Source organism: Uloborus diversus, chromosome 9 (genome assembly GCF_026930045.1).
Source record: "Uloborus diversus isolate 005 chromosome 9, Udiv.v.3.1, whole genome shotgun sequence".
Classification (NCBI taxonomy): Eukaryota; Metazoa; Arthropoda; class Arachnida; order Araneae; family Uloboridae; genus Uloborus; species Uloborus diversus.
The window spans coordinates 52,091,168-52,149,336 of NC_072739.1; the positions used below are offsets into that span (position 1 = coordinate 52,091,168).

General features: G+C 36.1%; 1 long non-coding RNA gene across 1 annotated transcript; it reads left to right on the forward strand.

The window, feature by feature from the left end:
- The first annotated feature begins 447 nt into the window (after positions 1 to 447).
- Positions 448 to 13,098, forward strand: LOC129229223 (uncharacterized). The gene is made up of 3 exons (XR_008581072.1): positions 448 to 544; positions 10,876 to 10,979; positions 12,973 to 13,098. It is a non-coding gene; the product is annotated as an uncharacterized LOC129229223 (long non-coding RNA).
- The last annotated feature ends 45,071 nt before the right edge of the window (positions 13,099 to 58,169 follow it).

Genomic DNA, 58,169 nt, shown 5'->3' on the forward strand with positions numbered 1-58,169 from the left:
CAGCTTAAGATCAGCCTTTTTGGATCGGAGCGCGTGTTTGAGTGGTTGTCTTTTCTGGCGAGTAATCGCGTTTGGTGATTGTTCACTGTGAGCGATTATTAGCGGCACGTGAATCGTTTAATAAATAAAGTATTATTTTCGGCAAATTTGGCGAAATCCGAAACTTTACTGTGGTAACCCTAATAGTGCAACAATGAAAAATCCGATCCAAAATGGCTAAACTTAAGCTCATGCGTCGGCCTGTCTATATAGCGGCTCTACCCTGACTCAATGACGTGACGTCATCAAAAATTTGCATCTACTGCCTCTCAAAGCAACTCAACACAGTTACTATTTTAACTGTTGCTATTTTAAATTATCCTCTTCACTGCTTTCAGCAGAAAGATCCTCAACTCTTGAGGCCTGACGTCACGTCCGCCGATGGGCGAAACACGTGATTGACATGTTGGGTGTTTAGTCACTTGGGGATTTCATTCGTCCGCCCGCCGGATAAATTACGTCTTTTAAGACCGGGAATCTATTTTACTCAGGTTTGAATTTACAGGTAAGTTTGAAACAATTTAAAATACAGTCAAGCTTTTTACGAATCTCTCCAAGAACCAAAATAATGGCTTTTGCCAACAATTTTATTCAAAACAGACATATATTTTCATGAAAAGAGAATTCCTTATCAGTTTTCTATTTCACCCCCCTTCTTCTACTAAATGAAATACTCTCGCACCTGCAGTCCAAGTGATCCCCAGTGGTACAGGATTGTCTCTTACATTCCTTATCAGTTTTCTATTCCATCCCCCCTTTCTTCTACTAAATGAAATGCTCTCGCACCTGCAGTCCACGTGACAGTCAGTGTGATAATATGCAACACAGTTATCGTTTAGTTCAGTCTAGTACAGAAGCAATCAACTAATAAGCTTACTTGATGTCGTTTGTTCATCGATGAGCAGTCTCTTTAGATATTTAAATGTCATTAACTAGTTAGTTATAGTTATACTTTTGTCACAATGGCCGGTTGTCATTCAACTAGAAAAATTACAGATTGTTTTGTTTTTGGTTTGCCAGAAGAGCTGAAACCTAACGTCTTACCAACTTACAGTCAAGTTATGAAATTTTACTTCTTTATAAGAGAACAAGTGAAATCTTCAAATCACGGCAAAGATCCAGCTTTTACTAACATTGCCAATGTTGTTGCTGAGAAGGTAGCTGATTTGTGGAAGAAGTCTTCGATTCCTACTATTTCTCATTGCAGAATTGTGCGCATCCTTAAATCATATCATGCTAAGTATAAAAATATCCTGAAAAGTAAAAACAAGTCTACGGAATCCTATAGGAACAAAGTAAAGGAATTTTTGGAAGACGCCGATTAAACTCTCTTTGACATTGCCACATGCAAATGTCATTCCTTTAAAGCATGCTCCTGTGAAAAGGATAGAAAAGTGCCACATTTAGAACAACCATTTTTGATTGATCAACGAACCGTCAGAAAAATGATTATCGGGGGCATTGATTTAAAAGTAACTGAGAAGCTGCTCCGAAAGCAAAATAGGCAATCCAAAACAGTGTTGAAAGCTGCTACAAGTGAACAGCAGTTCCAAACACCAAAGTCTATGTTCGAGTCGCCTGAGTTCGAGGATTGTGAGAACGAAGAATTTGAATATGAAACGCGTAATGATGAAGAATACACTCCTCCTAGATCCAGAGAGAACCATTCCAGAAAAACGAAAAGAGAGACCAAGGTAATCAGCCAGATGATGATAAAACTGCCAACCTCAGCACTCGCCTGCGATAGTGCAGGGATTGAAGACAGGCCTGCAGCGAAAATTATTTCTGCAGTTCTTGAAGATGTCGGAATGATTTCTGATAATAATCGTTAATAAGTTACAGATAAAAATAAAATAAGAAGAGAGAGAAAGAGAAAACAAAAGGAACTACAATGTAAAGGAAAACCAGAAGAGCTTCAAGCCCTCTTTTTTGACGGACGAAAAGATAAAACTTTAGCAGATCAAATCAAGGGAAACAAAAAGCACAGGACAACGGTTATTGAAGAACATGTAGTTTTAATACAAGAACCTGGATCTGAATATATCGGCCATGTTTCTCCAGCTAGTGGTTCTGCAAAATCTATTAAGAGCAGCATCGCTGAATATCTTTTACAGAATGATATCAACACTGAAACTCTTTTGGCAGTTGGCTGCGATGGGACACCCGTTAACACAGGTTGCAAGACTGGAGTTATACGTCTCATAGAAGAAGATGTTGGTAGACCTCTTCAATGGTTCATATGCATGTTACACGCAAATGAGTTACCGTTGCGGCATCTTCTAAAAAAGCTAGACGGTCAAACAAGTGGTCCTGAAACCTTTTCTGGTCCAATAGGAAAAGATCTCGAAACCTGTGAGCTGAAACCGGTAGTCAATTTCAAAAAGGTTGATGTCGTAGAGTTAGTAGCAATATCAGAAGAGCTTCGAAAAGATCTGAGTACAGATCAACAATATATGCTGCAAATTTATGAAGCTGTAACATCAGGTTACTGCTCTGTTGCCCTAGCAGAGAAAAAACCAGGAAAGCTTGCGCACTCCCGTTGGCTAACGGCAGCACGTCGAGTTTTGCGCCTGTACATTTCAGTTACAAATGTTTCAGCAGAACTGAAAACCTTAGTAGAGTTTATAATTAAAGTGTATGTGCCGATGTGGTTTGATATAAAATCCAAACTGCATTGCAAAGATGGTGCTAGACACTTATGGAAGATGATTAGCTTGTCACGTTATCTCCCAGATGACTTGAAGACCGTCGTGGATGGCGTAATAAGCCGAAATGCTTTTTTTGCGCATCATGAAAATATTTTTCTTTCGATGCTTACGGATGAACGAAATTACATCCGACTGCTTGCAATACGAAGAATTTTAACAGCCAGGGAAAATAAACAAGAAGGTATCCGGCGGTTCACTGTTCCTGTAATAAATTTCGAAGCAAAAGATTATACGGACCTAATTGATTGGCACCAATCAGTTGTTACGGAGCCACCAATGCTTCGTGCAGTCAGCAATGAAGATTTCCGAAATATTCTAAAGGAGAAAATATCTTTACTAGAAATAAAAGAGTTTCCATGCCACAGCCAAGCAGTGGAAAGGGCAGTAAAAATAGTGACAGTTGCTTCAGCTTCTGTGGTGGGACAAATCGAAAGGGATGGCCTATAAGGGCGAAATTAGAATCACAAAGAATAATTCCTTCATTTGAAAGCAAGTCGAAATACAAAAAAGGCGAAGTAGATCCGGCAACAGAAAAGTGAAATATTTAATAAAATCACAGTGTCCATTATATGGTTGGGTGGTTGGGAGGGCACGGGTGGAACTCGATATGCAGCCACCTCCTCGTGGTGAGTTCTGGGTTATCTCAGCGAATTTCCTCTGAGATAAGCAAAGAGCTGCATTGCTTCATGTTTGTTTGCTTACTTGGCACAAATGACAGCAGTAAAAGATGAATTCAATTATTATTTATGTGTTTATTGACGTTTCCTTTTTCCTGCTGAACAAACCGAATTTTAAAGGCTCAGGCTCCACCTGAAGATATTGTTTGATTTAAAAAAAAAAAACTTACACGGCTACTTGGCAACTCAATACTAAACATTTTTCGCACTAGGGCGTTATCTATTTCGAAAATGCAAAAAATTGTGTTTTTTAAAAAAAAGGTCTGTTTTAGTCAAAATTTCAAATTTTTAAGGCGTTGGCGCCACCTGAAGATATTGTTCGATTTCAAAAAAATTTTACATGTTTACTGAGCAACCCAATACACAACTTTTCCGCACTAGAGCGTACTCTATTTCGGAAATGCAAAAAATCGTGTTTTTAGAAGAAAAGGTCTGTTTTAGTCAAAATTTCAAATTTTTAAGGCGCCGGCGCCACCTGAAGATATTGTTCGATTTCAAAAAATTTTTACATGGTTACTGAGCAACCCAATACACAACTTTTTCGCCCCCAAGCCTCATCGATTTCGAAAGTTTGTGCAAAAGTGCATTTTCGGCTCACCCTAATGTGCATGCCATGCATGGATACATTTGATGCTGAGCAGACACATGTGCTTTAGATATGTGCATTGCCTGATAATTGAAAAATTAACATCCACGTTAAACATAATTTATGTTCAAAATAGATAAATCAATTTAAGAAAGTTCAACTTTTATTTCATGGTGACATGATTGAAAGCAAAAGCCATTATTATTTTACTAAAAATTTTGTAAACCGACTTTATACTAAACAAATACAAAGGGGAGGGATCATGACCCCCCGGCCTTCACCGTTAAACAAACCTAAATAATTCTTCTAACCAGGAAACCATACCATAGTGATTTTTTTTTTACTGAGTAACGATCAAAAGAGCATATCCCCCCCGTGTCCGTTTACCTTGTCGTGGTGGGGGGGCTTGCGGTGTGGTGAGTTCGGGGCGAGCTCTTGGGAGGAGTAGTGACCCCCCAGTTGCTCAAACAGAATATCGGCGGGAGGGGGTCTTCTTTTCTTCCTTCCCTCATCACACTTACCAAATTCGGACGAAAACCCCTAAGCTAAGGTGTGTCAACCGTGCCGATGGCTGCGTGGTACCGGGGGTAGTCGGTGCCTCAAACGGGAGGCTTCAGGGATAGCAGGCGAACCCTGTCGTACGCAGCCTTACCTCTGTGTAGGGGGGCTACACAGGGGCTAGACCCCACTTTTCCCCCTAGTTCCCAGGTTTATTTATGGAAGATAACGTAAATAACCATTCTCCCCCTTGTGGGGAGCGTCAGAATGTTTTGTCTAGCACTGCTAAGTTTTTCATAATAAAGCGCAATGATCCAAATTTAAATTTAACTAAAGTTTCTCCATTTTTAATAAACAAAGCCCTAACACATTTAATTGGTGAATATCAATCTGTCAAAAAATTACGCAACGGCGAACTTTTAGTAGAAATAAAAGACAGCAAACAAATAAAACAAATAATGGCTATAAAACAAATAGGCTCATATCTTGTCAATGTAACAGAACACAAAACTCTAAATTTTTCGAAGGGGATAATTTCGGAACCTGACCTTCTCTTTACACCCGAGGAGGAAATCTTGGAGGGAATGAAGGAACAAAACGTGTGCGCAGTAAAAAGGATCACCATAAAACGCAATGGCGAAATGACTAACACCAAACATGTCATTCTGACATTTAACACACCTGTCCTCCCGCCACGTGTTAAAGCTGGCTATCTCTCTTGCCCAGTTCGCCCCTATATTCCAAATCCGCTCCGGTGTTTCAAATGCCAGCGGTTTGGACATTCGAAATTTGCGTGCCGTGGTACTGACACCTGTGCCAGGTGTGCAGAACCCGGTCACGACAGTAATACATGTAACAAGACCTACAAATGCGTAAACTGCAAAGGGGACCATCCTTCATACTCCAGATCATGCTCAAAATGGCTCACAGAAAAAGAAATTCAGATAATTAAAACAACACAAAAAATATCTTATCCAGATGCAAGAAAACTAGTTGAATCCCGCACACCAACAACAGGTCTTTCATATGCTTCAGCCGTTAAAAAGGTACTAAAGTCTGTAAGCACACAAACAGATACCCAAACCGATGCTTTTACTAATGCCAAAACTGTAAACACAACCAAATCAAATAAACAGAATAATAGCCCCAAGTCTTTTCAGAAAAGTAATCAACAACAAATACAAAAAACAAATTCTGTTAATGAAAACAAACCAATCACTGAAAATTCGAAAAAACTTATTGAAAAAAAGAAAATTATCCAAACGCGCGCAAAAATTGGGGTAGCCTCTAAACAGAGGCCCCCAAAACTTTATAACTTTAAAAAAGAGGACTTTTTACTTTCTAGCAAGAAAGTAAAATTGAACAAATCACAAATAGAAAAATTCCAACAACCTCCTCCCCAGCAGGAGGACGAGGATGTTGATTTTGAAGATCTACCGCCATCCGACGATGAAGGGTGGACGGACCATCCTCCTTCATGAGCTGCTTCCTCTTTTTCCGGCCGTTTCTCCTTTCTTTTTTCTCCATGGCCCTGAGCATTCTCTCTTGGAATTGTCAGAGTTACTCGCATAATGTCACAGACATCAAAGATCTTGTCGAATATCACCAACCGGCCATATTCTGTTTGCAAGAAACATTTCTGTCCCCTGTTGATAGACCGAGGTTGAAAGGTTTTGACATATACCGCATGGACTGCTTGTCAGGTGACCGTCGTTGTGGAGGAGTGGCATTGCTAATCGCTAATGATTATGCATCCAGCCAGCTCAATATCAACACATCCCTGCAGGCAGTAGCTGCGCGCGTTCACCTTCACTCGCTGTTTACAATCTGTTCTATATATATTCCACCTTCTTACGACTTGAGAGGCGTGGAATTGCAAACACTTGTAGATCAACTTCCTCCCCCATTTGTCCTCTTGGGGGATTTTAATGGCCATAATCCTCTCTGGGGGAGTTCAGACTCCAACAGCAGAGGTCTAATAATAGAAAACTTTATTGAAGACAACGATCTATGTGTTCTTAACAACGGTGAAAATACCTATTTCCACCTTCCTACGCAAACCTACCATGCAATCGATCTTGCAATATCCTCACCTTCCTTTCTGCCACTTTGGGATTTCCAGGTGCAGGGTGGTCTCTACACCAGTGGCCACTTTCCTATCAAAATAACTTGTTCTGGACGCTGCAGCTATCAGCAGCATCAGCAAGGCCGTCTTCGCATTGATCGAGCTGATTGGGCAGTATTTACCCAGTTGGCAGAAATAACACCGGAAGACGTGACTGATATTGATATTGATGTTGCGGTAAAGCGAGTAACCGACATTATCTTAAACGCAGCGAACGCTACTATACCAAGAACCTCTAAAGGCAGTATCAAATATCCTAAGCCATGGTGGAACTCTGCTTGCCAAGAAGCTCAGAAGAAACAAAAAAAAGCATGGAACACATTTCGTCGTTATCCAACCGCGCAAAATCTTGTTGCACTTAAACGTGCTCGTGCTGAAGCTCGAAGGATTCGACGGAAAAGCCAGCGGGACTCGTGGAAGACCTATGTCAGCACCATCACGACGTCCACTCCATCAAAGACCGTATGGGGTAAAATTAAAAAAATTTCTGGCAACTACAATACATCTTGTGCTCCCATTCTAGAAGAAAACGGCAATATTTTATCTGATCACAAAGAGGTGGCTAACTGCCTGGCGACTCATTTGCCTGACGTCTCCAGCTCAAACAACTACTGTTCTAAGTTTTTAGCTATCAAATCTCATAAAGAACAAAAAGTTCTAGATTTTAATTCGAACATTTTTAATCAATACAACACAAAATTTACCTTTCAAGAACTACATAATGCTTTACAAAAATCAAAAAACACATCACCTGGCCCTGACGAAATTCACAATAGCATGTTAAAAAATCTCAGCAGGTCCTCTTTAGAAAATATTCTGCAACTTTTCAATAGAATTTATTCTGAACACAGATTTCCAAAATTTTGGAGCCAAGCAATAGTAATTCCTATCCTTAAACCAAATAAACAAACTGATAAACCCGAGAGCTATAGACCTATAGCTCTAACAAGCTGCCTATGTAAACTAATGGAGCGGATGGTCAACGCGAGACTCATGTACATTCTTGAGTCAGACCATCTGCTATCTTCCCATCAAAGTGGATTCAGGCGCGGCAGATGCACAGTCGACAACCTGCTGCTTCTTGAGACATCAATAAGGGAAGCATTTCTTAAACGAAAACATCTTGTGAGCGTATTTTTCGACATTGAAAAGGCATATGACCGTACCTGGAGGTATGGGATCCTCAAAACCCTGCACGAGTATGGGTTGCGAGGTAACCTACCAATCTTTCTTTCTAATTTTCTAAGAGATCGAACTTTTCGCGTACGTGTCAAGTCTGTTTTATCGGATACCTTCATCCAAGAAGAAGGAGTTCCCCAGGGAAGTGTGCTAAGCGTAACTCTTTTCATAATCGCAATCAATAGCTTAATTGATCAACTGCCTCCTTCTGTAAAAGGTACCATGTTCGTTGATGATTTTCAAATTTCTTTTTCTTCATCGAGCATGAGTATCATTGAAAGACAGCTTCAAATAGCCATCAATAAAGTATCACAATGGGCGGAAGAAAATGGCTTCTCTTTCTCTGCTCAAAAAACCTTTTGCATTCATTTCTGTCGTAAAAGAGGTCTCCATCCTGATCCAAACCTTAATCTTAATAATCAACCAATAGTTGTAAAGGATCAGGGAAAATTCCTGGGTCTCATATTTGATAAAAAAACTTAAATTTGTACCGCACATACAAGAACTGAGGAAAAAATGTTTATTGAAACTAAATATCCTGAAAGTCTTAGCAAACACATCTTGGGGTGCTGATAAAGAGTCTCTGTTGAGAATTTACAGGGCTCTTATACGCTCAAAACTTGATTATGGATGTCAAATTTATGGCTCTGCAGCGAAGAGCTATCTGAAAGCCTTGGATCCAATACATAATCAGGCACTGCGCATTTGCACAGGAGCCTTCCGAACCTCACCTATCAACAGTCTTCATATTCTAGCACATGAACAGTCTCTTAACAATAGACGTCTCAAACTTTCTTTAAATTTTTACTTCAAAACAAAACCTTACACTAATCACCCACTACACCTTCATATTTTTAATCCATCAAATGTTCTGTTATTTCTACACCGTCCTTCGATGATCCCAACATTTGGGATCCGAATGCGTCGGATGCTGTCAGACCTGCAGCTATTAGATTTCAAAACCTTCAACACATTAAAACCAATTGAACCATGGTGTGAAGTAAGTACATCTACTATCAATGACCTCGCTAAATTCTCTAAAGAGACTACACCAAATACAGCTTACCAGCAAATATTTTATGATACAAAATGCAAATATTCGGAATATAAAGATATTTTTACCGATGGATCAAAAGCAAACGATCACGTCGGCTTTTCTACAATAGTTGATGGTCACGTTATGGCAGAAAAATTAAACCCATCTTGCTCTGTATTTACTTCAGAAATAAAAGCCATATTTATATCTCTTCAGTCAATAGCCCAATCCAACTACAAAAAGTGGGTGATATACACTGACTCAAAGAGTTCAGTGGAAGCAATCACTCACTGCAATAATAATAGCCACCCTATAGCCATTCAGTCCTATCATTTGTTAAAAAATCTTATGCAAAACAATTTTAAAGTCCTCTTTTGTTGGATCCCTGGTCATGTAGGCATTGTAGGCAATGAGGCAGCCGATTCGGCTGCCAGAACTGCAAGTATTCTGGTTGACGACCGTGTTCCTTACGCTGACATCAAAAACGCCATTTCTGAATCTTTTAATACGCATTGGCAGCGGTCTTGGCATTCAGAAACCCAAAACAAACTGCGTTCAATTCAGCCCTCAACTAAAGGCTTTACATCATTGCCTCTCACCAGGAGAGAACAAGTTTTATTAGATCGACTTCGCATTGGTCATACTAGGTTCACACATAAATACCTTTTATGCCGTGAACCAGCTCCAATGTGCATAACTTGTAATGTCATTCAGACAGTGTTGCATATTTTAAGTAACTGCCCAAATTTTAATCAAATACGTTTCAAATATTTTAATGATTTTAACCCTACTTTGAAGGAGTTGCTTGGGGACCAACCCCATCGCAATTTACACCCCTTCCTCCGGGAGATTGGTTTCTCCCTTTTAATTTAGTGTTTGTGTCGTCATTATGTGATTTCGTCCTTTTTATATTTTTCAAGATATTGTTTTATCCATTTTTTCTTAATATGTTTTTAGCATTTATATGTTTTAAGGTGTTCCTTTTTTAATACTACATCTTGAAGGTTTATGCTTTTACTTCAAAAAATACTTTGTTTTACTTTTTTGATTCATTCTTAAATGAAAACTAAATAAAATATAACAAAAAATCGTTTGGCGCAGTATAGCCCTTAAGGGCTCTTGCGCCATAAAAAATCAACTAACCAACCAACCAAAAGAGCATATTAAAATATGTTTCTGGACGCCTGCAATTTCGCCCTCATGACCCTGTTATCTAAACGTGAGGTCTTAAAGTTTGCCACGATAATGTTTAGAAAAGTCACCAATTTTTCCGAGTTCCTGTCTATAAGGACAAACATCCATCATATGGTTTGTAGATAAGTGCACTGCACAGACAGAGGGTGAAATAGCATGATCAAGTTCTCCCCAAATTTTTAAATTTAGCTCTTTTCTTAATCTTTATTAAATGTCTTTTAACTTTTGTTGGATGTCTTTTCATCCATAAAATCAAAATTTTGCACAGAAAAATGAATATCTTAATTCTCTAAAATAAAAAACAAGTAAAGATTACAGATTCCTTTTACAAGTTCATTTGCAAAGTGTCAATTTTTAAAAAGTATACTCAGATTACTTTCTGTACTCTTTAGTACTCTCTGTATAATGTTAGCCAAACATGGTGGGAATAAATAAAGTTAAAATAGTCGTCAAGATTAATAATGTGGCATTGTCTTTACTTCAATCACCAAAAAAAAAAAAAAAAAAAATGGAGTAAAGAAAATGGAGGAGTAAGCTATAAGTTATGTAATTTTAATTAAATTTTAAAAGATCTGTGACAACTTTGTCAGGCAAACTGACAGTGTGCGGAGAGTGCGGACTAATTTTGTACCAATTTTCATAACTGTATGTTGTGTAGATTTTGCAGTAGACCGTTTAACCTGCAACCTTTGACGTTATCAAACTTTTATTGAATATATATAAATGTATAATTGCAGTTTTTCATTAAGTATTTCTAAAACTTGAAAGCTAAAAAAAAGTATTTTTGAAATACGACAGCATGAAAAACACAAATTATGACTATTTTTTTACAGGACTGAGTATGGAAATGAATGTCCTGCAAGCTGTTCAGCAGAAAGTGCCAGTGCTTGTGCCACTGTTCCCCAGCCTTCTACCAGCAGGGAGAAAAATAAATCGAGTAAGTAATATTTAGATTCAATGAAATCTAGTGTTTAGTGTCTTATCTAAATCTGTGCAGCATTAGAAATTAGTAAAAAATGTTGGTCCGTGTTAAATGTACTGCTAAATAACTAATCACATCATTTATATTGTACAAAAAACTTGGTAGTCAATAACGTTTTGTTTTAATGGGCGTTATATCCCCCAATTAATGTATTATTGAGGGGTTTTAAAAAAATCTGCTCTCTGAATACCAAGCACAAATTCTGAGTTTTCTTCATTTCAAATTTTTGAAAAATATTACCTACTATGCATTAATTTCTTTACAAATGTCACGGCTAAATTTCGAGTTTAGCTTTCAACAGGAGGAAAAGCACATAGAGGCAGTAAGAAAAAAAGTAAACATATTCATTAGCCTTCGACATTTCAGCATTTTGCTAAAGACTTTTCCCCCAATTTTAAATTTTTTGCTATAGAACTTTAAAACTCAGCTTAAACCCTGCTCTGATGAATACATAATTAAAATTATCAGGTTTTTTTTTTAAATTTATTACCAGGGTTTGAAATAGAAGGGGGAATTGCGCAAAACGTGCACAGAATTGGCAGATCCCCTCCAATACAAAGGTCTGTGGGGGGAATTTCCCCTCAGAAAATTCTTTAACAGGATAATGAATCCTAGACGAGGTCTTCCTTTCATAGAAATAAAAAAGGGAAGGGGAAAATGATCGCCAAGCCAGAAAACTTCCACTATTTGGCATTTTATTACTATGTCTGGATTCTCGGTTAACAGAAACTTTGTATAAAAACTGTTCAGAATCGCAGTCAGAGACGAATATTTTTTAAAATGTATTCATTAAAAGTACCATAAAATATTTTAAGGATAAAAATGAACGTGTAAAAAATAATGTTTAACAGAAATCTCGGTTAATTGAAACTCGGATAATGGAGGTTCTACTATGCCGACTTCATACAAATAACTACTCTTGATTTAACTAGGACTTCGAAATGTTTATAAAACTAAAAGTTATGTCAATGTACTTACCTTACTTCACGAGTTAAAAATTATCCATAATAATAGCACGGACCACAGAGTATTTATTTATGGCGGTCTGAGGCGAGTTTTACTTGTCTGGAACAAGTGGACCAGTATTAATGTCAAACGCTGATCAGTAATTGGGCTTCGCAAGGGAGCAATAAATTTGTAAGGAACAATGAGTTTTCCATAAAAAGTAAATAAATAAAAAAGCATCCAATATCTAAAGTGAAAAGTGATAAACAAGATCATTTGTTAAAAGTTCAGACGAAGAATTAAAAGTAGAAAAAATAATAAACAAGTTGAGGTTCCTGCACCCACTTCAATTGAACCTCAAGGAATTAATTCATCATTCACCGCCAAGTTGTAAATTTTCAATTTTTTTTCAATTAAAAGAGTCAGTAGTTTTAATTTCCCCAAATTTCAATTAAAAATAGTTTAGTTTTATGTACTTCTGTTTTCAAAAAGTACATCAATGATCTTAGTATTTTCCTTCAAATACTTATCAGTTCCTTTTGGTAAAAGAAAAAAAATCAAAAATATATACAATTTATCCTTTATTTTTTAATTTAATAGTGGATGTATAAAATGACTATAATATACATTTGACAACTTTATACCTCTGAATTATAGGAGTAATGTTTTTCGTAGGAGTAACTCCCTTTTTTAAGCAATTAATGCATTTGCCTGTGTCTGTTGCGTATAAGCATAGAATAAATTGGAGAGTTTACAACAATAAAATAAATGTATGGCTTTGGTTTAAATGTTTTAACTGTCAAGTAGGACTTGTAACAAGGGATGTAGCTATTTGTAGCCAATGCTTTAAAAAACTTTGTTTGAACAATTCTGTTGACATCCCTAATATTATATTTTATATACATGTAAACACTGATGACCCCCTTCTCTAAGATCCTAGAATCATGTAATCTAAACTGAATGTAAAAGACATTCAATATTCAAACTGAATCTCTATTTCTAGGAAAGCTATTTAAGAGGAAGAGGCCAACTCTGAAGGAGTACATTAAGATTACCATGGAGTCAACTATGCAAACTTTTAAGGAATTTGAGAAGGAAATTGAGCAAGAAAATAAAAAATACAGGGAGGAAAAACTTGCTCTTGAAGCAAAAAAAAAATTGAGTTATTAGAAAAACTTGTAGAAAGAACTTCGAAATAAATTTTTTTACTTTGACGATTTTGTATGTGTGTCATTCTTACTCTGTTTTAAGACTTAAGCCCAGGTTTCCTAGAAGCAAAGGCGCCAGTCTTCGGCGTCGCTCTCCGCCGAGGAGAAAACATTCTTCTGCGCATGCGCGCCCGAGCTAAATCGACGTGGTGCATCGCCACGTCGGAATCGACTTTGATTTCAGCGTCAAGCGTGAGATCTACGCCGGTGTAATCCAATCAAAATGTCGCTAGATTTTTTCCCAGAAGAAACATTTATTGAGATGGTTCAGCTGAATCCTGTGCTATATAACGTATCGAAGAAAGGATACAAGGACCAACTAGCAAAAGAAAAATGCTGGAAAGCAATTTCAGAATCGATAAATGTTCCAGGTAATTTTAAAAGTTAATAATTATAAAAGAAAAATACTGTTTTCATGTCTAAGAAAATGAACTAAATTCATTATTCTGTAAACGATGCATATAATTTGATTTTCCCTGCCTCTAAATAAGAATATGTGATCAAAACGTTACTTAAACAATTCACCTTCAACGTACTCTGGAAATACACGAATTAAAGTTCACAATTGTTTGTATTTAATGTTATTAGTTCTTCATTTTCTTCCTCTTCCAGCAGCAGTGCTGTAATATGACGTTTTTTAGTTGCAAGATCCATTTCTCGTTTTGTGTCTCGATTTGTTTCAGTTTTGCAACGCAACTGCTCTCTCGCGAAAAAAACTCGTTCAGATTTCCCGCGCGCGATTGGGGTTGCTTAGGAATCCACTTTGGCGTAGCTCCTCGCTGCTCTTCAACTCGTCGCCCGCTGACGTCGGCATTGGGCGCGGTTAACGCGACCTAGGAAACTAGTGCTTTACAAATTTAACTTAATATTTAGACATCTGTTATAATATTAAAATATGGTGTGAATAGCAGATAATTTCTAGTTCAATTAATCTGTGATTAATTATTTTAGCTGATCAGTTAGTTTTATTTTAAACATCTTCGCTCCTGTAAAATATGCTTTTTATATTCTACATTTTCAGGCACAACCAATACAAAACAAAAATAATGTTTTAATTAGTAAAACTACTTTAAACATTATTTCTCAATTTCCATGACTATTTTTTTAAATATCATTATTTTGTATTTTTCATTAAAAATTGTTTCAGATTTGTTAACGCAGTGGATCTCATCCTCTAGTCCATAGAAAGTTGACCAGTCCACTGGAATCTCTAGTTGCGGACAAAAATCGTTCCAAACTATTATTTTATATGATGCTTTTCATGTTATTTTGTGACAACTTGATTTCTTTCTGGTTTTTCTCAGAGGTTTATTTACTTATATAATAAGTGCAATCTTTACATTTAAATGTTGTAAGTAAATCTTGTTAAAATTTCACAAAAAGATCATAAACGTTCCTACAAGTTGATGTTAAAAAGAGAAATTGTTATCATGTTCATCTTAATTTTTGAAATAATGTATCAGCAAGTATAAAACAGTATTTTATTTTCAAACAGTTTACAACAATATTAACGATTAAAAATTAACTACAATTCCTGTATGAATTTCAGCAGTGCGTCTCTTGCTTCCTTCCCTTTTTTAGTAAATTTCTTAGGTGGACGTGGATCATCTGGAGAATCTTTGGCCATCCATTGCTCCTCATGTTGGTCCTTCTTACTTTCACAGAAATTGTGTAGCACACAACAGGCATACACTTGTGTTATTATGTTTTTAAAATCTGCATCGTTTTCTTTCAGGAGACACCTCCAACGCCCTTTCATTAAACAAAAAGCATCTGATTAATTTTAAAGGCAACTGCAAATAGTGCTTTGTCTACATATTAGTACATGCTGTAGTGGTATTACATGGAAATAAAAAGCTTCAAAATAATTTTAATTTTAGAAAATACGTTCATTAAAAATTATACTTCAAAATCGTAAAATGTCAAAAAGGTTCAAATGATATGAATTTCTCCAGATCAGCACAGGGTTTAAATATGATACAATATCAAAGTTTTCCCATGAGTTATTAGTCACCATTCCTATTTCCATTACTAGTGGTTTAAAATATTCATACATATAAATTTTAAAAATCAAATTGTAGTGTTTACATATTTGGCGAAACTTTAAGAGCCTTTTGTGTGTATCTAAAACATTTGTTACCAATATACATTCTCTGAGTAAAAAAATCATTTCTCAGTTGATCATTATTTTTAACTCTGAAAACTGAGAGGGCAAGACCCCTTTACTTTTGAAAGTGAGGGGGCAGTCTCCCCCCTGCACTAGCCGCCTATGCTGCACTGTGTTAAATTATTTTTAGTTAATTATAAAGTGGCTTGTTCATAAATTTTTACTTGCCTAGAAGTCTTCCTTATACTAACCAATTAAAACAAAGTAATTTTATTTTATGACTTGTAATGTACCTGCTTTAGTAAAATATTAGCATTTAATACATTATTTTCATTTACCTTTGAGAATTCCAAAAGTGTGTTCCACTTTGACTCTTGCTGAGCTTAACAAAGAGTTGAATTCGTCTTGTTCAGCTGTGGAATTGGGATACGGCTTCATAAGAAAATAGAGCAATGGGTAAGCTGAGTCCCCAACAAAAAAAGGATTCAATTCTTTATTACAAACTGTAATTGTTGGTGGCAGTAATGCTTCGCCATGTTTGTAAATGTCCGAGTTTATAAAAACTCTGGCATCATGTACACTGCCAAGCCATCCAATGTACACATGCAGAATTTTGCAGCTGTATGATACGACAGCTTGCAAAATTATACTATGTTTTTGCTTCCGGCAAAAATAATCTCTTGTGTTTTCGGAAGGAGCCTTTATTGGAATATGCGAACCATCAATTGATCCACAGCATCCTGGAAGACCACCTGTAGAACAAGCAAATTGTCAAGAAAAAAATATTTATGGCAAGTTTTTATTTTTACAGAAGGTGGCAAAATAATTCTGGCAGAAATCTTTGCCAGAGGGGGAAAATTAAATATTTTAATTTTGGGATGTGCAATATTTTTCTTTCCTCTAGTACAGTTAAACTTTTCATTTACAAATTCTCTACAAATTACATTATTAATGACTCACACTGGAATCTTTGCCATGAGAAATATACCACTACCTGTACCTGAAAGCCAGACTAGCTGAAGTCCAAAAATGGCAAATTTCACATTAATCATGCGTTAGCATCTTCTTCTGCATTGACCCGTGAGAATGTTCTTCTATTTAAGTTTTTTTCATAAACATTTGGTAGTGTTAAAAGAGCATGAGTCCCATTGTTTGTATGCATCAGGCAAATGATTTTGTGCTCTCCTGAAAAATAACAAAAATCAACATATACTACTTTATCTCTGAGATACAGAAATAGTGTTGCCTCATCAAGGAACAAAAAGGAAGAACAGTTGCTGGAGAGAAGAGGGGATTATGTTCTGAAATTTCTTTAAAAAAAAAATCGACTATACAGTTGAGCCTATTGAAGTTCTAAAAATTGAATTTCTCATAATATACTAGATTCAATTCCCCTTCACATTCCAGTCCTCAAAGTTGAGATTAACATCTGTCACATTTTCACTACTTTTCAGGAGAGCATGTTTGGGGGAAAAAATGCAAGGGGAATTAAATTGAAGGATGCTGTCTTGAAACATCTCATAACAAAATATTACACATGTGTATACATATTAACTAGCATGCAACTTAATGCTTTTTTTACCTAGTTTTTGCTACTGTACTGATAAAATGGTACCATATTCTATATGAGCTTACTTCACTCAATAATAGCATTACCTACTTACAGAAACATAATGTTCAAAACACAGATAAAATTTTTAGTAATCTAAAGCACCTACTATTGACGAAAAATTCTTTAGAAATCTCTCTCAGTTCACTTTTGGTTGGAAACTTAATAGGCATCTTAGTCTGTATCACTCGGCAAACTATTCACTGTTTCGCATAGAGTAGATCTTGCGACACCAAAGCTGTTTGCTATGTTTCTTAACTCACTTGTGGAGCTCAACTTGACCAAAGTCATAGCAACTTGCTTCTCCACAGACAGAAGCATGCGAACAGCCGTCGGTCTCTCGTCAGGTGTGGCCTCAGATGGTCACATAATAAATAAAAAAGATGTTGACTTGTCATTCTTCTGTGAAAAAAAAGAAAAAGAAATGAGGAGCAGGTTATTTTACTCCTTACTATGTTTTAAATGTGTTAACGTTACTCCACTTATAGTTTCATAGATGAATCTTCGCAAATTATGCACAACAAAAGGTGATTTCACACTCTGATTTCGACAAATCTGGGAAACAAAATAGCAAACAAAAACACCACAACTTATGCCATCAACTTGCTTAACATGACCTGGAAAATGGACAACTAAATCATTAATGTGCAACAATTTACAAAAATATATTTTCCACGATGATATAAAACTAAAATAATGACTAGAATATTTTACATTCATAGGATCATAAAAATCAATTACCTTGTCTTTAACTCTTAATACCAACAAGACCCAGTGGTTACCAACATTGGCAGGAATGAAAACATGATCAACATTATATATTTCTTCTAATGTATGAAAATGTGTTATATTATTTCTCAATTGAAGTGACTGGCTATGATAACATTTTGCAGCGAGTGACTTCGTATTTAGAGTTACATGATAAATGAAACCATCAATAATACTATCATATAACCACCCATTTGTGAAAATTGGACTATGTGACCTCAATACGACTTCTTCATTTTGGGGTATATAAGGATCTAAAGACTTTAACTCTAAAAATGTAATTGGTGTATCCCCAGCTCTATGTACTACTTCATTAACATTTGTGACAGTTTCTATACTAGTAGTAAATGAAATTTCATTATTTTTAGGAATACCAACATACTGACCTTTTTTTGTTTCTTCTAAAAGTATCTTTGGTTTATCTCTTTATTCGTCTACTATTTTATTCACATCTCTAACACTTTCTTTGCTAGGAGTAAACATAACATCACTACCGTTTTCCTGAAATACATTGACGTACTTATCCAGTTCTGATTCTTCATTACATACAGTACTTCCATGTTCCAAAAGCTTTTTCTTAATATGAATTCTTTCTTGATTATTTGGATAAATAACATTTTTACGCTTAACAGAGGTAGAAGATTTAGTTTTAAATAAACGCAGTTTTTTATAATTTAAATTAGGAGCCATCTTATCATGTGGGATATCTGTTATATTATTTACATTTTGCTCATTTAGTATTCCTTTGCAGCTAGAAACCATAATTTTTAATTTTTTTACAACATTATTGAGTAATAATTCCTGTACTGATTTATTTTCCATTAAACTCAATAGCTCTGTAGTTAAGTCCTTACACAGTTGAAAATTATTTTGCTTAGAACTTATTTGTACTGATGGTTCTACAACTAAACTAGTATTTTTTGGACTAACACAACTTTGGTCTGGTAAAGCAAGTTCTTTAAGATCTAGAACTTCTTGTCTTGATGTTAAAGAATGTACTTTATGAATATGCTTACAGAGTGGATGCCTGTCTAGACAGTTACAAGAATATAAATGACTACATAAATTTAAACATGATAAATTAATGCATTTTTCGAAACAAAAATCTTTTTGATTACACTCATCACGAAATTTTGAAACTGTATACTGAACTGTATCATCAGTCTGAGATTGAACAAGCCAAGTATTAAGCTTTATTAACTTTACATTAGAATCAGATATTTTCATAGCAGATAAGTGGCGCCTGAAATAATTTGGTGGATAAACACTCGGAGGTTTATTATTTAGAATATTATATTTATGTGTGATATAAGTATCTTCCTCAATTTGTAAAAGCACATTAATTAAAGAATCTAATCGCCTATTCATTTTCCTTTTAAAATAAACAGTCTTTAACTTATTATGAAAAGATTCGCAATACATGTTTGTATCAGTAAAGTGATGTGGAAAATTTCTATAAGCCATGGCCCAAAGTTCAACGCGATTGAAATAATTATCTTCCAAATAGCGAACTAATCCAGGTATTTTTTCTTTGTACTTTCCAATAAATGCACTAATCATTTTCTCCAATTCACAGGTACTTCTTTCCTCCAGCAAGGTCACTAAATCGTAGTAAATTTCATTTCTAAACGCTAAATCTGAAATGTTAGAATTAAGCTTTCGTTGCCATGCACGATGCACATGCCACTTGCACAGCAAATGCTTTAAACTAGGACCAAAAGTTCTATCAAAAGCTGCAAACGTTGTCTTATCATCATCGGTCATAATGCCATTAACATCTAAATTTGGAACAATTTCTTGAATGCTTAAAAATAAATTATACATAGTATCCTGATCTAACTCATTGATGATGAAATGAGCTACAGGGTAACCAGAGCCAAATTCATCAGGAACAATTAAATTTAGCAAATAAAATCCATACTGGTTGGTGTTATGAGTTGAATCGATGCATAAAATCCTCTTGCTGCCTTCAATCATCATTTTTTTCTGTTCTTCTGTTTGAAGGCCAAGTGCAAAAGAGGTTGACGCAGAAGGTAAAAAATCTAATCCATGTGGGCCAAACATTGTGGGGTTTCCCTGAGGCTTGTATAAAATTACAGGATTATAGGTTTCTCTACTTAGTTGTTGCACAAGTGTATTCACAGATAATGGATCTTTCTTGATCAGAGACTCATTCGCTTGATTAACATAATATCTAATATTTTTCTTACTAACAAAAGCTTCTTTGGGAGGAAAGATATCCCTGTTACCTCTCTTACCTGCTCCATCACGTAGAATGTCTTGAATTTTAGGGATTGGAACTCCTAAAGAAACCTGGGCTTTTATTATGTCTCGACAACTTTCTTTTAAGGGATGAAATTTCATATTTTCAATTTTAAGTTCATGGTTATGACAAGGGTAAAAATATGCAGTGACTCTATTTGGTTCCTCATGAGCAATAATCCGAGCTGGGCATGTAGTTTCAGTCGGCAAAACTCCCTTCGAATTTTTCCTACTGGTACGACGTTCAAAGTTAACAGATTTTCTATGAAACTGACATGCATAGTAATGATGTACTTTATTATGCATAGCTTTATTTCCTGTTGTCTTTCGATACGAACTGAGAGATTTTGTTGCAGTCTCATCTAACCATCTTTTAAATTTTCCTATTGAATCAAATGTATGCTTTTGAATTTCCACATCACTTTCATGACACTTATTCATATGATCATAAAGTTGACTACTAAAATAATATTGAAAGTTGCATCCGGGAAAGAAACATGAACTTACTAAAGAATTCTGAATATTATTTTGACACATTCTTTTATGCTTAAAAAGACCTGAATATGTTATAAAACTTCTACTACAGACAGTACATGTATACTGTTTATCAAAATTTGTATCCACCAAATTATTTGTAGCTAACTTACTCACTTTTTCTCCACACTTTTTTTCATGTTACCAAATCCCTGATCGTGTAGCAAATGATTTCTTGCATTTTCCACAACAAAACTGAAATGATTCTTTTATATTGACAGGAATAGGCAAGCATCCAAGATCAGAAGCTGTACAATTTGATATACAAACTGAATCAGACTCACCTTCTTTTTTGCAGTCGGGAATTTCTTGCAGATCTCCAACTCCTCCTGTCACTGGAATTCTTTTTGCAGTTGTTACAGATTTTTGACGGCCCGGCTTAACGACCCCACTGAGCTGTGGAGTTGGAGAAGCAGAACCCGAAAAGCACTGTTTACCTGTTTTCAAAACAGTTGAGTCAACAGGTTTTGGAACGTTAAGTTCAACGACCCTGATCAATGAAGCGGAAGGCTTTAAATCCTGATGAAGAGATTCCCCTGAAAATAGATTGGGTTCAGCAGTATTTATTGGATTTAACTTACCCTTTGACTTAATTACACAGGGGGTTGAATCCTCAGCTATGTCGGACATAGTAGGAGCTGGAGCTTGGCGTTTTGTTGTAGATGCCTTAGTTGAAGCTGAAGAAGATCGCAAATCCTGATGAACAGGTTCTCCTGAAAATAGATCGGGTTCAGCAGTATTTATTGGATTCAACTTACCCTTTGACTTACTTACACAGGGTGTTGAGTCTTTAGCTATGTTGGACATAGTAGGAGCTGGAGCTTTTCGTTTTGTAGATGACTTAGTTGAAGCTGAAGATCGCAAATCCTGATGAACAGGTTCTCCTGAAAATAGATTGGGTAAAGCAGTATTTATTAGATTCAACTTACTCTTTGACTTACTTACACAGGGTGTTGAGTCTTTAGCTATGTTGGACATAGTAGGAGCTGGAGCTTGGCGTTTTGTAGATGCCTTAGTTGAAGCTGAAGGAGATCCCAAATCCTGATGAACAAGTTCTCCTGAAAATAGATCGGGTTCAGCAGTATTTATTGGATTCAACTTACCCTTTGACTTACTTACACGGGGGGTTGAATCCTCAGCTATGTTGGACATAGTAGGAGCTGGAGCTTGGCGTTTTGTAGATGCCTTGGTTGAAGCTGAAGAAGATCGCAAATCCTGATGAACAGGTTCTCCTGAAAATAGATCGGGTTCAGCAGTATTTATTGGATTTAACTTACCCTTTGATTTACTTACACGGGGGGTTGAATCCTCAGCTATGTTGGACATAGTAGGAGCTGGAACTTGGCGTTTTGTAGATGCCTTGGTTGAAGCTGAAGAAGATAGCAAATCCTGATGAACAGGTTCTCCTGAAAATAGATTTGGTAAAGCAGTATTTATTAGATTTAATTTACTTACACAAGGGGTTGAATCCTCAGCTATGTTGGACATAGTAGGAGCTGGAGCTTGGCGTTTTGTAGATGCCTTAGTTGAAGTTGAAGAAGATCCTAAATCCTGATGAACAGGTTCTCCTGGAAGTAAATTGGGTTTAGCAGTATTTAGAGGATTTAGTTGATTGTACTTACCCTTTGACTTACCTTCAAGAGGTGGAAAATTCACATCCATGTAGTGGGAAAAAGTTAAAGATGGATCAGGATGTTTTACTTCTTCTACAGTTGAAACTGTAGGTTTAAGGAGGCTCTGCTTAACAACCTCACTGTACAGTGAAGCTGAAGAAGTAGGAACTGGATCCAAAGAGCACTGCTGACCTGTTTGAACAGTTAAATCAGCAGGTTTTTGAACACTCAGTTCAACAACCTCACAGTTCAGTAAAGTTGAAGAAGGGCTTACATCATGAAGAGGTTTCGCTGAAATTAATGCATGATCAATTACACAATTATCCATAACATGCAACTTACCCTTTACCTTACCTGCTACATTAGCCATCTTCGAAGAATTACGTGCTGAAGAAACAAAACCGATGAAGAGCTCCGCCAGCTGTGCATTTCCCTGCCTATTAAGATGAAGTCCATCCTTCGCCATTTGGAATTTCCAGGACTTGGTTGACCTGCAAAACATGAAATTTGGAGCTAACTCGCACATCTCCGACAACAATTTATTCAACTTACTGAATTTGTGATTGAGTGCTTCCATTTGGTCTGCATACAGCTTCCTTTCCATTGGAGAGTAATAAAAATTCTCGCTTCGAGGCAGAACACTTGAAATTATGATTTTGACTTTGTTGTTCCATCTGAGCACCTCATCCAGTAAATCCTGGTACTTTTGCAGGCATTCCGATTCATTATCGTTGACATTGTTTGTACCTACATGTAAGAGCAAATAATCATATTTAGACACATTCAAAGAAGGAATTTTACTAGCTAGACGCTCGATCGTCGCCCCTGGAAAAGAAACAACATTGACTTCGAAGCTTGGACATTCTGGTGGTAAATATTGAGACAAATATTTGACCATGGAATCTCCAGCAATTAGAAGTTTCATTATAAACAATAAATAATAACAAATAAACAACAAGAATTGGAAAAGGAAGATTGGACACTCATAAAATTAAGCAGAAAATATGAAACTCAAGAACTCAGTTCTTAATCTTAAGATTGCACTACACGCTTTACAGCGAAGACTAAAAGGACAATAAAACGTTCAAACATGTGCGATTTGGCGATACATTAACTTTTGTCAGAATTTCTTGGCGTGGTTTGCCATAATATAAGCACTTCCAAAACCAGTCCCCGTCAAAGAAAACTGGAGCCAGATGAATTGGAAATCGCCAACTGAAATAATTCCAATCTTGTAGGTTATTAAAACCTATAACATAGTATATTTCTCAACTTGTGAATAGTATAGTATAAATTTTTCTATAATTTCAATCTAGAATTTTAAGCTAGCGCTTTCAGTATCAGTACATGGGCATCATATGTAAAATTTTAAGGGGGAGGGGGGCGGCTCAGATATTTTCCCTATGGTTTAGCAGGAAATTTTTGCACCGTAAGCAATTCCAGTGCACATTAGAGTTATTAAAAGTTGACATTTTTAATAATTTATTCATTTTTGGCTGAAAAAGAAATGATATCTTTTTATCTGAAAAAAAAAGTACTAAAAGCAAGGAAGTACTAACGTGTGAGGGGGGGGGGCTTGAGCCCCCCCCCATATGGGCCGGCCCCCATGTATCAGTATACACCCAGTATTATCAGCTAAATAATACTACAATAAACAAATAATTGCGCTGCTCACCTTCTTATCCTGAAGTTTTTTTTAAATTCTGTGTCATCCATATGTTGAAGCACAATAATTTCCCACCACACATCGGAACGAATCCTGCTCCACATCCTGCGTTCGGGAAATGCTCTTAGTATAATATTTAAAAACTGGCGCATTGCCTGCATCATGTATAATCTACGTGCTCTCCTTCTATTTTCGTGTTCTTCATCCACATCTTCATCCGTATCGATCAACGCAAAAATTGCTAACAAATCCGCGTTATTCATACCGTATTATAGAGTTCGGAAAAAGAAACACATGTGCAAATCGTAAACAATCGCAAAGGATGCAGGGTAAAACCGCTGAGGATGCTGGGAAAAATGCGCAAAGAATGCTGGGTAAATCCGCTCTCTGGGCTAAACCCGCTTTTCACATGTGAAGGGGACTTTTTCGACCCGGGTTTTTGCGGAGCCGGAGCGAGAAAATGCGAGGTAGAAAAACGTCATGTGAACGGCCCTAATGAACATGCCAGGATATTACAGAGGAGAAATTAAAGGTAAAATGTAGAGAATTGATATCAGCACATCGTATTTTTAGGGATTACGCTTACAGGAGCATTAATATTTATTACAATGTACTACAAATCAAAAGTGTAAAAAAGTAAAACATCAATCTTTTTTAACTATATTATTATTATTATAATATAAAAATATTTTTTATACTTTCTGGATTACTTTTGTGACTCGTATGTGTTTCACTGTTATTTTTAATGCATGTCTAAGAGATTATGTGAACGCTTAAAGGATAATTAACGAAACAAAACTGTAGACACTGAGGCCCAGTTACTCTGTTTAAACGATTCGCATCTCCACGCCTCAGACCCCAGTACGATTCCTGAATTGGGCACGCTCGACTCAGCGTGTTCCCTTGAGTGAGTCGATAAAATGCGTGCTTGAAAACTAAAATTAACTACGTTTGGTTGACCAAGACACACTAGGTCTTGGTCCCCGTGGGCTATTGCGACGCTGAGTTTAATTACTTCACTGCGGTTTGAGAATTAGTGATGAAGAACAGACGTTGACAGAGATCTACTTAAATGTACAGAAACAACTAACCAACTTAATTACTACCAATTTAATGACGACTACCAAAACAAAGAATAATTTCATTATATATTAGAAAGACTTGGATCCAGAATTTAAACCGCCAAACCTGATGACATAGAACTAGATTAAAGAGATTTAAGAAATAGTGAGTATCAATACCTTTGGATAAACTCCATAGTTATAGCAGTATCGGCATTATATTCAATATTAAATATATAATAGGTTGCAAACAGTGTCGCCATTGCCGTTATAAAGTCGCTGCAATGTGTAGTTATCTGTCCATCTATTACTAATGAAGATTCTTTTGAAGAATAAAGGTCACTTCCTGTAAGGTAATTTAAAAATAAGTATACAGACCATTAATACAGAATACATTTTACGGAAGCTTTAGTAAAATTCCCCAAATACGAAAAACACCCCCAGTTATAAAATCTTTTGTGAGAGCATTTCGCTTACTTGGGTCAGAGTATTTACTTTTTACACTTAAGTAACTTTTATATTTTAATAACTTATTTATAACATACTCACACATCTAGTAAAACAGTATGCTAATACTATAAAACTTTGGGCAAAGCTTTTGTGTAAATCAGATATTTTTAATAAAAGTTTCAAACATTTTAATATTTACAAAAATATTTTACAAAAAAAAAAAAAAAAAAAAATGAAACAGGCCAAGAGGGAGCACGTTGGTCTGCTTTTTTACTTTTCATTTTATCTTATCAAAATAATAGTGATAATAATAATGAGCAGTTCAATTTTCTACAATAAGTTTCACAAAACATTTCTCATCACCTCACATTTTGTTGAAAATGTCGAATTGAACATTTTTGTTATTTTTTTAATGGAACCTTGTAATTTCGACCAGCGTACCCCATGCGAGGGATATGTTGGTCCGCCTCGTAGGGCACGTTGGACGGCATTATGCAAACAACTTGTTAGAATTTTAGTGATCAATGTTATCCAATACTGTAGCTAACTTATTTTCTTTTGTGTGTATAATGAGAAACATAAAGTTCAAAGATTGATATAATGTATTAAATTGAGTTTAATTGATAAACAATCTTTAATTAAAAACAGCAGTAAGCATTCACCACTAGTTAGGCCCCAATCCTGGGGTAGGCAACCTGGGCCACCGCCTAGGGTGAAATATTTTAGTTCCGACAAATTTCATGATAGCAAAATATAAGAAGGCAAAAAAAAAAAAAAAAAAAAAAAAAAAAAAAGAATGAAAAGCGCAACTTTGTTCATTAGTTTTTTTCTTTACAGCTCAAATTGCATCAGTACATGAGAGCATGCTTGATTAAAAAATATATGCATAAAATACTAAGATAAGATGCGGCACTTGTCAACAAAGTCTGGGGCAACACAACTACTTTAACCGGCACTGCCATTACTACACAATTATTTTTTAAAGATCAAAAAAAAAAAAAAAAAAAAAAAAAAAAAAATTAATTGTTGAATATTCATGAGAAAATTAATGCAAATGAAAGTTAACAAAAAATTTGTCAAATGATGTGTAGGAATACAAAAGTGCTACTTCCTGAGCAGACACGAGTTTCTGGAAGAATAAGTCATATGTGACTTATATGCCCATTAACATCAAGAATTTCTGGGGGGGGGGGGGGTTCTTCATTGCTTTTCATGAAAGAATTCCATAAAGAAAAAAAATCAGGAAAAAAACAATTGTCAGCAAAAATTTTGAGGGATATTTGAAAATTACTCATTCCTATTGAAGTAACACTTTCTCAATTATCATTATTTTTTTTTTTTCAATATAACTGTACGGTGTGGTTTCATTATAGGATTTGTAGGACTGTATAGCATAAATGCTATTTCTTAATAATAAATTAAAAAAAAAATATCATTTCGGTATTAAAGTTATTGGAGCCGGTCCAACGTGCCCCCCCACGAAGATGAAACATTGAAACGATTCTACCCCAAATTCGCCCTCTCCGCATATTCGCCATCCACGGCGCTCACAAAGAAGAAGGCGTGTCTGCTCTGCAGAAGAGGGGGAGACATTGCAAATCAATGAACCGTAACTGAATCATAGGGGTTTTTTTTAACGGCAGGGAAAATTTTAGGGAAAAAGGGGTCTATTCACGATTTGGGTTCGAGGCTAGGGGAATCACGTGATCCGCGAGTTAACATTTTGAATATCTATGCTAAGTACTGGAAAAGTTCGCCGTTAAAATTCAGGATTAAAAATATGTTTTTGTTGTTTTCATGCTATATTTTTGGTTTGGGAGAAAGATTTTATTGTGCCGCGCTTCTGTTTGGCACTCGAATGTGGGAATAGGGAATGAAGATCATGTTGTAGCGTAAAATGTAGAAGCTTCCATACCTGACATTTGCTCGATCCATAGTCTGAAGAAAAAGCATGTAAAAAGTCAATCGGATTCGTCTTAAGTATTCTGTGGTCTTCTATTTAGTTCTCATTTTGATTTTATTGAATATGCATATTAGGGCGTCAGAATCAAAGAAAGGTTTTTCAAAAAAAAAAAAAAAAAAAATGTTTACAAGCCTTTTTTGTTGTCATTCCTGCATCGTTTTTTTTTTTTTTTTTTTTTTTTTTTTAATATAAAGTTATGCTGTATATTACGCTACTGCATCAAACGAACTTTGTTTTGGTTGGTTGGTTGGTTTACTTATTTTTAATGGCGCAAGAGCCCTTGAGGGCTATACTGCGCCAAACGATTTTTTAGTTTAAAATTTATACATAAATAAAAAATCAGGGTATGGTAAAAGTATAAATGTTTTGGAGAGAAAGGTATAAACAACAGTAGTTTAAAACAAGTAATAAAAAACCTGTAAACATTAAAAAATTTATGAAAGGGTTTGAAACAAAAGGTTGTCAAAGAACCTTCAGTAACAAGAAAAACGGATAAAATTACATTTTGACGACACAACCACTAAATTAAAAAGGAGAAGCCAATCTCCCGGAGGAAGGAGTATACATTGGGATGGGGTGGGTCCCCCAGCAACTCTTTCAGAGATGGATTAAAATTATAAAAATATTTAAAACGTATTTGGTTAAAATTTGGGCAGTTGCATAAGATATGCAACACTGTCTGGTTGACTTTACATCTAATACAAATCGGAGCTGGTTCACGGCATAAGAGGTATTTATGGGTGAACCTGGTATGGCCGATGCGAAGACGAGTTAACGAAACTTGTTCTTTCCTGGTAAGTTGTAATGATTTGAAACCTTTAGTCGATGGCTGGATCGAATGTAATTTGTTTTGTGTTTCGAGATTCCAGGTCCGTTGCCAATGCGTGTTAAGACATTCAGATATTGCGTTTTTAATGTCAACTAAAGGGACACTGTCATCAACTAGGATATTTGCGTCTTTGGCAGCTGAATCAGCGGCTTCATTGCCGGCAACGCCTACGTGACCAGGGATCCAGCAAAAGAGTACATGAAAATTATTTTGTGTAAGACTTTTGTATAAATGATAAGACTGAATGACTATGGGATGGCTGTTATTGTTGCAGTGGGTGAATGCTTCCACTGAACTCTTTGAGTCAGTGTATATCACCCACTTTTTGTGAGCGGATTAGGTTTTTGATTGTAGAGATATCAATATGGCTTTTATTTCTGCTGTAAATAAATTTGGCATCCATAATCAAGTTTTGAGCGTATCAGAGCCCTGTATATTCTTAACAGAGACTCTGTATCAGCACCCCAAGAAGTATTCGCTAAGACTGTAAGGATATTTAATTTTAGTAAACATTTCTTTTTTAACTCTTGTATATGCGGTATAAATTTGAGTTTGTTATCAAGTGTAAGACCGAGGAATTTTCCTTGATCTTTTACAGCTATTGGTTGATTGTTAAGGAGAAGTGTTGGATCAGGATGAAGACCTCTTTTACGGCAGAAGTGGATACAGAAAGTTTTTTGAACAGAGAAAGTAAAGCCATTTTCCTCCGCCCATTGTGTTACTTTATTAATAGCCATTTGAAGTTGTCTTTCAATGATATTCATGCTCGATGAAGAGAAAGATATTTGAAAGTCATCAACGAACATGGTACCTTTGACAGCGGGAGGCAGTTGTTCGATTAAGCTGTTGATTGCAATTACAAAAAGAGTTACGCTTAGCACGCTTCCCTGGGGAACTCCTTCTTCTTGAATAAATGCATCTGAAAGAACAGACTTGACACGTACGCGAAAAATTGGGTCTCTTAGAAAATTAGAGAGAAAGATGGGTAGATTACCTCGTAACCCATACTCGTGCAGGGTTTTAAGGATCCCATATCTCCAGGTACGGTCATATGCCTTTTCAATGTCAAAAAATACGCTCACGAGATGTTTTCGTTTGAGAAATGCTTTTCTTATTGATGTTTCGAGAAGCAATAGGTTGTCTATTGTGCATCTACCACGCCTGAATCCACTTTGATATGGAGATGGCAGATGATGCGACTCCAAAATGTATATCAGCCTGGAGTTGACCATCCGTTCCATTATTTTACATAGGCAGCTAGTGAGAGCTATAGGTCTATAGCTCTCAGGTTTTTCAGATGGTTTATTGGGCTTAAGGATAGGAATTACTGTTGCTTGACACCAGGATTTTGGGAATCTGTGTTCCGAATAAATTCTATTGAAAAGATGCAGAATATGTTCTAAAGAGGACCTGCTTAGATGTTTTAACATACTATTGTGAATTTCATCTGGACCTGGTGATGTGTTTTTTGATTTTTGTAAGGCAGCATTCAGTTCTTGAAGGGTGAATTTTGTGTTGTATTGATTAAAAATGTTTGAATTAAAATCTAGAACTTTTTGTTCTTTGCGTGATTTGATGGTTAAAAATTATGAGCAATAGGTATTTGCACTGGAGACTTCTGCCAAATAAGTCCCCATGCAGTCAGCCACCTCTTTGTGATCGGATAAAATACGACCGTTATTCTCCAGAATGGGTGCACAAGATATATTGTAGTTGCCAACGATTTTTTTTATTTTACCCCATACGGTCTTTGATGGGGTGGACGTCGTGATTGTGCTGACATAGGTCTGCCACGAGTCCCGCTGGCTCTTCCGTCGAATCCTTCGAGCGTCAGCAAGAGCTCGTTTAAGTGCCACGAGATTTTGTGTGGTTGGATAACGACGAAACGTATTCCATGCCTTTTTTTGCTTCTTATGAGCCTCCTGACAATAGAGGTTCCACCAAGGCTTAGGAAACTTGATCCTGCCTTTAGTGGTTTTTGGTATGGCAGCGTTAGCTGCGTTTAGGATAATGTCGGTTACTCGCTTTACCGCTACATCGATATCAATATCAGTTACGTCTTCTGATTTAATTTCTGCCAACTGGGTAAATGCTGCCCAATCAGCTCGATCAATGCGAAGTCGTGCTTGCTGATGCTGCTGATGGCCGCAGCGTCCAGTAGAGGTTATCCTGATCGGAAAGTGGCCACTGGAGTAGAGACCACCCTCCACCTGAAAATCCCAACGTGGCAGAAAGGAAGGTGAGCATATTACGAGATCGATGGCATGGTAAGATTGGGTAGAAAGATGAAAATAAGTGTTTTCACCGTTATTAAGGATGCAAAGATCATTGTCTTCAATAAAATTTTCTATTGTTAAACCTCTACTGTTGGAGTCTGGACTCCCCCAGAGAGGATTATGGCCATTGAAATCCCCCAAGATGACAAATGGGGGAGGAAGTTGATCAACCAGTGTCTGCAACTCCACGCTTCTTAAGTCATAAGAAGGTGGGATATACTATACAGAACAAACTGTGAACAGCGAGTGAAGGTGAACGCGCGCAGCTACTGCTTGCAGGGATGTGTTGATATTGAGTTGGCTAGATGCATAATCATTGTTGGTTAGCAATGCCACTCCTCCACAACGACGGTCTCCTGACAAGCAGTCCTTGCGGTATATGTCAAAACCTTTCAACCTCGGTCTATCAGCAGGGGACAGAAAAGTTTCTTGCAGACAGAATATGGCCGGTTGGTGATATTCGACAAGATCTTTGATGGCTGTGATTGGTTGGTTGAGTTGGTTTTTATGGCGCAAGAGCCCTTGAGGGCTATACTGCGCCAAACGATATTTTATTATATGCTATTTATTTTTTATTAAAGAATATAGTAAATACAGTCGAACCTCGTTATCACGACACCTTTGGGACTGTCAACAAAATGTCGTCATAGCCGGAGCGACGTCATAACCGGAATATTTAAAAATTCATAATTAAACATTAGTTAACATTAAAATTAGATTTAATGAAGAAAATAGTAGTATCTATTGTAGAAGCATATTTTGAAGGAGAAAGCATAAAACTTCAAGTGTCAATATTAAAAAAGTGCAGCCGATAAAAACATTTAAACAATTTGAAGATAAAGACCAAATGGACGAAAAAATATCTTGAGAAACAAAGGAAGGACGAAATCACATAATGACCAGACAAACACTAAATTAAAAAGGAGAATCCAATCTCCTGGAGGAAGGAGTACAAATTTCGATGGGGTGGCTCTCCCAGCAACTCCTTCAAAGATGGGTTAAAATTATTAAAATATTTATAACGAATTAGATTAAAATTTGGGCAGTTGCATAAAATGTGCAACACTGTGTGATTTATATCACATGTAATGCATGTTGGAGCTGGTTCATGACATAAGAGATATTTGTGGGTGAATCTGGTATGTCCAATGCGAAGTCGAGCTAATAAGACTTGCTCTCTCCTGGTGATATTTAATAATCCGAAACCTCTAGTGGAGGGCTGGATCGAATGCAGTTTATTTTGGATTTCTGAATTCCAAGTCCCCTGCCAATACGTGTTGAGGCTTACAACGATGGCGTTTTTAATATCATTGAAAGGGACACTATTATCAACCAGGATACTTGCAGCTCTGGCAGCTGAATCGGTTGCTTCATTGCCTGCAATGCCCACATGACCAGGGATCCAACAAAAGGTAACTTGAAAATTATTTTGCATAAGGTTTTTGTATAAAAGATATGACTGGATGACTATAGGATGGCTATTATTATCGCAATGAGTGTTGGCTTCCACTGAACTCTTTGAGTCAGTGAATATCACCCACTTTCTATGAACAGATTGGGCTATTGATTCTAGAGATGAAAATATTGCTTTTTTTTCTGCAGTAAATACCGAGCAAGATGTGTTTAATTTTTCTGCCGTAACTTGATCATTAATTATTGTGGAAAAGCCGACGTGCTCGTTTGCTTTTGATCCGTCAGTGAAAATGTGTTTATATCCAGAATATTTGCTTTTGATATCATGAAAGACTTGTTGATAAACTGTATTAGCGGTAGTTTGTTTTGGGAATTTTGAGAAATCATTGATTATAGAAGGTATGACTTCGCACCATGGTTCAATTAGTTTTATTGTGTTAACGGTTTTGAAATCTGATAGCTGCAGGTCTGAGAGTACCAGACGCATTCGGATCCCAAATGTTGGGGTCATCGAAGGCCGGTGTAGAAATAAAGCAACATTAGATGGATTAAAAATGTGGAGATGTAGTGGATGATTGGTGCAGGGTTTTGTTTTGAAGTAAAAATTTAAAGAAAGTTTGAGGCGTCTATTGTTTAGAGATTGTTCGTGTGCAAGGATATAAAGACTGTTGATAGGCGAAGTTCGAAATGCTCCTGTGCAGATGCGCAGTGCCTGATTATGTATTGGATCCAGACTTTTCAGATAGGTTTTTGCAGCAGAGCCATAAATTTGACATCCATAATCAAGTTTTGAGCGTATCAGAGCCCTGTATATTCTTAACAGAGACTCTGTATCAGCTCCCCAAGAAGTGTTCGCTAAGACTTTAAGGATATTTAATTTTAATGAACATTTCTTTTTTAAATCTTGTATATGCAGTATAAATTTTAGTTTATTATCAAATGTGAGAAAAAGGAATTTTCCTTGATCTTTTACAGCTATTGGTTGATTATTGAGGAGAAGATTTGGATCAGGGTGAAGTCCTCTTTTATGGCAGAGGTGGATACAGAATGTTTTTTGAGCAGAGAAAGTGAAGCCATTTTCTTCCGCCCATTGGGTTACTTTATTGATTGCAATTTGAAGTTGTCTTTCAATGATACTCATGTTTGTTGATGAGAAAGAAATTTGAAAATCATCTACAAATATGGTACCTTTTACAGCGGGAGGCAATTGGTCAATTAAGCTATTGATTGCTATAATGAATAGAGTTACGCTTAGTACACTTCCCTGGGGTACTCCTTCTTCTTGAATGAAGGTATCCGATAGAACAGACTTGACGCGTACACAAAAAGAACGATGTTTCAGAAAATTGGAGAGAAAGATGGGTAAATTACCTCGCAACCCATACTCATGAAGGGTTTTGAGGATCCCATACCTCCAGGTACGGTCGTATGCTTTTTCAATATCGAAAAATACGCTCACAAGATGTTTTCGTTTAAGAAATGCTTCTCTTACTGATGTTTCGAGAAGCATTAGATTGTCTATTGTGCATCTGCCACGCCTAAACCCGCTTTGATATGAGGATATGAGATGGTGTGACTCCAGAATGTGCATCAGTCTGGCGTTTACCATCCGTTCCATGACTTTACATAGGCAACTAGTGAGAGCTATAGGTCTATAGCTCTCAGGTTTATCAGATTGTTTATTTGGTTTAAGGATAGGGATAACTATTGCTTGACTCCAGGATTTTGGGAATCTATGTTCAGAATAAATTCTGTTAAAAAGCTGCAGAATATTTTCTAATGAAGACCTGCTTAGATTTTTTAACATGCTATTTTGAATTTGATCTGGACCTGGTGATGTGTTTTTTGATTTTTTAAGGCAGTATTTAGTTCATGAAGGGTGAATTTTGTGTTGTATTGGTTAAAAATGTTTGAATTAAAATCTAGAACTTTTTGTTCTTTGCGTGATTTGATGGTTAAAAATTTTGAGCAATAGTTATTTGCACTGGAGACTTCTGTCAAATAAGTCCCCATGCAGTCAGCCACCTCTTTGTAATCGGATAAAATACGACCATTATTCTCCAGAATGGGTGCACAAGATGTATTGTAGTTGCCAACGATTTTTTTTATTTTACCCCATACAGTCTTGGATGGGGTGGACGTCGTGATTGTGCTGACGTAGGCCTGCCACGAGTCCCGCTGGCTCTTCCGTCGAATCCTTCGAGCTGCAGCACGAGCTCGTTTAAGTGCCACGCGATTTTGTGTGGTTGGATAACGACGAAACGTGTTCCATGCCTTTTTTTGTTTCTTATGAGCCTCCTGACAATCAAGGTTCCACCAAGGCTTAGGATACTTGATCCTGCCTTTAGTGGTTTTTGGTTGGTTGGTTGGTTGGTTTGATTTTTATGGCGCAAGAGCCCTTGAGGGCTATACTGCGCCAAACGATATTTTATTATATGCTATTTATTTTTCTTTAAAGAATAAGGTAAATAAAAGCATATTTTGAAGAAGAAAGCATAAAACTTCAAGTGCTAGTGTTAAAAAGTGCAGCCGATAAAAACATTTAAACAATTTGAAGATAAAGACAAAATGGGCAAAACAATATCTTGAAAAACAAAGGAAGGACGGAATCACATAATGTCGAGACAACCACTAAATTAAAAAGGAGAATCCAATCTCCTGGAGGAAGGAGTATAAATTGCGATGGGGCGGCTCCCCCAGCAACTCCTTCAAAGATGGGTTAAAATTATTAAAATATTTATAACGAATTAGATTAAAATTTGGGCAGTTGCATAAAATGTGCAACACTGTCTGATTTACATCACATGTAATGCATGTTGGAGCTGGTTCATGACATAAGAGATATCTATGAGTAAATCTGGTATGTCCAATGCGAAGTCGAGCTAATAAGACTTGTTCTCTCCTGGTGATATTTAATGATTTAAAACCTCTAGTGGAGGGCTGGATCGAATGCAATTTATTTTGGATTTCTGAATTCCACGTCCCCTGCCAATACGTGTTGAGGCTTACAACGACGGCGTTTTTGATGTCATCGAAAGGGGCACTATTATCGACCAGGATACTTGCAGCTCTGGCAGCTGAGTCGGCTGCCTCATTGCCTGCAATGCCTACATGACCAGGGATCCAACAAAAAAGAACACGAAAATTATTTTGCATAAGGTTTTTGTATAAAAGATATGACTGGATGACTATAGGATGGCTGTTATTATTGCAATGAGTGATGGCTTCCACTGAACTCTTTGAGTCAGTGAATATCACCCACTTTCTATGAACAGATTGGGCTATTGATTCTAGAGATGAAAATATAGCTTTTATTTCTGCAGTAAATACAGAGCAAGATGTGTTTAATTTTTCTGCCGTAACTTGATCATTGATTATTGTGGAAAAGCCGACGTGATCGTTTGCTTTTGATCCGTCAGTGAAAATGTGTTTATAACCAGAATACTTGCTTTTGATCTCATGAAACACTTGTTGATAAACTGTATTAGCGGTAGTTTGTTTTGGGAATTTTGAGAAATCATTGATTATAGAAGGTATGACTTCGCACCATGGTTCAATTAGTTTTGTTGTGTTAACGGTTTTGAAATCCGATAGCTGCAGGTCTGAGAGTACCCGACGCATTCGGATCCCAAATGTTGGGGTCATCGAAGGCCGGTGTAGAAATAAAGCAACATTAGATGGATTGAAAATGTGGAGATGTAGTGGGTGATTGGTGCAGGGTTTTGTTTTGAAGTAAAAATTTAAAGATAGTTTGAGGCGTCTATTGTTTAGAGATTGTTCGTGTGCAAGGATATGAAGACTGTTGATAGGCGAAGTTCGAAACGCTCCTGTGCAGATGCGCAGTGCCTGATTATGTATTGGATCCAAACTTTTCAGATAGGTTTTTGCAGCAGAGCCATAAATTTGACATCCATAATCAAGTTTTGAGCGTATCAAAGCCCTGTATATTCTTAACAGAGACTCTGTATCAGCACCCCAAGAAGTGTTCGCTAAGACTTTAAGGATATTTAATTTTAATGAACATTTCTTTTTTAACTCTTGTATATGCGGTATAAATTTTAGTTTATTATCAAGGGTGAGACCAAGGAATTTTCCTTGATCTTTTACAGCTATTGGTTGATTATTGAGGAGAAGATTCGGATCAGGGTGAAGCCCTCTTTTACGGCAGAAGTGGATACAGAATGTTTTTTGAGCAGAGAAAGTGAACCCATTTTCTTCTGCCCATTGGGTTACTTTATTGATTGCAATTTGAAGTTGTCTTTCAATGATACTCATGCTCGTTGATGAGAAAGAAATTTGAAAATCATCCACGAACATGGTACCTTTTACAGCGGGAGGCAATTGGTCAATTAAGCTATTGATTGCTATAATGAATAGAGTTACGCTTAGTACACTTCCCTGGGGTACTCCTTCTTCTTGAATGAAGGTATCCGACAGAACAGACTTGACGCGTACACGAAAAGAGCGATGTTTCAGAAAATTGGAGAGAAAGATGGGTAAATTACCTCGCAACCCATACTCATGAAGGGTTTTGAGGATCCCATACCTCCAGGTACGGTCGTATGCTTTTTCAATATCGAAAAATACGCTCACAAGATGTTTTCGTTTAACAAATGCTTCTCTTACTGATGTTTCGAGAAGCATTAGATTGTCGATTGTGCATCTGCAACGCCTAAACCCACTTTGATATGAGGATATGAGATGGTGTGACTCCAGAATGTGCATCAGTCTGGCGTTTACCATCCGTTCCATGACTTTACATAGGCAACTAGTGAGAGCTATAGGTCTATAGCTCTCAGGTTTATCAGATTGTTTGTTTGGTTTAAGTATAGGGATAACTATTGCTTGACTCCAGGATTTTGGGAATCTATGTTCAGAATAAATTCTGTTAAGAAGCTGCAGAATATTTTCTAATGAAGACCTGCTTAGATTTTTTAACATGCTATTGTGAATTTGATCTGGACCAGGTGATGAGTTTCTTGATTTTTGTAAGGCAGTATTTAGTTCATGAAGGGTGAATTTTGTGTTGTATGAATTAAAAATGTTTGAATTAAAATCTAGAACTTTTTGTTCTTTGCGTGATTTGATGGTTAAAAATTTTGAGCAATAGTTATTTGCACTGGAGACTTCTGCCAGATAAGTCCCCATGCAGTCAGCCACCTCTTTGTAATCGGATAAAATACGACCATTATTCTCCAGAATGGGTGCACAAGATGTATTGTAGTTGCCAACGATTTTTTTTATTTTACCCCATACGGTCTTTGATGGGGTGGACGTCGTGATTGTGCTGACATAGGTCTGCCACGAGTCCCGCTGGCTCTTCCGTCGAATCCTTCGAGCTTCAGCACGAGCTCGTTTAAGTGCCACGAGATTTTGTGTGGTTGGATAACGACGAAACGTGCTCCATGCCTTTTTTTGTTTCTTATGGGCCTCCTGACAATCATGGTTCCACCAAGGCTTAGGAAACTTGATCCTGCCTTTAGTGGTTTTTGGTATAGCAGCGTTGGCTGCGTTTAAGATAATGTCGGTTACTCGCTTTACCGCTACATCGATATCAATATCAGTCACGTCTTCTGATTTAATTTCTGCCAACTGGGTAAATGCTGCCCAATCAGCTCGATCAATGCGAAGTCGAGCTTGGTGATGCTGCTGAAAGCTGCAGCGTCCAGTATAAGTTATTTTGATTGGAAAGTGGCCACTGGTGTAGAGACCACCCTGCACCTGGAAATCCCAAAGTGGCAGAAAGGAAGGTGAGGATATTGCAAGATCGATGGCATGGTAGGTTTGTGTAGGAAGGTGGAAATAGGTATTTTCACCGTCGTTAAGAACACATAGATCATTGTCTTCAATCAAGTTTTCAATAATTAAACCTCTGCTGTTGGAGGCTGGGCTTCCCCAGAGAGGATTATGGCCATTAAAATCCCCCAAGAGGACAAATGGGGGAGGAAGTTGATCTACAAGTGTTTGCAATTCCACGCCTCTCAAATCGTAAGAAGGTGGAATATATATAGAACAGATTGTAAACAGCGAGTGAAGGCGAACGCGCGCAGCTACTGCTTGCACGGATGTGTTGATATTGAGCTGGCTGGATGCATAATCATTAGCGATTAGCAATGCCACTCCTCCACAACGACGGTCACCTGACAAGCAGTCCTTGCGGTATATGTCAAAACCTTTCAACCTCGGTCTATCAGCAGGGGACAGAAATGTTTCTTGCAGACAAAATATGGCCGGTTGGTGGTATTCGACAAGATCTTTTATGTCAGTGACATTATGCGAGTAACTCTGACAATTCCAAGAGAGAATGCTCAGGGCCATGGAGAAAAAAGGAAGGAGAAACGGCCACAAAGAGAGGGAGCAGCTCATGAGGGAGGATGGTCCGTCCACCCTTCATCGTCGGATGGCGGAAGATCTTCAAAGTCAACATCCTCGTCCTCCTCCTGGGGAGGAGGTTGTTGGAGTGTTTCTATGTGTGATTTGGACAATTTTACTTTCTTGCTAGAAAGCAAAAAGTCCTCCTTTCTAAAGTTATAAAATTTTGGGGGCCTCTGTTTAGAGGCTACCCCGATTTTTGTGCGCGTTTGTAAAAGTTTCTTTTTTTCAATTAGTTTTTTCGAGTTCTGACTGGATGGTTTGTTTTGATTAACAATAACAGATACATTATCTGTTTTTTTTTATTTGCTGTTGATTTTGATTAGTTTTCTGAAAAGAAGATTTGGGGCTATTATTTTGTTTATTTGATTTGGTTGTGTTTACAGTTATAGCATTAGGTGAGTTCGGTATTTTATTGCTGTTTACTTTGTTTACTGGAGGTTCAGTTTGTGTGCTTATGGAGTTGAATACTTTTTTTACAGCAGCAGAATATGAAAGTCCAGTTGTAGGTGTACGAGATTGGACAATTTTTCTCGCGTCTGGATATGATATTTTTTGAATGGTTTTGATGACCTGTACTTCTTTTTCGGTTAGCCATTTAGGGCACTTTCTAGAGTATGATGGGTGGTCTCCTTTGCAGTTGACGCATTTAAATTCCTTTGAGCATTCATTGCTGTCGTGGCCGGGCTCAGCACATCTGGCACAGGTTCCTGTACCACGGCATGACAGCTTGGAATGTCCAAAACGCTGGCAATTAAAACATCGTAGTGGATTTGGGATGTAAGGTCTAACTGGACAAGAGAGATAACCAGCTTTGACACGTGAAGGGAGGATAGGCGTATTAAAAGTCAGAATGATGTGCTTCGTATTCTGCATTTCGCCGTTGCGTTTGATAGTTATCCTCTTCACTCCACTTACGTGTTGATCTTGCATTTCCTCTAGAATTTCCTTCTCTGATGTAAATAGAAGGTCCGGCTCCGAAATGATTCCCCGAGAAAAGTTTAATGTTGAGTGTGCTGAAACTGTACAAAGGTATGGGCCTAGTTGTTTGATTGCAAGAATAGGATGAACTTGTTTAGGATGCTTTATTTCGACTAATAATTCGCCTGTACGTAATTTTTTAACCGATTGGAACTCACCGATGAGATTTATTAAAGCTTTATTAATTAAGAATGGGGAGACAGCAGTAAATGTTAGGTTTTCATTTCTTTTGATTATAAAAAATTTTGCAGAGCTGAACGAGTCTTTCTGACGCTCCCCACAAGGGGGAGAAGTGTTCTTTGAGTTTTCATCCATAAACGAACCAGAGAACTAGGGGGAAAAGATTGGGTCTAGCCCCTGTGTAGCCCCCCACACAGAGGTAAGGCTGCGTACGACAGGGTTCGCCTGCTATCCCTGAAGTCTCCCGTTTGAGGCACCGACTACCCCCGGTACCACGCAGCCATCGGCACGGTTGACACGCCTTGGCTTAGGGGTTTTCGTCCGCATTTGGTAAGTGTGATGAGGGAAGGAAGGGAGAAAAATCCCCTCCCGCCGATATTCTGTTTGAGCAACTGGGGGTTCACGACTCCTCCCAAGAGCTCGCCCCGAACTCACCACACCGCAAGCCCCCCCACCACGACAAGGTAAACGGACACGGGGGGGAGTGGTTTTTGGTATAGCAGCGTTAGCTGCGTTTAAGATGATGTCGGTTACTCGCTTTACCGCTACATCGATATCAATATCAGTCACGTCTTCTGATTTAATTTCTGCCAACTGGGTAAATGCTGCCCAATCAGCTCGATCAATGCGAAGTCAAGCTTGCTGATGCTGCTGATGGCCGCAGCGTCCAGTAGAGGTTATCCTGATCGGAAAGTGGCCACTGGAGTAGAGTCCACCCTCCACCTGAAAATCCCAACGTGGCAGAAAAGAAGGTGAGCATATTACGAGATCGATGGCATGGTAAGATTGGGTAGAAAGATGAAAATAAGTGTTTTCACCGTTATTAAGGATGCAGAGATCATTGTCTTCAATAAAATTTTCTATTGTTAAACCTCTACTGTTGAAGTCTGGACTCCCCCAGAGAGGATTATGGCCATTGAAATCCCCCAAGATGACAAATGGAGGAGGAAGTTGATCAACCAGTGTCTGCAACTCCACGCTTCTTAAGTCATAGGAAGGTGGGATATATACAGAACAAACTGTGAACAGCGAGTGAAGGTGAACGCGCGCAGCTACTGCTTGCAGGGATGTGTTGATACTGAGCTGGCTAGATGCATAATCAATGTTGATTAGCAATGCCACTCCTCTACAACGACGGTCGCCTGACAAGCAGTCCTTGCGGTACATGTCAAAACCTTTCAACCTCGGTCTATCAGCAGGGGACAGAAATGTTTCTTGCAGACAAAATATGGCCGGTTGGTAATATTCGACAAGATCTTTGATGTCCATGACATTATGCGAGTAACTCTGACAATTCCAAGAAAGAATGCTCAGGGCCATTGAGAAAAGAGAAAGGAGAAACGGCCGAAAGAAGAGGGAGCAGCTCATGAAGGAGGATGGTCCGTCCATCCTTCATCGTCGGATGGCGGAAGGTCTTCGAATTCGACATCCTCGTCCTCCTCTTGGGGAGAAGGTTGTTGAAGTTTTTCAATTTGGGACTTTGTTAATTTTACTTTCTTGCTAGAAAGTAAAAAGTCCTCTTTTTTAAAATTATAAAATTTTGGGGGTCTCTGTTTAGAGACTACCCCAATTTTTGCGCGCGTTTGAATAATTTTCTTTTTTTCCACAGTTTTGTTTTGTTTTTGATCAGTTGATTTTTTTGAAATTATTGTAGATGGGTAACTTGAACTCTGGATTTGTGTACTTAATATTTTAGTTTCGTTACTATTTTTTTGTGGAGGCTTAGGGGTATTGAGTTGTTTATTTTTTGATTTAGGCGAGTTAGTTGATTTAGTGCTGGTTATTGTATTAATAATTTGAGGATCTGTTTGTGTGCTGGTAGAATTGAATACTTTTCTTACTGCTGCAGCATATGAAAGTCCGGCTGAAAGCGTACGAGACTGAACAATTTTTCTGGCATCTGGATGTGATATGTTCTGAGTGGTTTTGATTACTTGTATTTCCTTTTCGGAGAGCCAGTTTGGACATTTTCTAGAGTAGGACGGGTGATCTCCTTTGCAGTTGACACATTTATATTCCTTTTTGCATTCATTGCTGTCGTGGCCGGGCTCAGCGCACCTGGCACAAGTTTCTGCACTACGGCATGACAGTCTGGAATGCCCAAAGCGCTGGCACTTAAAGCACCGTAGCGGGTTAGGAATATATGGTCTAACAGGGCAGGAGAGATAACCAGCTTTGACACGTGAAGGGAGGATAGGCGTACTAAAAGTCAGAATGATATGTTTAGTATTCTGCATTTCGCCATTGCGTTTAATAGTGATCCTCTTCACTCCACTTACGTGTTGGTCTTTCATTTCTTCTAGAATTTCCTTCTCTGATGTAAATAGAAGGTCTGGCTCTGAAATAACTCCCCGAGAAAAGTTAAGAGTTGAGTGAGCTGTAACTGTACATAGATATGAGCCTAGTTGTTTGATAGCTAAAATAGGTTGAACTTGTTTAGGATGTTTGATTTCAACTAATAGTTCGCCAGTGCGTAGCTTTTTTACTGATTGGAACTCGCCGATAAGATTTATTAATGCCTTGTTAATTAAGAATGGGGATACAGCGGTGAATGTTAGATTTTCGTTCCTTTTGATAATAAAGAATTTTGCAGATGTAAGCGATTCAGTCTGACGCTCCCCACAAGGGGGAGAAGCGTTCCCCGCGCTTACATCCACAAAAAAACCAGAGAACTACGGGGAAAAGTGGGGTCCAGCCCCTGCGCAGCCCCCCCACACAGAGGCAAGGCTGCGCACGACAGGGCCCGCCCGCCATCCCTGAAGCCTCCCGCCCGAGGCACCGACCACCCCCGGCACCACGCAGCCACAGGCACGGCCGACACACCCCGGCCCAGGGGCCCTCGTCCGCATTTGGCAAGTGTGATGAGGGAAGGAAGGGAAAAAAATCCCCTCCCGCCGACACTCCGTCTGAGCAACCGGGGGCCCACGACTCCTCCCAAGAGCCCGCCCCGAACCCACCACGCCGCAAGCCCCCCCACCACGACAAGGGAAACGGACAGGGGGGGTTGATGGCTGTGACATTATGCGAGTAACTCTGACAATTCCAAGAAAAAATGCTCAGGGCCATGAAGAGAAAAGGAAGGAGAAACGGCCAGAAGAAGAAAAAGCAGCTCATGAAGGAGGATGGTCCGTCCACCCTTCATCGTCGGATGGCGGAAGATCTTCAAAATCTACATCCTCGTCCTCCTCCTGGGGAGGAGGTTGTTGGAATTTTTCAATTTGGGACTTGGTTAATTTTACTTTCTTACTAGAGAGTAAAAAGTCCTTTTTTAAAATTATTGGGGGTCTCTATTTAGAGGCTACCCCGATTTTTCCGCGCGTTTGAATATTTTTCTTTTTTTCACTAAGTTTTTTCAAATTCTGTGTGAGTGGTTTCTTTTCATTAACAGTAACAGATACAGTATTTGTTTTTTGTATTTGTTGTTGATTTTGATTAGTTTCCTTAAAAGAAGATTTGGGGCTATAATTTTGTTTATTTGATTTGGTTGTGTTTACAGTTGTGGCATTAGTAGAAGCATCTGTTTGGGTATCTGTTTGTGTGCATACAGACTTCAGTACCTTTTTAACGACTGAAGCATATGAAACACCTGTTGGTGTGCGGGATTCAACTAGTTTTCTTGCATCTGCATAAGATATTTTTTGTGTTGTTTTAATTATCTGAATTTCTTTTTCTGTGAGCCATTTTGAGCATGATCTGGAGTATGAAGGATGGTCCCCTTTGCAGTTTGCGCATTTGTAGGTCTTGTTACATGTATTACTGTCGTGCCCTGGCACAGGTGTCAGTACCACGGCACGCAAACTTCGAATGTCCAAACCGCTGGCATTTGAAACACCGGAGCGGATTTGGAATATAGGGGCGAACTGGGCAAGAGAGATAGCCGGCTTTAACACGTTGCGGGAGGACAGGTGTATTGAATGTCAGAATGACATGTTTGGTGTTTATTATTTCGCCGTTCCGTTTGATGGTGATCCTTTTCACCGCTGCGTAGTTTTTTAACAGATTGATATTCTCCTATTAAATGAGTGAGCGCTTTATTTATCAAAAAGGGGGAAACTTTGCTTAAATTGAGGTTTGGATCGTTGCGTTTAATAAGAAAAAACTTAGTTGTGCTCGACCATACGTTCTGACGCTCCCCGCAGGGGGGAGAAGGGTTATTTATATTATCATCCATAAATAAACCTGTGAACTAGGGGGAGAAGTGGGGTCTAGCCCCTGTGTAGCCCCCCTACACAGAGGTAAGGCTGCGTACGACAGGGTTCGCCTGCTATCCCTGAAGACTCCCGTTTGAAGCACCGACTACCCCCGGTACCACGCAGCCATCGGCACGGTTGACACACCTTGGCTTAGGGGTTTTCGTCCGAATTTGGTAAGTGTGATGAGGGAAGGAAGGGAAAAAAATCCCCTCCCGCCGATATTCTGTTTGAGCAACTGGGGGTTCACGACTCCTCCCAAGAGCTCGCCCCGAACTCACAGCACCGCAAGCCCCCTCCACCACGACAAGATAAACGGACACGGGGGGGGGGGATTAAGTTTCGTAGTTAAACTGTACAGAAGCAAAGAAGTAAATGTGAGTGGGGAAAAAAATATTCGGCTATTTATTATCTCTCGGTCATCCAATCAAATCCAATATGAGTAAAAGTGTCCTTTTTTGATGCAGGCGCTGGTATTTGTTTTAAGCACTCATTTATTTATTTTTTAAAATATTTATATTCTTGCTTTTATAAAGACCAAAAAAAGTTTGGTAATTTAAAAAAAAAAAGTGTTTATTTGGAGATTGGTTGGTTGGTTGGTTGGTTTATTTGATTTTTATGGCGCAATAGCTATACTGCGCCAAACGATTTTTTATATATATACTATTTATTTTTCATTCAGGAATAAAGTATAAGTATTAAAATATTTAAAACTTATTTGATTAAAATTTGGGCAGTTACATAAAATATGTAACACTGACTGATTTACATTACATGTAATGCATGTTGGAACTGGTTCACGACATAAGAGGTATTTATGGTTGAATCTGGTATGACCGATGCGAAGTCGTGCTAATAAAACTCGTTCTCTCTTGGTGAACTGCGGTTATTTGTAGAAAGTGGATTTATTTTATGAGAATATTAGTAGAAAATTCTTTTTGAATTTGGGGAATTTTAATAGAAAGTATCGTCTTTTGGGGAAAAGTTTCAAGGGAAACGGGGAAATCTGGATTAGACTATCTGGCAACACTGGTGAAATAGTCTTTTCTGAAAAGAATTTTACTCAACCCTGCAGCTCAAATAATTTACAGCAACAATGGTGCTAAAATCGTACTACATGCTGGGTATGAGTAAAAATTAGAATCCATGTTTGTTTTACGTAAAACTTAAGGTAGCCCATTCCTTCGTCTCTCCTCTGTTCAACAACTGTCGTTTGACTTGATTTAAAAAAAAAAAAAAAAAAAAAAAAAGCTTTTTTTATGTACTATATATCTCTCTCTGCGTTATGAAGAACAGAATCTGAAACTATTAAGCACATTATTAATCTTTTTATTCAAAAGAAAAATAAACTCAAGTAAATCGCACGGGACTAGGGCGCCAAGCGGCTCTTTTATTTTGCTTCAAAGATCCTTTTAGTTCCTAGAAGACTACCATTTCATTTCTGCTTGGCAGAAGATCCTCTCGTGTCATTTGCGTATGTGTTCGAAGTGAAGCGTGAAAAGAATTTCTGCACTTGAACTCAAAACCCTAATCCTAGGCAAATCAACACTTTGATCGCTATCATTCAAAGGGATACTCATACCTTACACATGTGCTTTTAATGTACACAGAACTCGACGAAAACGAAAGGAAATAACTTTTTCTTTTGCCAGCTTTGTATACAAAACTAAGGAAATTTTGCATATATTTATCGGCAATAAAATTCTTCCCTTAATTTATGGTGCATAAATTGAGATACATGTCATATACTTTCCATCGCAGGGGTTGAACATCAGGTTCATTGGCCGTTTTATCGGAATTATGATTTGTTTTTAAAAGTGAAGCAGTTCCTCATAGTGTTCTCCAAAATACAAGGAATTTAATAAGCAATTGTGTAGGGGAAACTAGAGAGATTTGACCCATAGGGAGACCTATGAGGATTTTTTCCATGAAAAGGATATTTATGGAACATTTTAGTTATATTATTGATTGACTAGTCACCCAAGGAGTATCTTGCAGGGATAAGAAATTTCAGAATTATCGGTGGTTTTCAAGAAATTCAGTGTGAAATGATACTGCACCTAAAAAGTAAATTTTGAAGATTTTGGAAATAAAATAAAATAGGTATTTTTTCTCACATCTTTTATTTTTTTAATTTTCGCTATATAACTTAATTCGAAGTATTTTCTGGCCACTTGTTGCGATTTTTTTTTTTTGAATTTTCAGGTCTGCCATTACGTAAAGAGCTCCTTAAAAATCCTCATTTTTTTCAAATGCCTCTAAAATCTGTGAAACGAAAAAGTGAACGCTCTCCTTTTCAGCGAACATAGTTCTTAGTGGTACTAACAAACTGTAAAAAAAATGAAAGCTTTTGAAATTGACATTTTTGAGAAAAATCAAAAAAATTATTTTAAACTTTTTTTTCTCAAAAGACTGTGGAAAAGAAACTATTTCACATATTTTTAAATATTGCATATTTTTTTAAACAAGAAAATAGATCCTTTTAATTAAAACAAACCGCAACAAAATATGTTCTACCGTTTCTGAGACAATGGACTTAAAAAAATTTTGACGAAAATTCCAAGTGAGAAATCATGACAGGACCGCCATTTTTGGCGGCCTGTATCTCGGCACAGGAATTTTTTTTTGGCAAAACAAGAGAGGAAAAAAATCGTATTTCTTAATTTTTTATGAATTTTAACATATGTTAAATTCAAAAAAATCCAAGACCATTATGTTACACCCATTGTTGAATTGACATGGATTCTATCGGCAGTATTTGCAGAAATGAGTTTTCGAGATTGTTAAAGTGTGCTGGATTCAATATTAACAATAGGGAAATGCTGGAATGAGACTTTTTTTCGCACCTTTTTTCAGTGGAAACCAAATAAGAAAGCTTTTACAATGAAGCTAACGCACAACAGATAACGAAATTGTAAAAAAATGAAAAATTTGCAGTTACTGGCCTTTTACCTGCCCACGGCATTAATGTAGATAGCATGCAATGTTAATATGAAAATAAATAGTAAATTAAAAATAAAGTTAGGGTAGGTGCGGGTAAAGCCCCGCGATTTTCAGTTTTTATACCACCATGGTCAGTAAAGGGCATATTTTCCAATTTTTTCAATTTAGAGTCATTGCCTGGACCGGATTAACGTATATTTACGCCCCTAGGCCAAGCTTTAAGATTGCGCCCTGTCGTCCAAACTCAATCTCTAAATTACCTCCCCCCCTCCACCGCACCTCCGTATCAGTAACAAAACTTATTTCTAACCTTCGTTTTTGCTTCTATGTATATAAGTATGGTATTCTGTAGTATGCGTAATCGCATACTACAGAATTCTGATAATTTATCATATAAAAAGGATTAAATATTTTCTGTGACACTTTTATAACATCCTCAGTCCAATTTGCGGCTAGAAACTAATTGGAAATTAATAATGAAAGTAACATAATAACTACTTACACAATAATTCATTCGGTCTTGAATATAATAAACATATTATTTACAGCACAGCTCACAATTTTCTATATACATAAACAAACCCAGTGCAACTTCTTTTCATTTTAAATTTTTTTTTCTTGCCTTGGCCCAGGCAAATGAATCAATAGTGGTGTTAAAGTCTATTGTTTTCATTACATCGGCTTCGATGCACAAAAGAGCAAGAGAGTTAAGTTTCGCTTGTTTTATCGTTGACCTGTGATAATTTTTTACTCTTTTCAAACAGGAAAAAGACCTTTAAAAGAAATGAAGCTAACCTAAAATCTTTCTTAACATAATTTCTCTAACAGATACATACAATTTAATATTTGCAATTGGCTAATAAAAATAGAGCAGTTTGTAATTATTTAAAGTAACTAATGGAAATTGATACGTGCATAAGTACTTGTCATAACAACCTAAACTACTAGAGTTTTATTCAGATTTAGTATTCTGTTAGAAATTTCATTAGATAAAAACTTAAGCACTATCATTTATGTTAATTAAAGTTGAATTTAAACTATTTACTTAAGAATCGGCTGATGCTGTTTTATTTATTGATCTTACCTTTCAGCTGATGCGTTCGTTACTGGCGTACAAGCAAACATCCTGAGCACGATTTCAATATTTGGGTATATTTCTTGCAAATTATTTTCTTTGATCCATTTGTAAAGTGGAAGGGGCTTTCTAATTTCTATTTTATTGCCTAGAATGTGTGATTTAAGATGAATAAGTTCATCGAAAATCGATGGCTCCAAATCGTTCTCAAAAACTTTAACAAGTTTTTCCGCCTCATCAGCAAACTCTGATGTCGTCAAATTCCGTAACTTTATTATTCCACTGAACTTCTCTATTAGATCCTCATAGGAAATCATTCTCTTTTTGATTTCTTCTGTAACTTTGTCAATTATGGGCAAGAGTGTATTGAATTTGAAATTATCTCGTCCAGAAAAGCAAACTTCACCAGATCGGGATTAGTCAGCTTGAAGTTTTCTAGTTAGCTTGCGTTTTTCATCACGTTCATACGCTTTATTTTGAACCACAAGTAAAAAACAGCTCATCCTATAATACATACTTTTACCTTCCTGAAGCAAATGAAATATAATATTTGACAAACCACTTGGCCGCGGATTTCTAATTTAAAATATCGGCTTGGAAAATATTACGTAAGAATGGATCTGCCAACCCCCCTCTCCAAGCAAGGATATGAACCCCCTCATTGTATATTATAAAGATTTATTATACTATAAGAATTCCCCCCCCTCCCCCTCAGGACCCTGAATTAATGAATGGCCCGTTACACATATGAATGAGTGTATTATACAAAGTTTATGATACTCTTGAAAGTTTATTATACACAAAAACAATGTTTGATTAATTTAAAATATACGCAGTGGTTGGAGCTCCGATCATCGGGAGCGAATTCGGTATCCGACCTAGAGATTTGAGCATGGTCGGGTCTGTAACACCTGCCTAAAATATATATACAGTACACACACACCAAAGATAGTAACGACTGTTTCAAATGTCATATTTTTGATTCGATGACCGAAATATAATTGTTGATAACAGTTTTGTTAATTTGGACGAAAAAGTTACAAAAAGTTCGCCGTAACATTGCACGTGGGTGATTTGTAACGATATAGCAGTTCAAGAAATATTAACAGTTACAAGTTTTAATAAAAAAGAAAATTCTTCGCACCTACCATTCAGTTTTTGTGCATTTTCTTCAGAAACCTCATTTGGCAACAAATAGTGTTTTAATTCATTAAATGAAGACATTTAGATAGCGACATCCACTTGGTATTCGCGACCAACGTTAGTTAAACCTAACGTGGAGGTATAGAAGATTCTCCCTAAACAAAATCACGTGACAAAATCGAACCAATGAAAATGTTTTCGAGTCCTTCTTTTAAAGAATGTTTTTATTTTTCACTCTTAAAAGGAGTGTTTCCGAATTTCCCGCCAATAAGGAAAAGTTTTAGTCTTGGTTTTTTTCGTAAAGCGTCTTTTTTCGATAAAGCTAGCACTCAGAAAGAATGAATGCACCCGCAATAGATTTCACTCTTTTTAAGAGTTTTTTTTTCGTTCTTTTGAATTAAGAGTATATCGTATAATGAAGGACAATTGATCAGCATGAGAAACGTCCGGAGTTGAATCAACGATCATTGAAAAAGATTTCGAAGTTTTAGCCTCATTTAAAATGTTGGACAGTACTTGCTTCCCCAGCACTTCAATGAATTCATCGCATATCGTTGATGAAAGATAGGAAACTTTCCCTTTTCCCGGATTTCCGTATTTTTTGATGTGGTCAGATAAAAAAGGATCGAATTCAGCAAGAACTTCGAGCACCATCATGTAATTTCCGTTTGAGTTGGAAAAAAATACTTCTTCTGACCCTCGAAATGGTAGCCCGCGAGAAGCTAAAGCTTTAATCACAACGACGACTCTGTGAAGTAATTTCTTCCAATAGCTTATTTCTTGATCTATCTTTTCTGTAAGCTGTGAATCAATTTTGCAGTTAGCATCTCCTCTTTGTTTCAAACTAATTACATTGTTTTTGTGGAAAAGTGAGCCCTCGTGATCTTTTATTCTGGATGATGCATTCTTCCAATCACTAAATCCATCTTTTACAAAAGATGATTGTGCTTCTGAGCTGAAAAGACGGCAAGGGCCACAAAAAACTGCACGCTGTGATTCAGAGTAGACCAACCACGCTCTGTTTTGCTTCTCCCCGTTTGCCAGCTTCCTATTAAAGTTATTAATGTTAAAAGACCAAAAACGGTTCCCATAAAGCTTTTTTGTCTGCAAAAAATCTGCATCTTTATTTTGTATCAAGCCATTCTTTGATACATAATCACGTAGTTCATTATTCACTACCCAGTTTGCTGGATCAGGGTCAAAATAAAATGTTCCACATTCAGAGGTTCTTTCAAGTCGTTTTTCTTGATTTGTGCTAATGGAGGAACTTTCCATGTCTGACAATGATAGTGCTTCGTTTCAATTTGAATATTTGAACTATCTGATTCAGACTGTGGTTCTGAAGTAAGTGATAAGGACGAATACAGATTAGCAGAAGCACTACTAGTAATGACATTGGAGTCTAAAAATGAATTGGCATCATCTTTTTTGGTTTTCTCATTTTCATCTTGTTGTGACAGCCAATTTTTCAAAACACCACTGCACTTTTTGGCCTCTTCTGATTTTAGTTTAGCTCTTTTCCTAAATTTAGCTCCAGATCGGCGTTTTTTCAATTGGCTCATTTCAAAATCTGAAAAAAGAAAAAAAAAAAAACTTCGAAATCACCTAAGTATTAAACGTTTTACTATCAACGATCACTTGCTGGGAAAAAAGAATTGATTTCTTTCGATTTGAAAATTTATTTTATTTCGTTGTGTGAATCAATTTTTACCCAATGAATAAAAGAAATGTCATATTCATTCTTTTATGGAATGAATAAAACGTATCTCTTGTGGTCATTATCGCAATGGGTCATTCTACGAAAAACGGTAATTTTTTCCCACACGTGACGCTTCATATATTCCATTAAAAATAATTAAAAATGTTATCAAACAAAATTTTTGCTGCCTAAGATTTTAAAAACGTATGTGTTATTTCTTCAGTAAAAAAATTTCCTCATTAATTACCTTTTAAATTATTACTTTGTAACGAAATATATGAACCGTCAAGTGCGAGACAACATGGGTACTTTTTCGTGGACTGATCCAGTGTCAAAATTTGAATTCCAAAGCTTACTGCAAGTGCTGCTCGCGTCACGTGATATCGATATAAAAGTAAATAATTAATTTTTACTTTTTATATTAATTTTTGCATTTTATTTTGATTGAATTCATTTGGTACATTGCGTGCATGACTGGAAGCATTTGCAATCTACCAAAAACTTGAACATTATGTGATAGATAATTAGAGGCTCATTTTCCACCTCATTGAGCCAACTTTCAAAAGGCTAGAAGACTTTGTTCAAATTACTTTTCAACTAAGCAAAAAAGTTCTGAAATCATTGCACGGAGTTTTCACGTGCGGCGTTTACACTTTATTGCGCGTTTTAAGTTTTTACTTAGCACGGGCATTGCCGTGCGGGTACTGCTAGTTATTTATATGCGCAGTCATTGATCGATTATTCATTTTTCTCTTTAGTGTACGAACATTAAATATTTCTAACAATCGTGAGTTCAATAGGTTTCTTAAATTTTTAGTAGCTTCTTACAGAAGTAGTAAACAACGCACACATTACTTAAAATTATCTTCCAACCGAAAAAGGGTAACTTTATTGAATGTAAACATAAAGACTATTTGCACAAGATAGGTTAGATGGAAAATGATCCCCGTAATTCACGGCCATTACAAAAGGCAACATTTAATAAACAATCGATCCAAAATCAATAAAACTATGCAAGTACAAAATTGATTATCATATTTACTCGTATCTTAGTGATAACATATTTGATTCAGAACTTCAGTACTGGATGATTCCTAATTATGACGCTGTTTGACCATCATCATAGAGTTGAAAATGCGGAATAGCCTTGCTTACAAGTCCTCCAGGAATTCAATTTTTCCCTATGGTGTTATACCCCGAAAAAATAGTGAAATATCAAATATGCTTGATCATATGTAGTTTGGGCATTTGAAACTCTAAATTCGACTAACAAACACAAATCATAATCTTCTTTTCTGGGAAGGTTAAAATTGTTACATTTAAAAGGATACGTTTTGTTCGTTTTTAATTTTTCAAAAAATGCGTAAAATTGCTGGTAGGTGAAATATGGGAGCTGTTAAGACCCGGTACGTGCGTACTAATTGAAAGCCTTCACTAAAATCAACTGTGTTTTGTACTTGGGAGAACTTAATGCATAACAAAAACACTACACTGGTTTACAAAATTATAGACTCAAATTTTTTTAAAAGTTTGATTTAATTATAATTTAACCCAAGTTAAATGTTTTTTTTTTTGTTTAAGTAATAGTAAATAACTGAAAAAAAAATTCTAAACTTAGTATTACGAAAGGGCTTAATAAAACAATCAATGTAACTGGAAAAATGGAAAACTTTAATATTTATTTATTATGTGAATCGATATTATCTTATCATTTCGTTTACCTTGGACAAAAGTATAAAATGAAAATTTGAAATTCTTGGATTCTAGAAATATTAATTAGTCCATGAATCAAGATTGCCGTTCTTGATCGTTAAATCCTTTTTTTTTTTCCGTAAACGATGACAAACAATAAAAATATGAATTAAAAATGAAATTTCTTGACACAAGAATTTTCAGTTCTAATTCCAAGAATTTAAAAATCTAATTTTCTGGGTTTCTCCTCAAAAATTCATTTTATGGATGAATTCCGTCATTAGATATTGTTTTCTTTTTCTTTTTTTTTTTAATTATGTCAAGCAATAAAATGCAAGTTACTACAATAAGTTTAGTAAATTGCTATTATCTATATAACTGGGATACCAAGAAACGGAAAAACATGTACTGTAATGTAATATGTGTGCATTTTGTTATCACTGTTTTTTTTTTTTTTTTAAATCTTTTCTGGCCATAATTTTGACCACTTGTTCCGCAAAAGTTAAAGCTCTAGGCATTTTAAAATCATTCGAAATTCAATGTAAGAACAGTATATGACGACACAACAAAGTGGAAAATATCTATCTAAAAACCTCAAATAATGACGAACTAAAACCTGACAGTGAAAACGTTTTCCTCTATCAATCCAAAAAATGGGAAAATGAGAGGTTTGTTTACTAAGTGTTTTATTTTTAAGACGTTTTTATCAATTGACAAAATTTAAAAAGAAAGAAAATAACAATATCTAGTGCCGAGATTATTTGTTTTAGTTTCCAGGCATGAAACGCATTTAAGAGGAAAAACCCAAAAAATTTAAAAATTTCATCTATGATAATTTAATTTTTTATTTCATGTTTTTATTGATTGTTATTACTTTTGAGAGATAAAGAAACCAACGATAAATAACATAACTTTGATTCATGTTCTTGTTTTAAATGGCCCTATTCGAACAAAATAATAGTAAAATCCAGGCATTTTTACTTTTTAATGTTATACTTTTATCCAGGTTTCACGTAGTGATACGATACTCAATTTTCACTTTTTTTTTATTACTTTCATTGTTTTATTAAATTTATTAGTTACACTGAATTTAGAACTATTTCTCTAGTTATTCATCTTTACTTTAATAAAAGAACATTAAACTGGGTTAAGTTAGGATTACAGCAAAGTAAAATAAAAATGAGTTTATAATTTTGTCCAGCACTGTACTTTAGTATTTGTTGTTAATTTTGAAAAACAAAGCAACTAACGATAGCTAATATCTACATTAGTTCATGTTTAGGCTTTAAATTAACTTATTCGAACAAAATTTTACCGTAATACATGATTTCTTACTTTTGAGTTTATATTTTTGTCCAGGTTTCATGTAATGATGAAATATTAGATTTACAGTTTCCAATTCCACTAATTTTTGAATTTAATTGATGATGTATACTCACTTAAAAACTATTTTTCCGATAATTCATCTTTGTTTTCATTAAAAAAAGTTAAACTGAGTTAACTTAAGATTAAAACGAAAATCAAAAGCATTTTGAATCTATAATTTTGTATGTGAATATAACGCACTTTCACGGTCTGCTCAAAGTAGTTTTTCTTTTTTTTTTCTTTGGAAAAGGTATCTTTCATGAACGTTTACATAAAAAAAGCATAGTAAACCAAAAATTAAGTAGATAAAATTAAAAGTTCTCTTAAGATATAGAAATTCAATTAAACAAATATTATTAAAAACATAAATTGTTATTGAAATAATTATTATCATATTATGAAACTTACCTCAGCAGGGACAAGTTAGCGCAGTGTGCCTTGATGGAAAGAAAAGTTCCGGTATTTATTTAGAAAATTAATCACTTCTCATAGCATATGACTCTGGTTATGAATGAACAAAAAGCACGTCGAATATATCAACATTTCGCACACTATAAATAAGACAAGTGACAGCACAAGTAATCCTAGAGAGGGAATAAAAATATTCGTCAGTAATCAGATATCACACTTTAAAAAAATATTTTCAATAACATAAAATAGTTTTCAAAAAGTGTGAAGTTTCAAACGAAATATTCTTGTGTTAATTCAATTCTACTGACAGGCTAGAAGCAATTTACAAATTTGCCACGAAAAACATAAATTTATTAAATGAAACTCTAAGCATTTCGAAAAGTAAAGACAACAAATCTACTAAGATATTATATATTAAAAATGTTTAAGCAAAATCGTAGTTGATAGAGATTATTGAAATTGAAGTTTAATCAAAATGCAAGTTAAAAGTATTTTAATATGTGTTTTTTAATATTTCATGAATAAGACTTTTTTTTAGAGAAGGTCTGCATGTTTTTCTCTGATATATTATACAGCATAAATAAAATTACTGCACAAATGTGAAACTTCTCACAAGTATACAAAACTCTCAAATAACAAATATAAAAATTCCATTGAAATAGCTTCTAAAAAGAACTAATAATAAAGAAAAAACAAATAAGGTGATTAAAATCACAAAATCTAGCATAACTTGGTTAAGATTACAAAAATAATAAAAGGCAGACAATTGAAGTCAAAAAAAATTGAGTAATTCACTTGTCTACACAATGTAACAATGTATTCACTTAATATTACAATTTTAAGAAGGTTCCATTTTAACCTAACGTTAATGAATTATACATAAACTTTACAGAAAAAAAAAACTTTTGATATTAAAACATTAGTCCAAAAAAGAATTTGTAAGCACACATCTTCAGATTTTTTGTTTTTTAACAAAGCAATTTAAATATCTTTTTTCCCATTTAGGTCGATGCGTTAATTTTATTGCTTTGACTTCGCATTAGTCATACAAGGTTCACTCATAAATACCTCTTATGCCGCGAACCAGCTCGAACGTGCATTTCATGTAATGTGAATCAGACAGTGTTACATATTTTAAGTAACTGGCCAAATTTTAACCAAATACGTTTTAAATATTTTAATAATTTGAACCCCTCTTTGAAGGAGTTGCTTGGGAACCCACCCCATCGCAATTTATACTCCTTCCTCCAGGAGATTGGATTCTCCCTTTTAATTTAGTGTTTGTACCGTCAAAATGTGATTTGTCTTTTTCTTGTTGTTCAAGGTTTTTTTTTATCAACATATTATTTCATACGTTATTTAAATGTTTTTAATGCCAGTATGATTTTTAATACTTATTTTAAACTACCCATGTTTATAACTTTCACCTGAAAACACGCTTACTTTTATATTTTTCTATAGAATTTATTCCAACAAATCGTTTGGCGCAGTATAGCCCATAAGGGCTCTTGCGCCATAAAAAATAAACAAACCAACCAACTAGTTACATATCAATGGTTCCTTCAAAAACCTAGTTAGAGCAGCGGCAACAATCCATAAAAAAAAGCATCATTGCCCCCCCCCCTTTACAATTTTAAAGAAACTAGCAACCTTCATCAAAGAAAAAATAATTTAATTGAGATAACCAAAGATTCATGTGTATTCTGCATAGCAATAAACAATCCTTATTTGAGTAACGGCTAGAACATGTTAATTAAAATTGAAATTATGATATAAGAATAATATTTATGTATTTTTATATTTAAAATTATACCGAAAAAAGATGGAGTACATTTGATCATTTTATGAAAATTTATTGAGAAGAAAAACTATAATATGACATATGCCAGAAATACTTAATTTTGCAGAAAAATCGTAAATGATAAAAATTTAAATTCAATGGAAAAATAACAACTTCACTCGGAATGTACGACAAGCATTTGAATACTTATTTTGTGCATATCTCTAATTCAATCTTTTTGCATCTTGTTATTATTTTAATATATTTGACAGTTGGAAGTTATTTTATTGCGTGCTATATTACATTCGCTAATTTTACCCTTATAGTATTTTTTTCCCTTTTTTACATATTTATACATGAAACTTTGAGAGTTTGACTGTAGTCATTTTTAAATTGGCACTTATTGCTATTTAAATTAATTTATTTATTTACCTTTGAAATCAAAAAGAGAGCGGGAGATGATCGCCAAAGGAGATCAAACACAACTTTATCTTTTTTAAGGACTTGAATAAAGAAATAAATAAAGCACCTTCTCAAAATAATTATGAATCTTAGTTAAAAATTAAGCATTTTAAAGTGACCTTTGTTTCAGATCACTAAAATAAAGCACTTTCAAGGACCTGTGGGAACCCTGAACTGAACTTCTTTCCAATAAAAAAAGGGGGAAATTCACAATAATTCCTTTTTTACAAAACTGAAGAAAAATAACAAAAATATTTTGCTTTTTCACAAAATTGTAACCTAAAAAATAAAACCTGGATGAATCCATGAAATTTAACCAGCATCATTCATTAGCAACGTTGTAACTTTTAATCGCTCCAAGACTGCTAGTTTTAAACAATCAACCATAATTTTAAATATATTAAAACTTTAATTTAGTAAAATTTAATGTTGGCATTTAAGTTGTAGATTAATTAATTTTTGTTTACTTATGTGTCTTTATTACTTCCATGCCAAATACACAAGAGTCGCCTTTCTTCACTCAAATCAAGTACCAACGTGAAGAGCTTCTGTACATCAAAAGGAATGCCTAGTTCAGAAGATTCAAGTGCTAGTAACTCAAAAGGATCAGAAAACCCCACAATCAATGCATTTCTGTTAAAGAATGAAGTAATAGATGCTGAAATATTGTGGACGTGCATTAAAAGTTATTATTCGTATAGATCTTGCGCAGATATTTCACAATTATTTAAAAAAATGTTTCCAGATAGTGACATTGCAAGAAAATTTTCATGTGGTGAAGAAAAAATGTTCTTATATCGGTCACTTCGGTTTAGGACCGTATTTTCAAACATTGCTTATAGACGATTGTAAAAGTGCTGATTTGTTTACTTTATTGTTTGATGAAACTCTCAATCAATCAAACCAAAAGAAACAGCTGGACATTCACGTCCGATATTGGCACAAGGAAGAATCAAAAGTCAGAACGAAATATCTCACATCAGCATTCATTGGGCACTCCACAAGTGAAGAGCTTCTTTCGGCCGTCTTGGAGCCAAGGTTTAGCAAATATCCATGGACGGTATTAGTACATAGGTACTCTGTAAACTGGAAATTTTGCAGCAGTTTACATGACAACCTTTCCAGGGAATTTGGAGTGCAATGTTTGACTCTAGGCTCTTGTAATCTCCATATCTTAAACAATGCATTTAGGCGTAAATTTCAGCCAGTGGATGGGATGTAACATCTTTTCTTTCAAGTTTGTATTATATTTTTATAGATTGTCTAGCAAGACGGGAGGATTTTTTAAAAGTGTCATCGGTGAAAACATTTGAAGTAAAATTTTGCATTGGAGAATGTACCTGCGACTGAAGGAGCCACTGAAATATGGGATGACATCTTAATGTTTGTAAAAAAAAATGAGACGGCAATTACCGAAGATTACTTCAAAGTCTTATAATGGAGTTGTGGAATCAACAAAAGATAAAATATTTTTGATCAAATTTTTTTGTATCATTGTGAAAAATGCTGTTCCCATTTTTAGAACAGTATCAAAGTGATAAACCTTTACTTCCATTTTTTGCCACTGATGCATTGAAACTTGTTAATGACAGTATTCAACATTTTAAAATTTTGAAGCCAGAAAATGAAGGCATAGAGACACCTGAAAGTCTATGTAAATTCAATTTCTGTGATTCTAAGTTATATAATGACAAAAGCAAAATATATTCAAGGGTTTCTGGCTGAACTGTTAATAAGAGAGAAGGTTAAAAAGAAGATTATTGCTGACCAAGATGTTTTCACACTCAGGCAAGATGCTCGAAACAATATTTAACTATGATAAAACATTTTAAGCTGAAATGTCCATTAAATTATGCAGTTATAAGACACGCAACTTGCATTGACCCACGAGTAATGGTTAGGTGTCCGGAGGAAGCATGGCATTTCATCATTTGTGATGTCATTGGCAGAAATATAAGTAGTGAAAGCGCACCGATTTAAGTATTTTTTTTTTAAATATTAAACTTAAGCAAATTATTTTAAACTGGGCAGATCCTACGTTTTTAATTGTTTGGCGCAGTATAGCCCTCAAGGGCTCTTGCGCCAAAAAATCAAATCATATCAATCAAATCAACCTACGTTTTTAAACATGCTCTTTCTGAAAAAAAT